Source organism: Lissotriton vulgaris, chromosome 2_1, assembly GCF_964263255.1.
Source record: "Lissotriton vulgaris chromosome 2_1, aLisVul1.2, whole genome shotgun sequence".
Taxonomy (NCBI): Eukaryota; Metazoa; Chordata; class Amphibia; order Caudata; family Salamandridae; genus Lissotriton; species Lissotriton vulgaris.
In genome coordinates, this window is record NC_141687.1 from 1,652,627,817 (window position 1) to 1,652,699,905 (window position 72,089).

Genomic DNA, 72,089 nt, shown 5'->3' on the forward strand with positions numbered 1-72,089 from the left:
CCCCGGAACCTTACCTCAGCCGCCGCTCCTCTGTTCACCGCTCCGCCGCTCACCTCTGTTCTTTGCCGCTCCTCAGTTCACCGCTCCGCCGCTCACCTCTCTTCCCGCCGGTCTGCTGCTCCTCACCGGCCACTCGTCAACGCTCCTCCCCCACGCCATGTCCGCCCAGTCTGCTGCTCCTCACCGGCCGCTCCTCACCGCTCCTCCCCCGCGCCATGTCCGCCGCTCCTCCTCGCGCTCCTGACGTGAGCACGCAGGTCGCGGCCGGCGCTACTTCTCAAGGACTACTTTTTTTTTAAATGTAATTTTTTTTAAATATAACGTATTTTTTTACTTTATTTATCCTATGTCCATCTGCACACCCTGAGGATTACAAAGATGTATTGGGTGTGTGGATTGGTGCTGTGGTTCCCGAGTTTATTAATTCACCAAGCACTCAAAAATAAAAGTCCATTCAAAGTTCACAAGGTAAGTAAACTTCCTCTCCAATTCTTTTCTTTATTCGGTCATCAAATTCAATGGAATCCTTGAACAGCAATACAGCCAACACGTGTTTCGTCTAGTCTTTGTATGACAATTAGACTTCTTCAGGGCAATAAATACACAACCAAATATTCATCAATCCTCCGTACTAATTCGACCTCATCTGTCAAATAGGATACGTAATTCTCATGTAGCACGTCTTAATACCATCAATATCACACATATGTGTAGAGCAAAAGTAACCTTCAATTTTCAATAGCGTAGTAGCCGCTACATGTAGCTTGACTTAGTCCAAAAGAAAATTCCCACGAAGTAATTCGTATTTCTCAGTCTTAATGCCTGAATGGAGTGTCCTCCAGTTCTGTCGTTCATCCGTAATTCCGCGTGCACGCGGAATTACGGATGAACGACAGAACTGGAGGACACTCCAGTCCCCTATGTGTGATATTGATGGTATTAAGACGTGCTACATGAGAATTACGTATCCTATTTGACAGATGAGGTCGAATTAGTACTGAGGATTGATGAATATTTGGTCGTGTATTTATTGCCCTGAAGAAGTCTAATTGTCATACAAAGACGAGACGAAACACGTGTTGGCTGTATTGCTGTTCAAGGATTCCATTGAATTTGATGACCAAATAAAGAAAAGAATTGGAGAGGAAGTTTACTTACCTTGTGAACTTTGAATGGACTTTTATTTTTGAGTGCTTGGTGAATTAATGTACTATGATTAGCCACCCTTTGGCAACTATAAGAGTCTTGGTGACAGACCCTTGTTCACTTTGAGCACCTTGTTACATTTATGATTTGATTTACTTATACACGCTGTGCGCTCCATGTAAACTGTCACCCTTTTTGAGTGGTTCCCGAGTTTATCTGCCTAAAAGCCTCAAAGTTCTTCCTTTATAATAGTAGTATAGATAATAGTAGTATAGATTATTGTGAGTGCTGCAAGCATGCATTGATGTTTGATGTGTGTAAAGTGTCCTCAATGAGGCCCTGGCTGCCCACTGTGCTGTGCCTTGCAAGAGTGTTATTGTGCCTAGTTCTGTGCCCTGTGACAATTTGTAAGTCCACACAGCATTTAAGTTGTCCCTGGCTGCCCCCTGTGCTGTGCCTTGCAACAGTGTTATTATGCTTCGTTGTGTGCCCTCTGACAATTTGAAATTCCACACAGCATTGAAGTTGTCCCTGGCTGCCCCCTGTGCTGTGCCTTGCAACAGCGTTATTCTGCCTCGTTCTGTGCCCTCTGACAATCTGTCACACAGAAATAATGTTGTGACTGTGTATTGTGAGCGCTATTTGTCCTAATTAGAGGGACTGCTGTGAGTTTGTGTGTTTGTTTCTCCCTGCAATAATGTTAGACAGTTAATTAACGTTTATCATGCCTCCTTGTGTAATGGTTTTGAGGCTTGCTATAATTGTTGATTTACCTGGGCACCCCCTGTGTAGCCCCTTCCAACAATAGTGCGCGAGTATGTGAATAGCGTTTAAAGAGGGAACATGATGCCTTGTGTGAAAGAGGCTTGTTCACCGCCACTCGCGTTTAAAGAGCGAACATGATGCCTTTTAGGAAAGAGGTTTGTTCCCCGTTATTATGTCCCTGGCGAAAGAGGCTTGTTCACTGTTATTATGTCCCTGGCCAAAGAGGGTTGTTTAGCTTTCTGATGTCCCTGGGGGGCCCCTGTGTATACCCTTTGAAGAACAGTGCGTGCGTACAGAATTGGCGAAAATGAATTGCTCCGTTGTTTTGTTTGGCCGCGTTAATGTCCCCGACAGCAATAATGCTCCTAGGAATGAGTTGCGTGTTTGACCAATGGGTGAATGTTTTTCTGAAATTTCTTTAAAATAAATGTGTTACTTGTGTGACTGCTTGCGTGATTGGTTATTAGTGTAATGTGTGTGGTGGCATTGGTTGTTTGGTGGAAGGCGCGGTGCTTGCATGATAGGTTATTTGTGTAACGTGGGGTGCTTGCGTGATTGGGTATTTGTCTAATGTGTGTGGTACCATTGGTTGTTTGTTGGAATGCTTGTTGCCGCGATTGGATGGTTGTTTGCTGTGAGGCGTGGGCAGGAGTGTTGCGGGATTGGATGCTTTTGCTGTGAGTGGCGTCCATGAGTGTTTTGCGATTGGATGCTTGTGTGGCTTGGATTGATAGTCTTATTACCGGCCCTTTTCCTCCCGAAGCCGCGCCCCTTTGTTTATGTTGGCTGTGAACCCTGGGGACTCAGTGAGTATGAAGCTTTCGGAATGCACATTATTATTTAGCGATTTTGATCATTTTATGATGTTGATGTCCTGAAGTGGACGTGCATAAAACGTGATTTTGCACATTAAACGATGATTATGTCCTCCTGAAGTGGACGTGCATAAAACGGTGTTGATTGTGTGCTTGTGTGTGGTTGCAGAATCTGTTGTGTGTGTGCTTGAGTGCTGCAGAATGTGTTGTGTGTGTGCTTGAAACCGAGTGAATGAGACATGCCCCTCTGCCAATGTTACCGCCCCATTGAGAACAACGCCCACAAGGAACTACTTTCTCTGGAATGTTGTTTTGCCTTCGTAATGTATATGTTGTAGACATGTATAGCCTATGTCCATCTCCTGGACCTCCCCTTTCCAACGCTGTATTGGGTGTTATGATTGATGGTATACTTCTGGAGTTTACCCGCCTCAAAGGTTCCCAGTTCTCGCTTTATAATAGTAGTATAGATGTCATTGGATGCTTGAGCAGGGATGGCTGTGACGCTTCAAAAATCGGAGGGCAGTGTGCCCCAGCCCTCCTATTTGCGGACGATACCCTACTCATATCCAAGACCCCGCAGGAGCTGCACCAGCTGTTGGATGACTTTCATGAATTCTGCACGGGGTGCAGGTTGGAGCTTAATAGTGCGAAAACAAAATGCATGGTCTTTTCTTCCAACATGAAGGTTAAATGTATGAGACAATTGTATGTGGTTGGTAAACCATTAGAATTAGTTAAAGTGTTTGATTACCTGGGTATCAAACTCAACCACGATATGAATTGGGCCCCACAATTAGCTAAACCATATACTAACCAGATAAAAAAAAAATACAAGCATTGTGAAAATCCAAGGGAAAACGATACCCAGAAAGCTAGGGCCAGCATTAGAAATGTATAATACTAAAGCTCTATGGGCAACCCTTTATGGTGAAGAACTCTGGGGTTGTTCAAATAGTAATAATCTTTTGATTACTGAATATACGTTTTTTAGATTTCTAGTGAGTCTCCCAATGTCTACTCCACCTAGTCCTCTTTACCTGGATTTTGGTCAGAAGAGGGTGTCACATAAAATTGGTTTGCGGGTACTTATGTTCTGGCACTGGCTGTGGACTACTGAAGCACTTGCCTCTTATAGAGTATGGCTTCGGGAGCTAATGATAGTATCTGGTGGGGAAAGATCCCTTGGATGTCTGCAGTTAAGAACCTGCTGGGTAAACTGGTGTTGGCTGTACATTGGAGTGAACCAGAAACTCTGAGTCAGATAAATAAATCCACCCTTAAAAGGATGTACTGGGGTACTATTGAAAATGACCTGATTTTAAATTGTAAGGGGTCACTTTCAATAGACTTTATTAATTTTAAACAATCTGTTCATTTTGAGCCCACATTGGATGAACTTGAGCCCCTGCTAGCGAGGAAACTGTATTTACAGTTTAGATTGGGTTGTCTTCCTCTATATCACTTTAGAAGAAATTGGAGTAGAGGAGGGGAGCATGGTGAAGATGAGTGTTGTCCCTGTTGTTTAGGGACTGCTGAGACTCCTGATCATGTTTTATTTTTTTGCCCACTCTACTCCCGATTTTGAGTTAAATGGATAGCTCCCCTCTGTAGAAATTTGGGAGTAAGGAGATACAAGGAGGCATATAGAATAATGAGGACCAACACGACATGTATGATTGTTTTTTGTGTAGCAAAGTTTCTAATGGCCCTATGGATAAGGCATTCCAAGTATTCTTCTTTTGGAAGTCACAATGCAATGGTAACTATGATGTAACACATAATTTTAAAGATTTTAACATTTTTAATTCCTTTTTTAAAGGAGCTGCAACATATGCAATTGTTTTTTCTGTATTAAGGAATATTTATGAAGTCTGTTTTTATAACTAATAATTTAAATTGTATAATAATGTTGCTACCATGTGGATCTACTTCCATTTTGCACAAATATTAGCGCACTTTGATCAATTGGTAATATTAAGACTGTAGACAGATTGTGTTTGCTTACTTAAGGTGACATATTTTATGGTATTGTGTGTTTGTCATTGTCTTTTTTATGGTGTACTTTTATGATCCGCAGAGGTCGAAATAAAGTCTTAAAATTGAAAAATTGTAAACTAAACTGTACCATATCCTGCACTTTGAGAGGTTTGGAGTTGCAAACATATGATGATGACGCTGATTTTAAAATGACCAATATGAGTTTATGTGCAGAACTTTTTGTAGTTCTCACAACAGAAGATTTACCATATGACCTGAGAGATTCCGTTTCACCGAAGGTGTGGGATTTTATAGGTGAGGATATTGGACTGATTAAAGGTGTTGAACCTCTGAAGATACAGGTCAAACCTAGCGCTGAATTTCCACAGATTCCGCAGTATAAATTGACTCCAGAAACTATGGCTGGAATTCGACCTGTGATTGAGTCCATTATTGCACAAGGCATTTTGAAAGAGATAGGAGGAAGTACCTGTAATTCTCCTATAATGGGACTACAGAAGCCTAGCGGCAAGTACCGAATAGTGCAACATTTGCGCAGGGTTAATGAAATTGTGATCCCATATTGTCCTGTGGTACCAAATCCATCTGTCATACTTTTTCAGATACCATGTGAAGCCAAATGGTTCACAGACATTGATTTAAGCCAAGCAATTTTCTCCATACCATTGCACGAAGATAGCCAGTATATTTTTGCGTTTAGGACAGACGATTGTGTATTGACATGGTGTAGGATCCCACAGGGGTATACTGAAAGCCCCTCTATCTTTAGCCAATATTTGAAAAAGAATCTTGAAGGATTAGTAGTGCCCCAAAAATCTGTCCTAGTCCAATACATTGATGACCTATTGGTCGTGTCAGAGACTGAGGACACTTGCAGAATTGATACAGTGGCTTTGCTCAATCATTTGGCTGAGAATGGACAACAAAGTATCTCCAAATAAGCTCCAATATTGTCAAGCAGAAGTGCATTATCTGGGACATCGTATTGAGAAAGGAAAACGAAGGGTGTCACCAGATCGCATAGAGGCGATTCTGCAAATGGGAACTCCGAAAACACAAAAAGAAGTCTGCATGTTTTTGGGAATGGTTGGCTATTGTCGACAATGGATCCCAAACTTTTCCTTACAAGCAAAGCCTCTTTTAAGATTAACTTGAAAAGATATTAGTGATCTGGTACCATGGGATAAAGAAAGCTTGAGTGCCTTCCATGAGCTGAGAGAGAGCCTATGTCGCATCCCAGCTCTAGGAATGCCAGATTACAATAAAGTGCATTCGCTCTTCTGTTGTGAGAAAGAAGGATGTGCCTTAGCAGTCCTCGTATAGACACATGGAGGTACCCGTTGACCAGTGGCTTACTTTTCGGCTACATTAGATTCTGTAGCCTCTGCGTTGCCCGGATGTCTTAAATCCATTGCTGCAACAGGTGTCAGCATTGAGAGATGTGAAAGTATAGTGATGGGTCATCCGCTTGTGGTATATATGCCACATTCAGTGGAGTTACTAATGACAAGGACCAAGACACAGCACCTCACAAACAATAGGCTTACAAAATATGAACAAGTCATATTGACTGTGGAAAATGTCATATTAAAGCGCTGTACTACCCTAAATCCTGCTACACTGTTGCCTCTTCCACAAGAGGAAGGAAAGGATTGTGAGGAGCATGACTATCTGGATGTTACTGAACTATCTACCAAACCCAGACCTGACATTGTTGATGAACTGCTGCCCGAATATGATTTAATCCTTTTTGTTGATGGTTCATGTTTAAGAGACAATGAAGCGTATCTGAAAGCAGCTTTTGCTGTATGCACCATTTAGGGTGTGGCTGAAGCTGCTTGTTCATCTAGAGTATATTCTGCTCAGGTGGCCGAAATTGTTGCCCTGACACGTGCCTGTACCATCGCAGATGGAGTTCAAGTGACCATTTATACGGACAGCCAATACGGGTTTGGAGTGGTTCACGACTTCGGAGAGTTAAGGTCTCAGAGGGGATTTCTAGCGTCATCAGGATCCCCCATACGTAACAGAGAATATGTCCGTCATTAACTGGAAGCCTTACAAAAACCTATGGCTATAGCAGTCGTTAAATGTACAGCTCATGGGAAAGGAGAAGATTTTGTTACCAAGGGTAATAACTATGCTGATGAAGTAGCTCGCTTTTGTGCATTACATGTCTGTATTTTCAATGGAGGATATGTAGGAGAAAGTGCAGAAGAGGCCGAGCTCAGCATGATGTTAGCTGTGGTCGATACATGGGATGAGGTTAAGCGACTGCAGGATGAGGTCTCAGAGGAGGAAGCAGCGTCATGGGTTAGAGCAGGCTGTCAAAAGAGAGATGATGACATTTGGGTGTCAACAGATGAAAGGGCAGTACTACCTAACTGTTTATAGAGCTGAATGGCAATGCAGATTCACGGAGAAGTTCATCTTGAAAGACATGCCATGGTGTGAGTGTTTAGGCAAACATGGTTTAACCCCCGATTCTGTGTGCATGCTGAAGCAGTTTGTCACAGGTGTGTTACATGTCAACAAATACATTTGTGGGAAAGAAAACTGTGGTTGTAATGAGTCACATTGGGGATCAGGAGGTCCTTTCAATAGAATACAACTAGATTTCATAGAGATGCCAAAGTGTAATAGGTTGAGATATGTCTTGGTGGTGGTCTGTATCTTTTCACGTTGGGTTGAGGCGCATCCAACTAGGCGATGTAACAGTTTCACAGTGGAAAAACTGCACTTACAGGAACTGATACCGCGGATTGGAATTCTGACCTCTGTGGAAACAGATAGAGGAACACAATCAATCAAAATAAGCTTTATTTGAAGTCACGAAGTGAATCATAAAAGCTACAAAATACATTAATACAATAATTAAAAATGACCAAGAATACAATTTAAAAACAATTATACAAAATTCATCCTTATTTGAAAAGTGAAGACTTAGAATATTAAAAGGTCTGACATCGTACCACGATAATATAATTACAGTTTATAGCTGCTTCCTACGATTTATAACAGTCAACAAGAAACGCAACATTACAAAACACGTAAAAATTTCTGGTATCATTTGCAAATATGTATACGCTGGACAACAGTATCTGAAACCCAACTGTAGTAGTAAGGTTTTTATGAATTTCTGTCTCAGACATGAGAAGTGTTTACAAAAGAATACGGTGTGCTTAGTATTCTGAGGTGAAATATTGTCACATGTACAGATCCCCAGGTCGGCGGACCAATTATTAAAAGTAGGAAAACTGATTAAATGATGAAAAATATCCAGCCGAAAACGTGTGAGCACAAACCGATGGAGAGAATTATAAATGTTAATTAAGTATGGTTGCATGTAAACACTGCTCAAAATCAGTTTGTTCCTCAACACTGTAGGTTTACAGATTTCAGATGCTAATCTGATTTCTTCTTCAAAAAAAGAGATGCATTTTGACTTCAAGGCTTTCCTCTGAACGGTGGTCAAACTCTCAGGGACGTAAAATATTCAGAATGGCCAAGGTTTACCAAGAAATTATGAACATACTTTAGCCATAGCATTTTAAAAACCTTGGGGGATTTTTGGCAATCGGCAATTATGGCCCAATTTAAAATAGTGTGTTCAGAAGACTTTGTGCCATAATAGCACAGGTTGGATCCTAATTAGGTCTACTAGGTAGGGGGCACCCAATTCAGAGTGACATACAAACGTTGAGCTACTTTACGGGAGTCCAAGGAGATCTAAGAAAAGCGTTTTCACATTTACGAACTTATGAAACTGTTAAGTGCAGCTTTAAAAATCGATCACAGGTTACATTGCAGCTACATGCCTGAGGCTTCTGGTCTAGTGGAACAAGTAAATGGCACAATCAAAATGAGGGTGTCCAAGGTGTGTTCGTCAATTTCATTGAAATGGCCTGATGCTCTCCCCTTGGTTCTCATGAGCCTGCGTAGTGCACCTGATAGGAGAACAGGGCTCTCTCTCCACGAGATATTGATGGGAAGAGCTATGCGACTACCTATGCTGCCAGCTACAGCATTGATAAACATCACAGATGATTTGAGTATGGATTATTGTAAAGGACTGGCTGATGTGGGTAATTCTGTGCCTCTTGAAAAAAAGCATCCCTTGAACTCAAAGGATGACCCTCTGGGCACAGCATGGGAACGCAGTGTTGCGGTTAATTATTATTCAAAGTAGTATTCCAAAAATAAATTGCATAGATAACAAAATGCCTTTTGATACAATACCATGTTTAGATACAAAACCTGAAGGGTGGCCCCTCATTCCATTTAATGTTCACTTTCAGATATCCCCTGACGAAGTGCATGATGATGCACGAAATGCATTGGGAATAATCTCCCTGTAAGAAGTCGCTTTTACCACAGCAGAACAAATGTGAAAAGCTTGACAAATTTCAAAATACTAAGGAAATTCATGAATTGAATGAATAAATTAATACATGATTCTTTCACCTTGGATGATCTGCAATTTATTTTTGGAATACTACTTTGAATAATAACTGCATCACTGCGTTCCCATGCTGCGGCCAGAGGGTCATCCTTTGAGTTCAAGGGATGCTTTTTCAAGTTATAGCCTAACACTCCATGGTCTAGTGAGTGAAACCTCCGTGGCACGCTACAAATCCTATCCTTTTCCCTCAATTCAACCGCTGGTGCACAACCATTACAGTACTATATAATTCTGTGTCTCACCAGGTCGAGGCTGCGACTGCATTCACTCGAGAGACCTGCTGCATGATCTAAGCCCTGGAGACTGGGTTGTGGTCCGAAAGCACATGAGGGAGAGCTGCCCGGACATCTGATGGCAAGGACCCTATCAGAGAGAATAAATGAGATGACTTCTGAAGTGAATACAGACTCAGAAATAGACGATATTGTGGAAGTGAACTTTGGACCAGAGCCGAGTGGACCATCTGGTGCAGAAGGATCAGATCAATCGGAGAAACGGAGGAAAGCAGATGCTGCAACAGCAAGGTGGCCAACAAAGAAAGAAAGGCTGAACTTAAGGCTTGCATCTGAGAAAGATCCTGCTCCAATTCCTGAAACGTCTGAATCCAATCAAAGTGAGACTGAAGAAAGACCGGATGGCCTGAGACGATCCAGAAGAGAGAGAGTGCCATCTCAAAAGTACGCATCTCTAAAGTGGACGTACCTGGTTGCAGATGCAGAGACCGGGAGGTCAAGGAAACTGGGGACAGGCACAGTGAGTCACAGAGAGAGCACCCTGACAATTGCTCTTCAGTTAATAGTCCTGGGAATTGATGCATTTGGAATCCTAACTTTGATAGTTCCAGATCCACCAGGCTGAGTGGAATGCGCTTTTTGATCCTTTACCAAGTTCATTTCTCTACGTTTGGATGACAGCCAACTGCACAAGAAATGGGAGAAATTCGAAAAGAAATACTGCAACTTGTCCTTACTATGCTTGGATCAAATATCATAAATGATGAAGAATGAACTATATAAAGATTTTATTAGCCTTAGAAAGAAGATAACCTAGCCCCAAGAGGACGAAGATTTAAACTTAGGGACTTTTCCATAGAGAGAAGAATTTAGGGTTAAGGCTGACTACATCTCTTCAATAGGTTTAGTATTGTTGAACTGAACTTTGCGAAAAGAAGCGAATGGAGAAAAGACAATAAAGACATTGTAAATAATCAGATTAAATTAGTAAAGGAACCAGAGACTGTATTGAACATAAATACGTTTTAACCAAATCGAGAATCAAGGAGTCCAAGAAAACAGGACAAAGACAAAAGTGTATAATTGGCACCCTTTTTGTTGTGGTGTTATTGTCATATCTGTGGTGATTGTTACATCGTTAGTGGGGTCTCAAGATGCTGAAAATAGTGAAATGACACCAACCCCATCTACAGCAGATATAGAAGAGGATGAATCAGCAAGGAGTATAGATAGGATTAGGGAAACTAGTCGGATGCTACACGTAGATTTATCAAAAGGAGATTTTACCCTGAATGCATATGCTCGGTTATTATATGAGTATGTGGATACAATGGAAGCGAAAGATTGCTATGTGTGTATGCAATTACCCGCATCAGTAGAAGAGGGCATTTGATACCATCACTTACCTTTGACTTATGGCATCACATGTAGTGTGTTGCTAAGCATGTTCTACAGTAAGGCCCATTTTGAGTACTATTCCTCCAATTATGATGTGGTACTCTCAGAAGTTCCAGTTCTGAAGTACATGAATAAATATGATTATTATAAGGAGAGAATGTCTAAGTATTTTGTGCCCACTATTACATTGCATACTGCATATGCCCACAGACACAATTTGATGTATACTGACTGATATTGAAAAGAAATTCGTAGAGCAGATAGAAGATCGACATAGACAGACCCTATTTAGACCAGATGCATAAAGTTGTCCCAAGGACACAGGAAGAACTAGCTCATAAAGCAAAAGGATTTTCAGCAAAAAGGGAAATTATGCATTAGGCATCCATCAACTTATTATGACAAGGTCTTTGTGGGCGAGAGTGATTGTAAACATATTTTCTTAATGGAGAAGGCAATAAGGAAGTCATTACTAGATACGTTGACCATAGTACCAAACGTATATTTTGTGTGTGAAAAGTGCTTATGTGAAATTGCACAAAAATTGGTATGGCACTTGCTACTTGGCCATGATATTTCCTAAAATCTTTCATGTAGACGATCTTTGGCCCATAGAAGGAAAAAGCGTCCACAGGAGAAAACGTGGTGCAAGTGCTGGAGAGATTGTTGGAGATATATTTGGAGCCATGACACCTAGGGGCCAATTCTGATTCGTTAAAATGCCCTCCGAATAGCCGTACAGAGCTTTTTTCCAGTACGAATCGTATGCAGAACCATACCCGTGCGTACGATGTAGTACAATGTGTACCCAAAGCAGTTCTCCGTACAAATCGTACGGAAGACCGCACAACTCACTACTCCTTACGAATCGCATTCGGAGCGCGCAGTACGCGATGTCCGTACGGATCGAAGATGCATTTTCCGACCAAGCAAGTACGAATTGTATCGACAAAACTGCGTACGACTCTTTTTCTACGGGAGCTTAAAATGTCTGTAAAAGCAGATTTCGCCTCAAAATGCGTATGAAACAGACCCCCCCAGGTATGATGCATACACCCCATGATTGCAGGGGTATGGTGCATCGGGTCACGGTGTGTACACCCCTGGATTTTAGGGGTACGGTGCGTATGTCTCCGTGCGTACACCCCAAGGTCATAGGTGTACGGTGCTTACACCCTGTGTGTACACCCCTTGATTTTAGGGGTACGGTGCATATGTGATACTGTTGCCCTCCATACGAATTGCTCATATGCGACGTTTACCATACGAATCGCGTACTCATTCCCCGGTCCGGATCGTACTTGGGGGGTCATACAGCATTTTTACCAATTGTACGGTTCACTGTGCGGTTCGATGTCGTACGGATTTACTCTTCATTTTCGTACAATTCGCAATGATTCGGACGTATTTTCTTGCAACGGATCGTACTATGCGATCCGTACGATTCGTATGGAAACGGCTACGAATACGAAGCGTCATACGGAATTGACCCCCTTTTGTGGGTGTAATTTTGAATTATGTAAAAATTAGAAAGCTGGCAACAATAGTAGATAAACTCTTTGTGAATACGGCCCAAATCTTACTACTTGTTGATGGGGAGATGGTCTCGATAAGGGCAATGGTTCGGGTTTGTAAATCATTGAAGGTGCAGCAATGCTACACATGGATTCCAGGCAATAGTCGGGATTTATGCAAATATATCAGTAATATCTCAGAAATCCATCAAGATTTGCGTGACTTGGCTGCAGCTGGCCTATGGGAACAAATTGGCAAGGGAATTGGGAAGATTGGAAGCCGGTTTGGAAGCCTTGGACAAGGGATAATAGGATATATCTTGAAACCCATAATCATAGCAGTCATTTGTATCATTGTGCTGTTGGGAGCCATTAAGGCTTACAAATGGCAAAAGGCACGTCATACTGCAAACTCCCTGAAGAAGCGAGAGCAGCAGTTAGAACGACTGCATGACAGTCATTATCTGCATCTTAAGGGATTAGAGAAGTTCAGACAAGGCTACAACTTCTGTTTAGATCGCTCTCTTCTGCAAAGACAAATGAGAAGAAAGTAAGATGTTGGTGTTATGACACTAGTCATAAGAGGGGGGAACTGATAGAGCGTAAATAGCACTCTAAATTGTAGGGGTTCATTATACTCATAGGTTAAAACCATTTATACATATTTTAACATAGTGTGCATTGTTTCATATTTATCGAATTCATTTAGTGAACATAGTAAACACAGAATCATAATGTATATCTTTTAGTAGGATTCGTATGTGTTAAAAGACACCATCATTCCTATATGCATATATGCAGAATGATATTATAATAATTTTAATGTAACTTTATGTTGTTAAAGTTGTCTGCACTGTAGGCCCAGAGTTAGAAACATTTTACAGTTTCTAAAGGTTTCAGCTACTGAAGAAAGGATTAAATGTATATTTGTGTGTGCCAGAATGGTATGCCCTCATCCCATTGCAGTTATAAAGAATTTACTATCATTATTGTAGTTTAAGGAAAAAACTGGAATGTCTTTGAACAGTCTGAGAAGTGAGTGGGGAGGATATCGTCTATGCCTGGCCTATCTACACACCAAGGCCACAAAGAATCGAGGACGATTTAATTAAAGAAGTCATGGAAAATCACAGCAGTGCTGAAAAGTGAAATAATTTGTCACGTGATACATTTAGGAGGGGGCTGAATTTATCCTTTTGTACTGTGCGCAGGGACAGAAAATCAGACTTATAGATTTTTGAAGGAGAAGGAGCATCTTAAGAGCGAGCTCCATAACTTTACGCTATCTTGACCCATTTGACGTGAGTACTTCTAAGGAAGTATACACGTGCTGACACCTTGGGAAATAGGATAGGGAAACCAGCCTGAAACACCATCAATGAGAGTAGTGTAGGGAAAAACAATGTATTCTTCCCTTCCTAATGAAAAGGGATTTGGATTCCGCCTCCATCTTGGGTTGTGTTCTAATCTTGGAGTTTATTATTCTGTGTCTCCTATGCCGAATTAATTATATGTGTAGATTTGGCTCTGTATTAATTTTCCTGTACTTATATTCGTTGATACTAAGATGTGTTTATATTTAGCTATTTTTGGCCTTATAACAAAACCCATCAACTAGAATTTGGAGTCTGTGGTCTTTACTGCATGACTACATTGTAAGTATAATTGTGACGTGTTTCTTCCCCTCGAAAACTTTCAGCAGGCAAATAAAAGACCATCGTAGCTGAGTTTGGTAGGTAAGGCAAGGCCCAAATTTGGCTTAACCAGCTGCTTGTATGTTTGGCACAGAGAGTGATTGGAGGTACCGTGTATGCATTAATTAACGTTTGTATGGAAGTGGTTACCTTGAGTGGGTTTTCTTCAAGGGTGAATTGATGCTTCAAAGAGATTGGTATGCCAATTTACTCACGCACGAAATGGTGACAGTGGTCAGTACGGTACACTGAGGCATTACCAGCTTTCACACAAAAGCCCTATCACATAGACGTTTGTAACCTTCATATACATTTTTTAGGTTTAACGAAAAATGTGCAAGTAGGATGAACATGTTAAAGAGAACTTTTGAATTTTGATGGCCCTAGCTTTTATTCTCCCAGGGTGAAAGGAAAAACAGAACATTTATTCATGGCTCACCCTTATACTGTTAGGTTGTGATGAGCGAGAGAGAACCTCATTGTACTAAGAAATTAAACCATCTAATCAGACCAAAATGTATCATAGGCACTGCTTAAGGAGGAATGGTTTGAACTGGTGCTGTTACAATGCAGAAGAACATATTTAAAGCACCTGGTTTTCATGTGCAGTGTTCTATGTAGCCAGTGGTCATTTTTAAGCGCCAATTAATGAAACTGGCCTTTGTCCCTTTTGCCTTTGTCCTACAAACACATTGACAGGGGGCACTTTGAGCATCCATGCATATTTTTCTTGATTTAGATAGGTTAACTTACAATATTCCCATCAGAGGTAATTTGAGTTAAATAGTTGACCTACATGCTCTGACGAAATTATATAATAGGATTTCAGGGTGCTGCGGGAATGCCCCGGTTACTTACCGGTAATCTTCATTACTCCGAGTATAGTCTTCCTCGCCACATGATTTACATAGTGAGCTTTAGCTCCGCCACAGAACCCTCCAAAGCAAAAAGAAACCACCTCCCACCCCCTCCCAACATGGCCGGCCAGTCCCACCTGACCTCTATAAGAGGCGGGCCGGCCCAACCAACAGCCTGAACTACCAAGCAAACAATGAAGCCGATAGCCAGACAGGGAGGGGGGGAGGGAACTCATGTGGCGAGGAAGACTATACTCGGAGTAATGAAGATTACCGGTAAGTAACCGGGGCATTACCTCCTCGTAAGTCTTCCTCGCCACATGATTTACATAGTGAGCAAATACCCAAGCCAACAAGGCTTCATTGACCACTAGAAGAACCACACTACACGGTGATGCAGGTAAACCAACAGAAGGTTTTATTCAGCATAAAGTAAAGCCAACAGGAATTGCAGCAAACCTGAGTCTAGACACAATAGACAACACCCTCAAGGAGCTACCGCTCCCGCACTGAGAACGGCCCCCGCGAATTCCCCCTGGGCCGGGCCACCCAAGACCATGCGATAGTGTTCCATGAACATGTGGGGGGACGACCACGTCGCCGCCCGACAAATCTCCTCCGTGGAGACACCCTTGAAGGAGGCCCAGGACACAGCGACACTCCTCGTGGACCGCCCCTGGACCCCCCCCTGAACCACCGAACCCAGCACAGCATAGGAGAGGATGATAGCCTGTTTAAGCCAGCGACTCAAGGTGGAGAGAGAGGGCTTGTGGCCTGATCGGACTGGACCGAAAGTAACGAACAGGCTATCACACCGGGCCATGGGGGACGTGCGTTCAAGGTACACCAACACAGCCCGCCGGACATCCAGCAAAGCTAAGGCTGGATCCACGTCGGGGGGGAAAGAAGGCAACGACACCTCCCGAGCCCGGTTCACCAGGGAAGGAACCTTGGGTAGAAACCGCGGGTCATGCCGGAGTAGCAACCGGTCAGGCAACACTCGTAAGAAGGGCGGGGAGCGGAGGAACGACCCTAGCTCGCCCATCCGCCCAGCCGACACAACGGCAACCAGAAAAATCACCTTGAAGGTGAGAAACCGCCAAGCTACCGAGGCCAGGGGTTCAAAGGGAGGACCCTGAAGTGCCTGCAGCACGAGAGGCAGATCCCACGGAGGGGATAGGCAGAGTGACCGCGGGCGACGGAGAAAGCAACTCCGGAGCAAGCGAGCCACCAGGGGATCCAGCCCGTCGAAATCCGGACTGCGGAAGGCCCGCAAGGCCGCCCACTGGGCCCTCAGGGAAGAAGGGGCCAAGCCCAAGGAAAACCCTTCAGCCAGGAAATCTAAGACCCGCAAGGGAACAATGGTGGCGGGGTCCGAACCCCGTAGCCCGCACCAGCGTGTGAAAGAAGCCCAGTGCCGGGCATAGGACGACAAGGTGGAAGACCTGCGGGATCCCTGCAGCAAATCCACCACCCCGGAAGAACACCCCCGAGCCAGTAGCGTCACCCGCTCAAGAGCCAGGCCTGCAGATGGAGCCGGCGCAAAACCGACTCCGGGAGCGGGGGACCTTTCAACGGGAAGGGCAGATCCGGGATCGGCCAGTAGGCCTGAACTGCCAGATCGCAAAGGAGAGGGTACCAGGGGCGGCGGACCCAGCCGGGCACCACCAGGAGTACCCTGGCCTTGTCCAGGCGAATCTTGCAGAGGACCCGTGGGATCAGGGGGAACGGGGGGAATGCGTACAGCAGTCCGGAAGGCCAAGCGAACGACAGGGCATCCACTCGCCATACCCCCGGACCCGGGAGGAGAGAGCAGAATTTGGGTAGAAGGGCCGAGTCCCTGTCCGCAAACAGATCCACCAGAGGAAGACCGAAGCGAGACACCAGTCGCTGAAACACCCTCGGGGACAGGGAGAGACACGGAAGTGCGGGAAAGATCCGACTTAGTCGATCCGCCTCCACATTGTCGGACCCCGGGAGATAGACCGCCCGAAGAGACAGGACCGAAGTCTCCGCCCATGAGCACAACTCCTGAGTCAGCAACCAGAGGGAGCGTACCCTGCACCCTCCCTGATGGTTGACATAGCATCTCACCACCTGGTTGTCCGTCCGCACCAAGACATGGTGACCCAGTAGTGACGGCGCAAAATGATGGCAGGCCAGAAGGACAGCCTTCAACTCCCGATAGTTCGAGGAGCAGTGAGACTGAAGGGGAGTCCAACGACCCTGAATCGACTCCATGTCCAAGGTTGCCCCCCAGCCGAGGAGACTGGCATCGGTCGTGAGCACCCTGGATGGGGCTACCAAGAAGGGAAGTCCCTCCGCGAGGTGAGCCTCCACCAACCACCACCCCAACTCCGCCCGGAGCCGAGGGGAGACCGGGACCAGAATCTCGTAATCCTCCGAGCGGGGGTCCCAGAAGGACAGCCGATGGTTGACCAAAGGATAGAGGTGGAGGCGAGCCCAGGGGAGCACATTGATGGTCGCCGACATGAGGCCCTGAACCCGTAACCAAAGGCGGACCGGTGCCGACTCCTGAGCCAGCAGGGACCCCAGATCCCGCCACAACGTGTCCCGGCGCCCTAGAGGCAAAAACACCTTCCCCAGCACCATGTCCAGGCGACCCCCAATGAATTGTAAGTCCTGAGCGGGCACCAGGTGAGACTTCCGCTCGTTGACCAGGAAGCCGTGGGTGGACAGGACCTCGCAGACTCTCCTGACGTGCAGCACCCCCTTGGAAAAAGAAGAGGCAGAAATTAGCCAATCGTCCAGGTACGGAAACACCCTGATCCCCTCCCGGTGCAGAATACCCACCAGGGGGGCCAGGATCTTAGTAAACACCCGCGGGGCAGATGATAATCCAAACGGAAGTACCTGGAACTGATAGTGGGAGCCTGCCACGCAGAACCGGAGGAAGGGCTGGGAAGACGGATGAACCGGGACATGGAGGTAGGCGTCGAGTAGATCCAGCGAAGCCACCACCTCGCCTTGCACCAGAAGAGGTAGAATCTCCTGCAGAGAGATCATTTTAAACTTAGTATGCGGAATATAAGCATTCAACCCCTTTAGATCCAACACAGGGCGGAAATCCCCCGACACCTTCCTTACCAGAAACAGGATAGAGTAGACGCCCAGGCCCCGCTGTGACGGAGGGACCCGGCGGATGGCCTGTTTGTCCAGTAAGTCCCGAACTCCGGCCAGCAACGCCTGACTCTTGACCAGGCAGGAAGGAAGGGGTGTAGCGCGGAACAAGTCCGGAGGAGGGGAGGAGAAGGTGATGGATAAACCTTCCCTTACAATCCGAAGCGCCCAAAGATCCGTGACCGACGACTCCCACGCCTGGATGAAGTGGCGGAGACGGCCCCCCACCGGGAGCCCCCCGGAGGGGGATGGCCAAAAGTCAGGACTTATGGGGGGCAGAGGAAGTGGCAGCCGCCGGTTGAGGCCGGGATTTACCGAAGTAGGGTGCGCCCCGGCCGCGACCCCTTCCACGAAAGGGCGCGTTGCCCCTACCCTTGGACGCTGAGTGGAACACCCGTCCGCGACCCGGGAAGCGGGGCCCAGAAGATCTGATGGGAGCCAGCAACTTGCGGTCCTCCGCCGACTTCTTAATCATCTCCTCCAGAGGTGGACCGAACAGCTTAGCCCCTGTAAATGGAATTTTCATGAGCAGCGCCTTCTGGGCCGCTTCCGACTTCCAATGCCGCAGCCAGATCTGTCGCCGGGCCTGAATCGCCGCACCCCCCGCGGCAGCCGCCGCCCCCAGGGTGTCAAACGAAATGTCCGCTAGCAGACGAGTCTGTTGTTCCATCAGGGCAAGCGTGGGCACCACATCGGCCCCTTGATCCAGGAGTTCCCCCAAGGACTGGAAGTCTCTCAACAGAGACTGTACCGTGCAAGATAAATATGCCGAGGCTCGGATGGAGAAATTAGCGGCCGCATAAGAGCGCTTCGTGGCAGCCTCCACGCGTCTGTCCACCGGGTCAGAGGGAGAGGCGTCCTCCGAAATGATGGAACCCTGGGACGACAGACCCACAACCAGTGAGTCCACCTTCACCGCCGGGGGGAAGTCTTTGGTGAACTCCTCCACCGCGTAACGTTTCGTCAGGAAACGCGGAAAGGTCTGCTTATCAATGTCCAGCCACTCCCTCTCGATGACCTTCTTGACGGAGGCATGTAGTGGCAGGGAGTCCGGCGCCTTGCGCTGGTATTGGACAAAGAAATCTCCGGACGCCTCCTCCGTTGCAGGTGGCGGGAAGGCCAAGTTATCTTTAATGTGCGCCAGGACCTCACGCAGGTCCTGTCCCTGAATGTAGCGACCATGAAGATCCTCCTCCCCCCCCTCCGCATCCGAGACCGGGGAGGGGTCCCTGCGTGGCCGCTTAGGCGAGGAAGGACCCTGTGCATCACGCATCGCCATGGCATCGGCGACCGCTGACTGGATCATCAGCTGCAAGGCATGAGCCGAAATGGGCAAAGCAGAACAGGGGCCAGGTCCCTGACCCGCCGTGACATCCTCCTGTTCCATCTCGCCAGAGAAAACCGTTCCAAGTACGCGGATAACTCACTGACCCCCCGGAACAGGGGGCCTAATAAACCGCCCGAGGACACAGCTGCAGGTCCTCAAACACCTGCGCTGCACCTGGCGAGAATCCCCGCGAAGCCCCGCCCCCTGAAGGCGGGACGCGACCTCGGCCAATCATGGCGCGGCACTGTAATGCGCGCCGCCGCTGAAATCCCTCTGACCGGCGGCAGCGTCCAGCGCTGAGAACCGCCTCCCCCACCGGCATTTCGGAAGCCCTCTCGGAGCCGACCCGGAGGACTCCTCACCGTGGGACGACTTCTCTGGCGGCCACCGGTAAGCTCTCTCGGCCCCCGGAGGCGAACCCATGCCACGCCGGCCGTCAGCCCTGCAAGACTGACTGCGGCCGCTACGCCAGGCTCGAGCGGGGAGCGCGGGAAACCAAGTTCCCTTCGAGCGCGACCCTCGGCCCGGCCTGGACGCGTTAAAGCAGAGGGATGTCAAAACAAGGCCGATATGCGCTTACCGCCGGCCACGGGGAGACATGCATATGGCGGGCGCCTACAAGAGCGGCCGGCGCCGCGTCTCCCCACCCTCGTCCGAGCCAATCCGCTCGAGAGGTAGTGACGGGTCCCCCGAACCCGACAAACGGGCGAGGGACACCCCACACGGTCGCACAGGGGAGAAAAGGGCGCACCATAACCCCCCTTCGACCGCCCCCCCCCCCCCTACCCCCCAAGAGCCCAGACACGCAAGAGCAGCACCTCACTCGTCCAGTAGGACGGGGGACGGGGGAGGGAGAGGGGGCAGGTTCCCAGGTCCTAGGGTCCGCTAGGGCAGGACCTCCAACCCAAGAGCCCAGGACCAGCTAGGGCAGGTCCCTCGTCTTACCTTACGGCGCTCTGGAGTAGAATGCGCAGAACAAAAAAAACAGGCTGTTGGTTGGGCCGGCCCGCCTCTTATAGAGGTCAGGTGGGACTGGCCGGCCATGTTGGGAGGGGGTGGGAGGTGGTTTCTTTTTGCTTTGGAGGGTTCTGTGGCGGAGCTAAAGCTCACTATGTAAATCATGTGGCGAGGAAGACTTACGAGGAGGTAATAGGGCATTTGAGGTTAAGTGCAGGGGTCACAATTAGATACTTGAACATCTGGGCATTTGAAACTGGTAAATCGAACATAAGGTTCTAAGATAATTAGTTAATTGGCCTTTGGATTCAGAGAAGAATTAGGTAACTAAGGTGTGCACATGTGGGATGCAAAGAGAATTCAGAGGTTAATTGGAACTTAGATTTTTTAAGGTCATTTGTTTCTGAAAGGAAGAAAGAGAAGCAAGAAAGAGAGAGACGGCTTCTGTGGTTTCCGATGTTTTTTCGGCTGTTTCGTTTGTTCCGCTCATACATCAGCCCTTTCACTTTTAATGAAAAATCCAGTTTAATCCCCTGATGTATTTTTACGGAAAAAGAGATGAAAAATAGCACAACCAGAACCTTACTGCTTCCTTGTTGTTGTGAAAAAACGAGTTGCTTTCCAAAACACAAGAAATAACTGCTAGATCTATACATGCGGTAATGAATAAATCAAAGGCAGGAAATAAAGGAAATCACTCACGCCAGTGGAAGAGAACATTGCATTTACAAGTGTAAACTTGGAAGTCAAGATTTACTGAGATGTCACGCAGTACAGCAACCAAATCTTCTGAGTTACGTTGCACAAAGGGGGAAATACAGTGCAGTTCCATTTCTGAAAAGAATGGCCGGATGCTGGTGTCCTTCTCTGGACTGGTACACAAACTAGGGGGCATATTATCAAGGGGGTTTATCTCCGCTTTTTTGGCTTTAAAAGCCAAGAAAGCGGAGACAAAATTATCTCCCTATTACCTAGCTGTCGCTAACACCAGTTAGCAACAGCTAGTAGGAGATAGCGACCATCTTGGGCCCCACTTTGCATGTCAGTGATATTTATCACTAATGACATGCAAAGTGGGTGTGCCAAGATGTTAGCGACTGGAAACAGTCGCTAACATCGCTATCTCCTATTACCAACTTTTGGAGATATTCGCGCTAAGCCCGAATATCTCCAAAAGCTAACACCTGCCCTGAGCAGTTCTTAGCCATGTTATCCAATGGGAGGTGGATAACATGGCTAAGAGCATTAGCTTGCTAATGCATGAATATCGCTGACTTTTCAGCGATATTCATGCAATGCGGCCCATTTTTATCGCATTTGCGATTAACCTTGGTAATACCAAGGTTTATCTGCGATAAAAATCGCCACAGCTCAGCGATAATTTTTTCACGCTAACCAAGCAATAGCGATAATTATCGCTATTGCTTGGTAAAATGCCCCTAGGTGCCTTGTGGGATGCACAGCCTCCCATGGTACAGAGACAAGTATGTGCCTTCTTGCATAGGGTTTGTGGGTTTGCTTTCTTAGGGAAATCAAAGCATCCTTGCATGCGTGAAGCCTGTTTCACTAGACGTTAGTTTTTGATGCACAGTCTGGTCAGGCTATCATAGTTGACCTGGTTTTGGGTTTGAGGCTATACCATGTTTGAGCCGATTGACACACATTAACACTTCCTTGATGCAAAGCAGGAGTAGGTAGACTTGGCATTGTTAAAGGGGCTACTTTCTAGTGCAAAACGAATTTTATGCTGAAAAGTTAATCGCTACTGTTACTTTGCATTGTTTTGCAACACTTTGCATTACTTTGGGTTGCTCGATGACCTCTGCAAAGCTTTAGTCAATCTTGGCCAGAAAGTTCTATTGAACAAATAAAACACTGGAGACATCACTGAAATATGTGCTTGGATTACATAGTTAGAAGTTGATATAAAAGACAAATTATTTTATGGTAATTTTTCTGGGATATTTTTGACAAATGTCTTAATTTATATCAAGTAACAAAGGTAAATCATCTTTTTTACACACTTTTTAGCCATTTGTTACGTGGATTTCTGTTGCTTTTATTTATTTTGAATATTTTATAAAGGAAAATATAAAAAGGCTGTATTGTGCTAGGAATACAGCATATTACAATATCAAAGTAAACATAAAAATTTGCAATTAACAAAACCATTCAAAATAAACTAGCACGCTTTTCACCTCAAACACTGAATGCATGGACTCCTGAGGCGAAAGCCGGGAGTATAGAGTTTAGCTTTTAAATATTGTAGCACTGTTGGAAATATTGATTTACGCTTTTTAATTCTTTTTAAAAAATCGAAATTACCTGTGTATTACCTGTGTATTACCCCTAAATTCGCTCCCGATGACCGCAGTGCGCAGTATCTTCCTGCAGAATTAATTGCACTTTACGAAGCTGATTTTCGGGCTCCCGGTCATCCACATCCACCCCCCTCGAGGCGCAGACTTCGGGCGCCATCTTGGAACTGGTTGTGGACAATGCTCTAGTGGCTGGGCGATTTGGGCCCATTCCCTATAAAAGAGCCAGCGCTTTTCACCTTAAACACTGAATGCATGAACTCCTGAGGCGGAAGCCGGGAGTATAGAGTTTAGCTTTTAAATATTGTAGCACTGTTGGAAATATTGATTTACGCTTTTTAATTCTTTTTAAAAAATCGAAATTACCTGTGTATTACCTTTGTATTACCCCTAAATTCGCTCCCTATGGCCGCAGTGCGCAGTATCTTCCTGCAGAATTAATTGCACTTTACGAAGCCGATTTTCGGGCTCCCGGTCATCCGCATCCACCCCCCTCGAGGCGCAGACTTCGGGCGCCATCTTGGAACTGGTTGTGGACAGCGCTCTAGTGGCTGGGCGATTTGGGCCCAGTCCCTATAAAATGAACGCCCCTTGCCGAACGCGCAGCGGACGGGCGCAGAGGGCGCGCCAGAGGCAAGCCCGTCTGGGCCCGTCCGGGCCAGGCCGGGCTCAGGGCCGGACACTATGCCCATTTCCCCCAAACGTCGTATCAAATACTCGCGAGATGAACTCCTGCTTCTGAGAACCAAAACCACCCCCCCCCCCCCCCCCGAACCAGCATCATCTCACCAGGAAGACCCTCCCTCGAAAGGCAATCGCCAGATACCGAAGCACGTTAGCCTGGCCTTGTTTAACTGCAGATCTATACCCAAGCATTGTATAGAAATCAATCTGCTAATTCAAGATACCAACATGGACATACTATTCCTCACGGAAACATGGCTGACCTCTAACTCCGAGGCAGACATTGTCAGTATGTTACCCCAGGGATTCCTAATACAGTTCCATAATAGAACCCAGGGAAAGGGAGGTGGGCTAGCCATAGTTTACAGGGACAAACTCACCTGCAGGATACAAGAGGGAGGAATTTTGGATTGTGAAAGCTTCTATTTTAACATACAAATTACGCCAAACAAATCCTTATCGGGTACTCTTATATACCGCCCCCCCGGAACCCTAGGACAATTCGTAGGTTCACTGCTAGAAACTACAATTACCTCTTGTGCCGCGACACCCAATTTTATTGTATTAGGAGACCTGAATCTTCATTTCGACGATCTCTCCGATAAAATTGCAGGCGATCTTAAATCAGAGATGAATGCGTTCGGCCTCCTCCTTAAAAACTCTGAGTCTACACACGCAAAAGGACATCTTCTCGACCCGATCTTTTCTAACATACCCAAAATAGAAATATCGCCCCCCCTCCCATTACCTTGGTCGGACCACTTCCTCATCCCGTTCTCATGGCAGACCAATTTGGACATCTCTCAGGCGCAGGTACTTCGCACTCAGGAGAGAATATGGTCCAAAGTCTCTTTTGAGAACTGGACCCGGGAATTAGAACACACTGACCCCCTCCCTGATCCCGACCCTCTGAAAGCTGATGCGAATTTCACCAAGTGGCTGACTAACACCCTTGATTCGGTTGCACCCAAGAAAAATTTAAAGAAAAAAAGCAAAATCTTTAAATCTCCATGGTTCTCCCAAGAACTTAGAGACCTAAGAAAAATTTGCAAGAACCTGAAGCGTAGATGGAGAAAAGACTGGGCCCCCCTCAATAAAGAGAAATATAAAGCAGCCATGAGGACCTATAAATCAGCTCGGAAAACAGCCCAAGCTTCTTTCTTCGAAGAGAAAATTAGAACAGCCTCCAACTCGTCTCGAGAGACATACAAAATAGTAAAAGAGCTACTCAAAATACCCAACCCCCCGTTGGTGAAGGACACCTTGGACACCAGATGCAACGAATTAGCAGCTTTCTTTGAGAGAAAAATAAAAAACATCTTACAATCCCTACCACATAAGTCAGATAGCTATGCCCCTGCGGATCCTACCGACGCAAACACAGGCCCCACTCTGGACTCCTTTAATCAGATATCCAAAGAAGGCTTTCTAACCGCTCTGACCGCCATGAAATGATCCGGCTCCTATGAACATTCTTTGGCATGTGGGACCTCGCCTTTGGCCACAGATCTTATTAATGCCTCACTTGACCAAGGAATGGTACCCCCTAGCTGGAAACAGGCAGTAGTAAAAGCACTGCTGAAGAAACCAGGACTTGATCCCCATGACTTTGCTAACCTCCCACCAATTTCTCTCTTGCCAGGGCTTAGTAAGATCGCAGAGAAAACTGTTAACCAACAACTGTCGGCCTTTTTAGAAACCAACAATCTGCTCCGCCCCTCTCAAACCGGGTTCCGCCCGGGTCAGGGGACTGAGACTGCCCTTCTAACAGTGGCCAAGGAAGCAAGGTGCATCTTGGATTTAGGAGGATCGGCTTTGCTGATCCTCCTGGATCTAAGCGTTGCATTTGATACTGTAGATCATAAGATCCTGATTCAGCGCCTTCTCAACTTAGGGGTAAGAAGCACCGCACTGCGATGGCTCACATCCTTTCTGAAGGATAGAACCTTCCAGGTGTGTGAAGGAAATGCGCGCTCCAAGCCTTTCCCCCTCCAATGTGGGGTACCTCAGGGCTCTTCATTGAGCCCTACCTTATTTAACATTTATATGGCCCCCCTGGAGGATGTTGTCACCCCCTTTGGGATAAAAGTTGTCACATACGCTGACGACACCCAAATGGTCGTCTCACTCTCCCTCGAAAAGGACAACTTAAAAAAATTGCATTACTGCCTTTCAGGAATCTATAATTGGATGTGTGACTCGCGACTTAAACTAAATGGCACAAAAACAGAGCTCATGCTGCTGGGCCAGTGAATGACATCCCTCCCCACCTCCATATGGCCCCTGTGTCTAGGGGATCTCCTGCAACCAAAGAAAGAACTTAAAAGCCTAGGGTTCTGGCTAGAGCAAGACCTCTCCCTGAAAACACAGGCTAAAAAGACGGCTGGCACCTGTGTGGGCCTACTTCGCTCAGCCCGGAAGATTCTCCCCCTACTTCCGACACAATCCCAAAAGCTGCTCATTCAGGGTTTTATCTTATCTAGATTAGACTACAGTAATGCCCTTTTTATGGCCGCGCCACAATCCACCATTAATATCCTTCAGCACATCCAGAATGCTGCAGCTAGGCTGCTGACAGGCACCTCCCGGAGAACATCGGCTAAACCAGCACTCAGAGCTCTTCATTGGTTGCCTATCCGGGAAAGGATAACATTTAAGGCCCTGTGTATTATCCCACAGATCTCTTCAGGGCAAAGGGCCCCCTATGCTTGGGAAAATGCTCTACCCCTACAAAACTACTAGGGCCCTGCGCTCATCCCAAGGTAACCTGGCCACTGTTCACAGAGTTAGGAAGGCCTGCACTGGAGGTCGACGTTTTTCGGTCACCGCAGCGTCCTCATGGAATTCCTTGACAATCTGTCTTTGATCCGAACCGACCTACATGAAGTTCCGTAGACTCCTGAAGACACATCTCTTCCCACAAAAGCCATAAGTTCACCCGTCATCCCCCCTGAGCTTCCCCTCAGACTTCCACTGCATCCTCAGCGCTGGGACGCTCCCTGGCAGCCATGCGCTTTATAAATCTTTTTTCATTTCATTCATTCATTCATTCATTCATTTCATTTCATTTCATTCATTCATTCAAAACTAAATCCGAAATATTTAGAAAAAACACCTTAGTCAGCCATCAAGCTCATTTTCTCCATTTCATTCCATTTTTAAGAGAGTAGTAGGTGGTGTTAGGTTTAGTCGATTTTTTTATTTAACAATTCGAATTTCTCTTATCTTTTCCACCATACATATCTATTGGGTGGTGAGTGGACATTGGCAGTGTCCCAGCTGCTTTAACGGCGCTAGCGCTAACGCGACCTGTGTTGTGCTTTTGCACTTGCTTTTAACTGTGAGGGGGCATAGCGAGGAGAGCGATTAGGCTCCCTCCGTGTATTGTTTTTAAATCACTTGTTGTACTGTACTGTACTGCTGGAGTGTTGAGGTCTCCTGGCAGCTACCCCGCAGGTATTTTTAAAACATTCACTGGTGGCACAGTTGGGCTGCTGAGGTCTCCTACCTGAAGGCAGCAACATCGCGCAGGGGGGCTGGGCTCGTTCTCTTCCTTCCCGCCCCGTTCTGACGCTGGTGACAAGCACCGTTTGTGCAGAGGGCGTGGAAGGTCCGAGCCAGCCACTTCCAGTGCGTGGGAGAGGATGGTGAGCACTCTAGTCTTCCTAGACGCTGGGGGGGTTAAAAGGCACAGGATCCCGGGCCCCCGTGGTGGTGAGTGGACAGTGGCAGTGTCCCAGCTGCTTTAACGGCGCTAGCGCTAACGCGGCCTGTGGTGTGATTTTACACTTGCTTATAACTGTGAGGGGGCATAGGGAGGAGAGCGATTAGGCTCCCTCCGTGTATTGTTTTTAAATCACTTGTTGCACTGTACTGTACTGCTGGACTGTTGAGGTCTCCTGGCAGCTACCCCGCAGGTATTTTTAAAACATTCAGGGGGACCGTTTGTGCAGAGGGCGTGGAAGGTCCGAGCCAGCCATTTCCGGTGCGCAGGGGAGAACGGTGAGCGCTCTAGTCTTCCTAGATGCTGGGGGAGTTAAAAGGTGGACGCCTGCTCGGCAGCGCAGCGGGCAAGCGCAGCGGGTGCCCTGGCGGCGCGCCAAAGGCGAGCCCGTCTGTGCCCGTCCTCGGCCGGGCACGGGCCAGGGCCCCAACCCCTGGTCAAACTATGGTCAGAACGCAGTGGAGCAGAGATCAACTCCTGCGTCTCTGCAGAAGCACCCCTAATTCATGCCTTCATAGCATGAGAGTAAAGGAGGACACAGGCTGTAAGCACTGTCAATTTGTGTGCAGTACGGGAGGTAGGGAAAAACAGCCTGGTTTGAAGGGTTACTCAATGTTAGATCTCTGCGTAAACATAGACTGGACATCTATAACCTACTTATAGAAAAACAATTTGATCTCTTGTTCCTCACGGAAACATGGCTAGATGCGTACTCAGATCCGGATGTTATCGAGGCTTTGCCGGAAGGGTATCCGATGGTTAGGCGAGACAGGCCTACTGGTAGAGGTGGAGGCACAGTCATTGTTTTCAAGCAGCCTCTGTGCTGTCAAATGGAGCAAATGATGGTTACGGAGAGTGATCAACTTGGGTCAGGGCGTACCTCAGGGTTCGTCCCTGGGCCCAACTCTATTTAATTTATATGTCTCCCCAGTGGCAGCCATAGTTGAGGCCCATGGGTTGCGCATAGTGTCCTATGCTGATGACACACAGCTGGTCATCTCCCTGTCGCGCATGCCCGATCTTGCTGCTGACAGGTTCAGAGCATGCATGCAGGAGCTTGCATCCTGGATGTTGACCAACTGCCTGGGGCTGAATGGTAGCAAGATGGAGGTGCTCGTGGTGGGGGGAGGGCCCGTCGGTGTGGTCTTCGGCATGGTGGCCATCCTTTCTAGGGTCGGCCCCTACTCCATGTCAGGAAGCCAAAAATCTGGGCGTATGGCTCGATGCTGAATTAACATTTGAGCCCCAGATTAGTCGGGTGGTGGGGGTATGCTTTGGCGTCCTGAAAGGCCTGCGGAAGATTCTCGAGCTTCTTCCTACGGAGGCTCGAAAGGCGCTGGTGCATGCCCTTGTCACTGCACGATTGGACTATGGCAATCTTCTTTACTTGGGTACCAAGGGAAAGAGCCTTGACCGCCTTCAGGTGTTACAAAATGTCGCGGCTCACTAGGTTCTGAGGCTACCTAGAAGATCTGCCTCAAAGGCAGCGTTGCAGGCACTTCATTGGCTTCCGGTGAGGAGCAGAATTGAGTTTGAGGCTCTGTGCACGTGCCATCGTATTGTAGGCGGCAAGGCACCGAAACCACTACAGGACCTTATTACTCCCTACGAGCCAGCCCGAGCCTTGAGATCCTCGGGCTGGGGGCTACTAAAAATTCCCAAAGTAAAAAAGGCACGTATGGGGGGCAGGTCCTTCCGGTTTCTAGCAGCGAGAAGCTGGAATAGGCTCCCGTTGGAACTCCGCCTGGAATCATCAGAGTCCAGATTCGGGGAAAACTCAAAACTCACCTGTTGGTCCAGAAGACTGGCTCCGTCTGCTGCTATGACTCTGCTACTCCCACTTACCATAGCGCGGGGACACACCGGAGTGCGTAACCAGGCGCTTTATAAACTTCCCTATTATTATTATTATTATTATTATTATTGTTCAATACTCAAGCACACATGTTGTGACATACCATCAGTGGTATTATGCTATTGTTTATGTCCTCTGTGATACCAATCTTACACTGTATATGTGTGTGTATGTGTGCATGTGTATGTGGGTGTGTGTGTGTATGTATGTGTTTGTGTTACTATACTTGTGGGGACCTAGGTATGATAACACACTCATGCTGTGCGACTTGTTTGCACTGTGTGGACCTTAACCAAAGTACCATCAGGGTAATGTTTTTCAAAATAATAAAAATTGATTTTCCAGATATCGGTGCCAATTTTGGCAACATTTTAGAATTTGACCTTGTGGATACCTGTGTTTCATCATGTGTGTTTTTTGTTATGATCTGGTCTACCCCCTTAGACTGGAGGTGGTACTGCAGTTTTTAATACATCAAGCAGTTTAAACACACTTTATGATAGAAGCAGACAGGAGAATAAGTTCAAAGAAAAATGGTGTACCTTCCAGTACAGATTTTCATTAGAAAACTATGGGGCTAATTGCCGCATTTCCAGATTTACGAGAAATGGTGAACCTGGAAATGTGTCTGAATGCTACGCCTCCCCAGGGGAGTCATAGTCGTTTTGTTCCTCTTTCTATGCGTTCTACAGAGGAAATCACCCCTTGTGATTGTTTTTGTGTAGGAAGGTGTCCCATCCTGCACTAAAACAATCAACCCCGTGACACAGGCACCCTTGCACTATGGTGCAACGATGCTTGCATCAGCGCATGACAGCTAATTGTGCCCCAGCGCATAGGAGAGCACAGGGATCCGTCATATCATTGTAGATATGACCCATCCCTTTGCTTCAGAATCAACGCAGAGCGGTGCAGTAAAATGTCTTGCGGCGCTGCACTGCTTTAATTGTTTGCAAATAAGGCCCTGGTTTTTTTCAACTTTCTACCATTTACTCTATTAAAGCAAAGTATCAATTAAATGAAGATAATGCCTTTGTATGTTTATATAAAAAAGTGTTTAATTTAAGCCTCCTGAAAAGCACAGCATTAACCAATTTGATGTTTCTTACATTCCCACTACTTGATATAGTCACAATTACAAAAGTGAAAGGGGTTCAGCTTTGTAGCTTAACTGTTGGCAATAGCTATATTTCATGGTTCCAGTACATAAGACTACAATATAGCTCAATTAATTATGATTTTTGCAGCTTAAATCTATATATTGCTGCCCATATTTACTTTTAGGCTTTAGTGTAAGAAATGTAGTGCCTGACTTTTTGCATAACAGATTTGCATACAGTGTTCATACCTGGGCAGCAATGCTCATTGCCATTTCCATTCTGTGAACAGCACTGTCAGAATGCTCCCTTTGGCTAACTCCCAACGACCACCTACTATTTTCGCATTTTATATTCTACACAGCTAATCCAGTCTGTCTGTTTTCAACTGAGCTCCCCATGTTTAGCTGGAATCAGTGCCCACACATAATGATGGTGGTGTACCTCATAATGTGCTACAGACATCTCTTTCCTTTTTCATTCAGTGCTCGGACACATACTGCTCTGTCAATGTTCATTAATCCTGACCTACAGCACTATGCCAGATGTAGGTAATTCCAATTTACCGATTCTAAGATACCGAATTTTACCGATTTGGTATTTCTGAGTCGGTAAATGGGATGTAGATAAAGATTGGGTACATTTTACCGAATCGGTAATAATCGGTATTACCGATTCGGTAAACACCGAATCAGTATTTACCGATTTGGTATTTACCACATCAGTAATTCCCATTCATTCCTATGGGCCTGGAGGCCCATAGGAATGAATGGGAATTACCGTTTCATTCCGAATCAGTAAATACCGATTTGGTAAATACCGAATCGGTAATAGGGGGACCATTTTCAAGGGTGGCAGGGTGTCACATTGACACCCTGTTGCACCCCTGAATAGTGCATGGGTGCACATGTGGCACACATACATGCCCTAAGGGGCATGTATGTCTGCCACATTGCACAGTTAAAAAAGCACAAAATTGCTTTTTTTGAAGGTTTTCGATATTTACCACCAACCTTTATTTGGTGGTAAATACTGAATCCTTAACTGTGCAATGCACTCATTTGTGTGTTCCCTACATTTCAGATTCAGTAATTTACCGTTTTGATATTTTAAGGAATCAGTAATTTACTGATTCCTTAAATTACTGATTTGGTAAATTACCGAATCTGAAATGTAGCCAACTACATCTCAATAGCCTAATACCGGTCGGTAACGGCCGAAATTCGGTAATTTCGGCCATTACCAAGCGGTATTGGGCTACCTTCATCTGGTCCTAAGTCCTGCTGTAGTATGGAATTCACACTGAATTCTGACATTACTCATCAAACCTGACATACAACAGCCTGGTACTTACAAAATAACTGTCAATACAGCTCAATCTTGCCCTGAAGTACCATATGCTACTATTGTAATAAGACCCATGTAATTTGATGCCTGTGAATCTAGTGCTTAATTTGTGGTGATGTTTTCCCGTGCTCAACACTGGCACTTATTTCATAACACCAGAACATATTGAATGCAGTCCATCACATTTTGGAACTGTCATTCTATTTCTTTAATAAAATGCAGATGAGCAAAGTGTTTAACAATTAAATATACAAGTAAAAGTAATGATACTAGGGTTCTTAGGCCATTCTAAAAGCTTTGGAATATCTAGTACAGTCCAGATTGTTACATTTATAGGACTGTAATGGCAAGTAGGTGTAGTGGGGCTGGTATTTGGCAGCGCTGGCTGGAATCTGAAGTGGAACAAGAAGCAGTGCCTTCCTGAGAATTATCTCAAGCCCTGGCATTATTATTTTACAAATTAAGCACTGTGTTTCCCAGACCTACTGTTCTTGAACGAAGCTCCTGACAGACCTCTTCATAGCACTTCAACTGAACTGCTATCCATGTGCTTCACCAGCTGCAACCTCCCTTTCATGTACACACTGTGCCTCTTCCAAGCATGCCTTACATGAGCTGTTGAGCTCCTGCACAGTTCTCAATACCACATTTCATGCCATTCGCAACCCAAGAATGTATTTAAAGATCAATGAAAAGCATCACCGAAATATGCTCTCAGTTACCTGTATATGTCTGAACCACATCCAAGTAGGAGGAATTCATGTTCCATGCTGTTGCTTACATGTATGTGCTAACATACCCACTATGCCTTCCCCCACCTTTCTTCTAGTATCCCTGCTACTACCTGGCCATTAGTACCTCTATTGCTGTCTGTATTCTAGTACCTCTAACTACATCTATCCCATAGTAGCTTTAACACTGCACATATCCTGCCACCACTATTCCAATCTACACACTAGAAAATATTGGTGCACCTATGCCCTAGTAATTCAATGCTTTTATATATCTCGATACCTCTACCATTACCTAAACCATATAACCTATACCCTGTTCATACCACTACACCTGCCTAACCCAACTACATCTAATGTGCCAACACCTTTGTACTGCTAATGCCACCCACACCTATACCCTGGTGCTGTTACCGCTATCAATATAGTAGTGCCTTTACCAGGCATATATGCTAGATCCTAAAACCTACCTATGCTGATACACATATATTCCTACCTATAATCTAGTACCTCTGCCTATGCCTCTGCCTATACCTTACTACCCGTTAACACTGCCTTTACCCTATTACTGCTCCTCCTATTCATACCATGGGGTCCTCCATTTATTTATACCCCAGTACCTCACCCTGCATATACCCTCCTATTTGATGCCTATCTTTACACATATATCTCTACACAGCATGCACTCTTATACTGCTACCAAAGTCTGCATACCTCTACTCATTGCCTAGGACTTCAACACCACCTTACACCATGGCACTTCTACTCCTGCCTAAAGATATATTTCTACCTGAACCATTTGTATTTGTTCTTCTGTTCCCTTCCTCTACACAAGTACTGCTATTGCTACCTATATCCTAGCATCCCTACCATTAGCAAAACACTAGCACTTCTAGCCTGCCTTGATCCTAGAACATAAATCCCTTTCTCTGCCCCTTTCCTCACTGTAGTACCTCTCCTCTAGTTATACCATAGTACCTTTGCTACTACACGTACCCTAGTGCATTTACATCCGGTCCACTCTCCATCACTCTTGCCCCTTTTCTCCTTCCCTCTTTTCTTTTGTGGCTTGCTTGTACTTTTTCACATGTATATTAAATACATTTCCTCAAATCATTTCAGAAAATGGTCTCCTCATTTTAGAGGTTCAAATATTGGAATGTTACCACCATGATGTTGTCAGGCTGATGTTCTTCATTTAGTTTCTGTCAGGAATGTTGTATAGCGTATAAGTGTAAGTGGCCAGTTGCTATGGTAGTCCCCATCCCCACACATCACAGGGGTATCACTGAATGCTGTGCTCAATCCTTCTAAAGGTCTTACTTCCACAAATCCTATGATAATACTGTTGTTTTCCTGTGCTTCAGTTCTTTATCTGTCAAATTGGGTGCAAAAGAGCACCCGAATTAGGCAGTTTGAGCCACATGCACTAATTACTGGTTACAAACATCTACTTGCAGTTTTCAAGCAGTATTTTTTTTGTTTTTGTTTATTGGTTCATTACAGCCATACAGATATTCTTAGACGACAGTGACAAATCCGACAGTAGAACATCAAAGCATACAGTAATACATAATAGTCATCATGCAGTGGCATCGTGTTCAGTACGTCTACACATCTCCAGTTCCACCATAGGGGACACACAAATATCTCCACAATACTTATTCCACATCGACCACTTCCGATCCCACTTTTTTGGGCATCCTCTAGCCACAAAAACTTCAGTTTCTGCCACCATGCACCTGTCCAGCTCTCTTGCCCATCCGGTAAAGGGGCGCCGGTTTGATACCCCCATCCTCTTGCCAGTTCTTGTTTGACCAGGGTGTATCCCAGTGTTACGAATTGTTGTTCGATTTCCGTGAGATCCGTCGCCTCCCATATGTTCAGCAGCCCCAGTCGTGGTGTCAACACTACATTCTTACTTAAGGTCGTCTGCATATGCTCTGATGCTCCCTCCCAGAGTACCCGTAACTTTGGGCTTCTCCACAAAATATGATAAAAGGTGGACTGCTATCCACAACCCCTCAGACAAAAATCATTGGGCCTGGAGTCTATTTTTGCCAAGGTCTTCCCTGTCATGTATGATCGGTGTAGTATCCTAAGACGTATGAGTCTGAATTTCAGTGTGATGTTCACCTCGCGAGGGGACATAAGTGCCGTCTGCTAGTCTTCATCAATTATAGGGCCTAAGTCGTCCTGCCACCTCTCCCTAAGCTTTGGAAAGGTGCCTGGTAGATTATGAACAAACAAGAAGAATTGGAGGGTCTGTGAGAAAAGATGCTGAGCCTGTAAGATCCTTATTAAGATACCACACTATTGGATTGCACAAGATCAGCCCAAGTGGTCACGCGACACTAATGCATAATCAATATCCTATCCGACCACCCATTTGGCGGAGCCTCGTCATATAGGACACCTAGAACCAGGGTAGTGCGTCAAGGCCCAGATGAATTGGCCGTACAACCCACAGTTCTGGTTCAAACGGTGAAAGTGTCCATGCCACTGAATGGTGCTGGTCATGTGCAGTGCAAACGAAAAAGTGAATGAGTGATGTTTAAAATGGCGTGCCAGGCAAAAAAAGTTTTTTATTGGTATTCACCTGGACGTCAGGTTAAAAACGGGTGTAGAACAGTGTGAAAAAATCACTGTTTGCTTAACTATGTTGTAGAATCGGCCAACATGTTTCTGCCAACTGGTGTGACTACACCGGCATTCTTCAGGGCCAAAAAAATAAGCTGTTGCTACTGCATAGAAACACTCTAATATTTATAAAGTGACGAAGACAGACCAAGAGTCCTCGAGGACTGTCAAACAAATAGTGTGGTCAAATTGACCATCCTACCGTATCCCCTTTTTTTTGCAAATGTCTTGATGGAGGATACATTCCTGTAAAAGAAACAGAAAAGAGCAAAAACTATTTTGTGTTCAATGAACAATATAAGTATAGAAAATGTCATAAGGACCAATAATTGGTCCTTATGACATTTTCTATACTTATTTGTTTGACAGTCCTCGAGGACTCTTGGTCTGTCTTCGTCACTTTATAAATATTAGAGTGTTTCTATGCAGTAGCAACAGCTTATTTTTTTGGCCCTGAAGAATGCCGGTGTAGTCACACCAGTTGGCAGAAACATGTTGGCCGATTCTACAACATAGTTAAGCAAACAGTGATTTTTTCACACTGTTCTACACCCGTTTTTAACCTGACGTCCAGGTGAATACCAATAAAAAACTTTTTTTGCCTGGCACGCCATTTTAAACATCACTCATTCACTTTTTCGTTTGCACTGCACATGACCAGCACCATTCAGTGGCATGGACACTTTCACCGTTTGAACCAGAACTGTGGGTTGTACGGCCAATTCATCTGGGCCTTGACGCACTACCCTGGTTCTAGGTGTCCTATATGACGAGGCTCCGCCAAATGGGTGGTCGGATAGGATATTGATTATGCATTAGTGTCGCGTGACCACTTGGGCTGATCTTGTGCAATCCAATAGTGTGGTATCTTAATAAGGATCTTACAGGCTCAGCATCTTTTCTCACAGACCCTCCAATTCTTCTTGTTTGTTCGTAGTCTAAGTAGGGGTGTTTGAATATGGAGAGTCTATAAATATATATCCCCTTGACCCTTCCTAAATTCGTTTTTTCTCTGCCTGGTAGATTATTACACAGCTTTTTATATGTGAGAGATTTCGCTTTGGAACTCAAGGGCCCATCTAGCAGCTAGTCCTTCAATGGGGACGAGTCCGGTATATCCTTAAGAGATGGAAAAGCTGCCAGGAGTGCATGTCTAATTTGCAAATATCTGTACATTTCTCCCTGAGCCAGGTGATATTGGCTCTCAAGCTCCCCAAATGTAAGTATAGCCCCCTTCTTGACCAGGTCCTTTACTGCCGAAATACCTATGAGGTCCCACTTATCAAACCCAGGCTGTTAGCACAGCATACCCAATTTCTGTGCATACCACAGCGGCACGACTTTGGAGAGGACGCCCGCCCAACCTAAGCGTGAATTGACAACACGACGAATTTCTAGTGTGTGTTTGGTAGGTCCAAAGAAATTCTGTTTGTTCTTCCTGTCATTGGTGTATAGTGCCTTCTTAAAACCGGAGCGTTCTGTCTGGTAGCGGTCAAGAGCGTATGGCGGGTCACCAGGAGGATGATACAGCCAATGGTTAACCGTCACCAATTGTGCTGCCCAGTAGTAAAGCTGCAGGTCAGGCAATGCAATACCTCCATTGTACCAGCTTTTCGTAAGTTTCTTTAGCGCCACCTTAGTGGCCTTCCCATCCCACAGCAACGTACGGACTTCCCCCTCCACTGCCCTAAAATACGAGTCGGTGACTCTATGTGGGCAGTTATGTAAAATGTAGAGGAAACGAGGGAGAGCCAGCATCTTAAAAAGTGCAGCGCGACCCACCAGTGAGAGAGGCAGGGACCTCCAATGCTACACATCCGCGTGCAGTCGAGCCAATGGGGGGGGCTAAATTGGAACTAGATCCGAAGTGATATAAATCCCCAGATATCGAAACCCCTCCTCTGCCACCACTATGGTGTAGCCTGCGGGAAGTCGGGGAACCTGACCATGCAGCATAAACAAGACGGATATGTGCCAGTTGATCGCATACCCGGAATATTTACCAAAATTTGTGAAAATGTCGAGAACCACTCTAATAGATTTGGACGGGGATTTTAAATACAGCAGTATGTCATCTGCATATAAAGATATGCGATACTTTACATCAGCTACCCAGCGCATCCCTCGCACCATCACATCTCGGCACACCCAGGCCGCGAGAGGTTCCAGTAAAAGGGAGAATAGCAGAGGGGATAGCGGGCATCCCTGTCTGGTGCCCCTACGTAGCCTAAACATCCAGGACGTGTAGCCGTTAACCTTACCTGTCCCAGGACACCAGTATATAGGAGCTCTACCCAGGCTATAAATTAGGGCCTAATCTCACCCTTTGCAGGACTTCGAATAGATAGGACCACTCTATGGAATCAAAGGTCATTGAGGCATTAAGAGACAGCACTGCAGCATCTTCCTCGATGTACTCTCTTCTAGCCATTACGTTGTTTAGACGCCGGATATTAAGCACTGTGTTTCTCCCTGGCATAAACCCAGATTCATCCGGGTGGATCAGTAATGTAATAACCGTCACTAACCTACTAGCCGTACTTTCACCAAAACCTTCGCCTCTACATTTATCAGCGAGATGGGTCTGTAGGAGCTGCAATTATATGCTGGTTTACCCGGCTTGTGGATTACCACAATGGTAGCTAACCGTTGGTCCACTGGTAGCCGACCTACCTCCAAGCTTTCCTCATACATAACCCTTAGGTGTGGCACAGTTAGAGAGGCCGAGGCCTTCAAAAACTCAACTGGTACAACATTTGGCCCCATCGCTTTCCCTGATTTAATGTGCCCTTTGGCCTTGCTTATGTCCTCATTCGAGATATCCCTGCTTAAGTTCTCCCTCTCCAGGTCTGAAAGGGTTGGTATGTCACTATCTCGAAGAAGCTGATGTGAATCTTTCGCCGTGTAGTGGGTAGAAGGGGAGTACACCCTCTCCAGATGATTGGCAAACTCCTCGGCTATATCCTGTGGATGTATCACAATACTACCACCTGCTGTTGTCAAGTAAGGTACCCATCTCGTTCCCTGCTCTCGCCTCTCCAACCACGCTAGCGTCCTGCCTGCTCTATCTCCCATCTCATATATTCTATGCTGGGTGCTGCGATATTTAGCCAACATATGCTCCCTAGTTTTTATCCTATATTCGTCCTGCTTCAATAGAAGCCTATGGCCAGTGTCTGATGAGGGATTCTTTGCATGTTCCCGCTGCGCCTCCAGGAGATCTGCCTCCATCTGGACCAGAAATTCATTCTTCTTAGCAATGTATCCCGACTTTAAAGATGAAGCTTGCCCTTTCAGGACCACCTTATATGCTTCCCAGAGTGTGTGTGCCGATTCAACCGAACCCACGTTTTCAGTGAAATAATTCTCTGTTTGAGTACGGAGTTCCTCCTTGATGTCTGGGATATGCAGGAGCCATGGATTAATGACAATGGTGGTACGCAACTGCCGTTCCCAGTGCGTATAATCTACCCAGAATGGGGAATGATACGATATGCCCCTTGGCAAAACTCGAGACTGAGCAAAACACCTTATTGAGGACATGTGCATAAGAAAGTAGTCTATGCGTGACAAGCTCTGATGCACATTAGAGAAGTTAGTGAATAAATTCCCGGTGGGTTGAAGCGCTCGGCCTATGTCAGTCAGCCCCATTGCCCCCACAAAATCTGCCAATAACCCAGTAGACTTTGTTTTGGACCTCAGCGGATGACGATCAACTGTGTCATCTAAAGTCATATTATAGTCCCCACCCATGATGAATGTACCTTCCCTGAGTCCCGTCAGCCTACCACCAAAGTCCTCCAGCGCTGATCTGCCTACGGCGGGTGGCAAGTACACTGAGAGTATATTAATATCTCATCCACCCCATTGGGCCACCAGCCTTGCGAACCTGCCTCCTGGATCCGCCCATGTCTTATGAACTATAAGAGGCGTAGTTTGCTTAACAAGGATTGCCGTCCCCCTCGACCCCGTGGTGTAGTCGGCACGTACCAGGAGTTTGTACCCCCATCTAGTGAGGACCTTGGTCTTCTGTCCCACCAAGTGCGTTTCTTGCAGTAAATCCAAATCAGGGTCATCTTGCTTCAGATACTGTTACACTATCCCTCTCTTGATCTTATCACCCACCCCGTTGATATTCCAGGTTATCACAAAAAGTATCCTTTCTCTATCCCCCCCATGGCCGTTTACAACCTCATTCCCTAATATACGGATCAATTCCACCAGAGAAGAAAGTCATAACATCACACTCTTCATTGTTCGTCTAAGTTTCAGCACCGCCACTTTGCTCAGTAATTTCACAAAACCACATTTTGTACCAATAAAACGATAAAGAGTTGAACTCCCCCCCTCCCAACCCCTTGATATCCACCCCTCCTTGCTCCCCTGTCCGTGGATTTAGAACTACCCAATCCCAAACATGGCAGAGTGCCTCTCTCCCCCTAACATGCTGAAATGCACGGGTTAGTCAACTCCCGCCCCATATGTATACATCACAACCAACCAGAATTTTGCCATCCACTTTTTCATTAATCCAGTCTCGTTCAAATCACATCAGTTAAACCCACCAGTCTAGGTCTATGCATTAGGTCCCCTTTGACATCTCAAGCACTAATGGGTATCACAAATCATATCTCTCATCCCCCATACTTGCATTTTCAGCTAGGCCCCATTTCTCTCAGCAACAGTCTGAAAGGGTGGTCACTCCCGCTCCTTTGTCCGAGGTTCTTCCTCTGCTGAGCCGTTGTTTGTATACTCTGTCCGGGCCTCTCTGTGCTGGTCTGACCTGCCGGAGCGGTCCCTTCTGCGAACCCCTGCAGTAGTCCAACCTTCCATCCAGTCCCAAACAGCCTCTGGTGACTCGAAGAACCACAATCTGCCATCCGATTCCACTCTCAACTTCGCGGGGAAAAGCATTGCATATTTCACATTGCGGTCTCGCAGTTCCCTCTTCACCTGCGACGTTGGGCCTGGACCTTGGCCGTAAAGTCAGGAAAGAAGGCCAGCTCGTAATTATCCATCTTCAGTGGGGGATTGGATCTTGCGGTCTGCAGGATAATATCCCCATTCCGATAATTAAACACTCAGGCTATGAGGGGCCTCTGGGGTGCTCCCGGCTTCGGTCTCTCTCCTGGCACTCTGTGGGCCCTTTCAATGGAAAAGAAGCTGGACAAAGTCTTGGGCTTAAGATGCTTTGTAATAAGATCCTCTACATATAGGTCCCCCGACGGCCCCTCAGCCCGCTCCGGAAGCCCTAGGATGTGAATATTGTTTTGTCGCGCCCGGCCTTCGTAGTCATCAAGAAGCTGCGACATCCGCTCCTGCTTCTTTTGTAATTCGAGCACCTGCGTTTGAAGTTCCGATGTGTCAGTCTGGAGGGCGCTCGTGACTATCTTAAGCTCTTTGACCTTTTCATCCATCTTCCGGAAATCCGCCCTTATAAGAGAGACCTCCACTGTAACTAAGTCCAGCGAAGCACGCACCCCATTGATTGCTTCCATAACATCGTGCAAGGTTGGCTCCGTTTCTTGCATGGAGGCAGCCGCTCCCTCATCCTTCTCCATCTGCGGTAGTTCGCCTTTATCACTTGCCTTAGACCAGGCAAAATTATCCAGCTGCTTTTGAACATTAGCCTTAGGCCCCTTCCCGCCCGTTGCCATATATGTGAGTCAGGAGGTATCTCACCGAGGGAAAGTATCAGGTCACACCAGGGTACCCGCAACATGTTGATGAAAGTATCAGGTTCCGTGCGACTTCTTTTAAGCTGTCACCTGTCCGGCGCCACTAGTTTCAGTCTTCTCCAGGCTGGGCCCGTCCACTGGCTGCTACCATCTGCCCTCTCACTGCAGCTCCAAATACAACCTCCTCCGGGTGTCGCCAAAGCCCCCTACTTCCACCTCAGAGGTTTAATACCCCATCCAAGGATGCGGTACACTGCACCTCCGTATTCACGAAGCTGCCTCAGACAATCACCTCATGCAGACCTCAGATTCAGCCCCGAGTGCAGAGTCAAGCAAAGTCCTGCCGCCATGACAAGAGGATTCACAAAGCCCACTTCACTTGCAATGGCTGGAGCCAGAGTAGCCAGCGCCTCAAACCTGCGAGATATAATTGCGACCCACTGGCCCACTCCACTCCTGGTGCGTGAGGGTGGGACACTCCAAGTCCAGGCCATCCCCTGTTGTCCCCCCTCACTGTAGTGCAGTAAATCGCCTAGTTGTGATGTTGTCACCAGGCCTTTTCACAATCCACACTGCCGGCCAGGACCAAATGTCTGGCTATCTCGTGGAGCCCAATCTAGGTGTGGCGTCCCACCCCAGATCAACCATGTGTGGCCCAGCCTGAGACTCAGGCCCAATATTCAGTCTCCTCAGGCATCCAAGGCAGCCTTCCCAGCTAAATGCTGTCCAACAGGCACTGGACGGCTCCAATTGCCCCTTCAACACTGCCCCCAGTGAGTGCTGGATCTAGCTGCGTGCCCCCACCTACCGCCTTCCTAGCTCCTCCACGGGGTACTTTATCCTAACTGCCACAGGTCGCTGAGCCAGGGCCTCGAGTGGAGTCCACTCACCGCCCCCGTCTGAAATCCAGGCTCCACGTCTCCTCCAGTGAGCGCCACACTAGCTCCGAGCCGCGGCCGCCACTAGCAATCTATTGGCCGAGCCAGGTCCCTCAGCGCTTCAGCCTCTGTCTGGCACTAGCGCTTGGGGGTCACTACACCGCACACCCTCCAGGCCCGCAGCCGCGATATCGGCGTGTGGAGACACCCGGTCGGGGTTTTTCAGCCCCCGCAGCACTCACCGGATATCAGTCTCTTCAGGCGGCCGCTCAGAGCGCGGTTTTGCTCGGCCCACACCTGCCGTCTTAGCGAGTCTTTCTCCACAAGCGGGGCACCACTGGAACCCGCCGAAGTCTATGGGCACCAGTCTCCGCCGCACCCCAGAGGCCGTAAGGAGCCGCCATTTCTGCTCCCGCGGGGACACTGGCAAAAATTCGCCAATCTCACCGATGTGGCCCCAGACGCCTGTTGAATGTTCTACAGGAGGGGGTAAGAAGCAAAGCACAGCAATCACACAATTATAGCCGTGGATGGCATATCACCGGTCAGGATAGTAATCAGGGACATGGGAGCTCACTCAGGCTGCGGCCATTCTCGGTGACTGCTAGCCACGCCCCCTCAAGCAGTATTTTTGAGAACGATAAAGAATTTTGGGAGCTAACTAATGTACTAATAGGTTGGTTCTGAAAAATCCAATTTGGAGTGGGTCGCAGCCCAACCTATCGCTTTAATATTCATGAGGTAGATTGCAAAATTGCAACTCACTTAAATTGTTGGCCACAGCAGGAATCAATATCAGCTTGGTTCAGCGAACTACCATATCTGTGCACACGCTTTTGTAAAGTCAACTTTTTTTAATGCAGCCCTTTTTCCACTGCCCACTCCCCAACAAACAGTTTTTTTTAATTCACTTTTTGGGAATGTGCAACCAGATCACATTTTGTCATGTACACACAGATGGAACGCCCTTCTGTGGGTACAGCCTTATTAATTCTATATTTTGTATTATGGAACCATTTAAAAGCAATGTAGTCTGCTTACATATGTCAATAAAGTAAGTGCACAATATAAATGTCATCTGTCAATGATCAGCACAAGTTTATCTACCATTCACACATGAAATATTATCAAAATTGAGCTACAAAGAAAATGGAACTGGTGCATGCAGTGTGCAATTTGTACATAGCCCTCACCATTACCAGAGTTATAGACACAGGACCAGACATAAATGATTATGGCCCACATGTATCAAAAATCCATTTTGCATTCCTTTAATAGAGAATTTTAGATAAAAGCTATTTATGGAATGCAAAATGGTATGTAAGAAAATTGTGATTGCCTAATAAAGATTCGCAATCGCAATTAAGTAATGGCTATCAGGTAATACTATTGTATTCCTTCCTATGGGCCAGGCACATAAGTGGAAATAGTTTTGCATTACCTAATTTGCGATTACCTAATTGGTAATCGCAAATTAGATAATGCAATACCAAGGGTGCCCGGGGGCCTAAGGGGCATATGTATCAAAGGGTTTGCCCATTATGTGTCTATGGGGAAATGTGTTGATATATATGGCCCCAAGGCTCCTCGAAGCATCCCAAAAACAAATATGGACATGTAAAGTGCACACATGCCCTAGAGGCATATGCGAGCTACATGGCACTTTGAAAAATACATTTTTGTGCATTTTTTAAAATTTGCACATGGATACCATCAACTTGGCGTCAATGGTTATCGAATTTCCTAAATGTGCAGTTTGCATTTAGAAAATGTTTGGTACATATGCTAAGAGAATCCCAAATTGCGATTCCCTGTTTTGTTGTCACAATTTTAGGTAATCGCAATTTGTGCGATTACCTTAAACTGCAACTACAAAGCCTTTCATACATCTTGAAAAGCTATTTTGCATTCACAAATGGGTGAAATTACAGATTCGCACCATTTATGAATGCAACATTGTTTGATACATGTGGCACTTTGTGATTTGCCAAGTTACATCATACTGAGACTTGAGAAAGGTAAGAAGTTAAACCATGACTACTGCCAATCTGCCAGAACTGTACTACTTCTTAGCCCCCTGTTACTACCCTCCACATTCCCTCTATTCCTCTATTGGGGATTTGTTTCTTCTGTGTTTGACTATGCAACTGTAACTATTGTAACCTTGATTTTCCCTGATCGCCGAGACCTGAGCAATATGGCTGATGCCCGGTAGAGTTGCTAGACATCTATAGAGGAGATCTGCCCTGGCTCACCACCTTGGCCGTCAACTTCCCTGCCAGACATCGGGCACTGTTCTCCCCGTCTCCCCGCCTTGTCTCCTTGCTCCCCCTCCCTTCGATGAATTACTGTAACATTGTTGTTTTGCCTGTGTTTTACTATGCTCTGGTAACAGATGTAATTTGTAACTTGTTATGCTACAATTACTCATGTAAAGCGCTCTGATACCTTCGGGTCTAGCCAGCGCTATATAAAACTCTTCAAATAAAATAAAATAAAAAGATTATTTTGCACAGAAGAAAATTTAAACAATCGCCCAATTTAGTTCCCATTGTATAATGTATGTTTAGCTCCCTTTTTAGGTATCGGCTAGACAGTGCATTTACTGTCACAAAGAGACATGCTGTATTTAATATGTGAACAAAAGAAACACAATTGATGCACGGAATGCATAACAAATCAAAACCTTCAACCCCAGTAAAGAGATCTGGATTAAATCCATCATTCTTTTTCTTTCCATGCCACCCCAGTTTAGATCTGGCCATATGCAAATCAGTCTTGACCCTGTGCCTTTTAGGAACAGTCCAGCCCAAACAGCCTAGCCAGGTCCTCCATGGACTGGAAACAAGCATCCTAGGACTGCTTTCATTGTTTCACCCTTCTTCAGCCAGGATAGCATGATTCCAGTGGCACAGTGAGCCCAGACACATGTCTGGGCATACTTGGTGCACTCAGGGCGAGAAAGCGAAAGAAGCACAATTGATGAACGGAATGCAGAACAAATCAAAACATTCACCCCCAGTCAAGAGATCTGTGTTAAATCTATCATTCATTTGCTCACCATGCCAACCCAGTATAGACCTGGCCATATGCAAATCAGTTTTGACCCTGTGCCTCATGGGAACAGTCCAGCCTGAACTGCCAAGCCAGGTCCTCCCTGGACCAGAAACCGGTCCTAGGATCCTTGTTTCCAGTCCAGGGAGGACCTGGCCTGGCAGTTCGGGCTGGACTGTTCCCCTTGGGCACTGGGTCAAGACTGATTTGCATAAGGGTGGGTCCAAACTGGAATGGCATGGTGAGCAAAAAAAACATGGATTTAGGCCCAGATCTCTGTACTGGGGTGAATGTATGACATTGTACTGCATTCTGTCCATCAATTGTTCTTTTTGCATTTGTCACCCGAGTGGGACGGGTTTGCTCAGACGTGAGCCCCGTGCTCTCCATGCCACTGGAGTCAAGCTATCCTGGCTGATGAGGGTTGAAAGCCCGAAACCAGTCTTAGGATGTTTGTTTCCAGTCCAGAAAGGACCTGGCCTGGCAGTTCGGGCTGGACTGTTCCCATTGGGCGAAGGGTCAAGACTGATTTGCATATGGTTGGGTCCAAACTGGAATGGCATGTTGAGCAAAAAAACGATGGATTTAGGCCCAGATCTCTGTACTGGGGTGAATGTATGATATTGCTCTGCATTCTGTCCATCAATGGTTCTTTTTGTATTTAATATGTGGGCTTCAGCCTGACCATAGGCTTTCCATTTGCCCTCCCCGGGAACATGAGCCAGTTACTACTATACATCCACTGTTCCCATTTTAAGGACTACTTTTTTATTTGGTTTTGAGCACTTCACATGAGCACTCATATTTTCACTCATTCTGAGCTCCTTATTTTGTAAACAGGCATGTAAGTCTTGTTCTCATCTCATAAATATTTACTGCACATTCGAAGACTGAGATCAAATGCCGGATGTTGTTTTCCGAGGGTGCCTGTTTACTTTTCCTTCTCTGACTTCAAAGTAAGAGGATTTTTGTAATAAATGTGGTGGTGTTGCTTGCCTGTCCCCAATACCCTACCGCTTCACTTCTTGTTCTGCATTCTGTCCATCAATTGTTCTTTTTGCATTTGTCACCCCAAGCGGGACACGTATGCTCAGATGTGAGTCCCATGCTCTCCATGCCACTGACATCAAGGTATCCTGGCTGATGAGGGCTGAAAGCCCGAAACCGGTCCTAGGATGCTTGTTATCAGTCCAGGCAGGACCTGGCGTGGCAGTTTTGGTGGGACTGTTCCCATTGTGTGCATGGTCAAGACTGATTTGCATATGGCTGGGTCCAAACTGGAATGGCATGGTGAGCAAAAAAAATGATGGATTTAGGCCCATATCTCTGTACTGGGGTGAATGTATGACATTGTTCTGCATTCTATCAATCAATTGTTCTTTTTGTATTTAATAAGTGGGCTTCAGCCTGACCATAGCCTTTCCATTTGCCATCCACCAGAACATTAACCAATTACTATTATACATCCACTGTTCTCATTTTAGGCACTACTTGTTTATTTGCTATTGAGCACGTCACATGAGCACTCATATTGTCACTCACTCTGAGCTCCATTTTATGTAAATAAGCCTGTAAATCTTGTTCTTATCTGATCATATTTACTGTACATTCTAAGACTGAGATCAATTGTCAGATGATGTTTTCCGAGGGTGCCTGTTTACTTTCCTTTCTCTGACTTCAAAGTAAGAGGATTTTTTTTATACTTTGGTGGTGTTGCTTGCCTGTCCCCAATACCCTATCACTTCACTTCTTAACTCATCCCACCATCCCCTTCCTCATCGCTGCTTGCAGTGGTGGTGCGTCCATTAGGGTGCTGGGGCGTAGCCCTACTGAAGCCGCCCGCACCCACAGCTCCCTCTACGTCTCTGAACTTAAGTAAACGGACTTAATTTACTTAAGTTCAGAGACGCAGAGGGAGCTCAGCCAATCATGTCAGTCAGCATGATGTCAGACAGCCCACCCCTTTCAGAGTCTGAAGAGGTGGGCTGTCCGGTGTCATGTTTACTGAATGCAGTGTCAGAGTGAAGACCAGGGGCAGGCAGCAGCACAAGTGCGCATAACTGATCAAGGTCGGAGAATTTTTCTGACCAGCCCAGTCATGCGCATTAGTGTCTGCTCTGGCTGGCGGTTGCGCATTAGGAGACCGAGGGTTGATCAAAGGCGTAACCCTCGGTCTCCTAATGGGCAGGCGGGCAGCGAGGAACCCTTCTAAGCCAATACTGGCGCTGCTAGAGCAGTGCTAGTATTGGCTGAAAGGGGTTGCCACTCCAGTGCTGTTTGTGAGCGCGCCAAGGGGTCAGGAGCTGTGGCGGCGCGGACCGAAGGACAGGTACATTTTTTTATTTATTTTAATTTAACCCCATTATTTTGGACAGGCACTTGCAGGTGCTACAAAATGATGCAGAATACTCAATGGGCAAAGTAAGGGGTGTTGATTTTGTTGCTTTATATTATTGCAGTTTCTATAGTGCAAAATCTAATTTTTGCAAGACATTGCTGGCACTGCTTGATTTGTGCTTGATTTGTGCTGGTGAATATATGTAGCACTTTTGGTAGTTAGCGGTTGGTTTTGCAAAAAGGTGCTGAATTGATTCATCTTGTGAAGTCTTGCTGTTAGTCAATGTGTAAAGAGTGTGTCCCTTTGTTGGTGAATCTGTGAACTTCTGTGAGTTGTGCGCAAGTGTTTTTGCTGTTTGAAGGTTTAATCTGAGGTACCTAAAAATTGTCATACTCCTTCTCAGGGGTCTTACCAATAAGTAGTCCATTCAGAAGCAGCAAAGAAATCAACAGAGAATCTGAAATATGAAAAGACATCTTTATTACAATTAATTGTGAGGCTACGTCGCCCAGTCACACCTAAAGCAACTGAATGAGGTAGTCTGCCTGCATGGTCTCCGCACAGACCTTTTATACAATATATTATGCCCTAGGCACACATTCTTTCTCTGAAGTACATTATTGTTGGTCACTCCCAGGACGTGCACACAAAGCACTGTATGATGACAAACCCACTTTCAAGATAAGTCCAGGCCATAAACAATGTCCACATAATGCGTACATTCTCTAGCTGACAAGGCCGGATAAACCCAAAACATTAAGATCACAGCCCATGTCATAAATAGCTCGTGGAGGCAGGAACAGGAACAGATGGAAGTAAGATAGGCATGTTTGTGTGTAGTAAATCTTTACAATATCCTGTGCTCTGATCTATAATCTTGATCAGCAAAAGGGCAGGAACTGGCTTGGCAAGGTTAGCCTCAAGCAACAGGGTCAGCTTTCGTCAGGTCATGCAGAAGTCAGCACAAACCCATGCTAAGGTTATGTCCTTCAATACTTGTTCTCCCATGGTGAGAGCCTACTGTAGGGGCAATGCACAGAATGGCTGCTATTCACAAGATGAAACCCAAGGGTTCAAACAGAACCTTCAAATACACAGTGAATCCATTGGTGTAACATGATGAAAACACTCATGCATACCGCATTCGTCATTTGCGGTTCTCTGATACCATATTCATAACAGAATCATGATATTGAAAACACAGGTTCAGAATTTTCAGAACCACAGACCATCCTTTTGCCCTTACATAGGCAATAACCTATACTCATGCTAATCTGAGTCCAGGTCTATATTCATCACTAACTGGCGTTGATGTAAAAGCTGAATGAATGAATTATTGACAAACTCCAATCTTCTAGCAGACTAGTGTTCAGGCAGAGGGTGAAAAGAATGCGAGGAAACAGTAGGAGGAGGTATGGGCTGTGTCGTGGGTGCAGATGTCACTTGAAAAGTGAAGCAAACATAAGCTATTAAAAACATCATCACACTACACAACATAAAAAATGCATATTATTAAAAATCGTTTTTCGCCATCACAGTGCATATTCTCATTTTAAAGTTCGTAGATCTGGCAGGTCTCTCCATCTTTGGAAACTCCATCCTCTAAGTTGCTGCCCGCGGTGGGAGATTGATTCTGCTAAGGAGTGCTTCTGTTCAGTCCTGGGTAACTCCCTTAGACCAACCAGAACTGTCGACCTAATCGTCTCCAGCTGCACTCCAAAGACTGTGGCAACCGCGACCCTATTAGCAGAACCGGATGGCGGTTCGAAAATCAAAAATGAGCAAGTTTCGTGGATGAGAGAGCTGCACAAGAAAAAAAAGAAAATATTATTTGTCCATAGTCATAGTTCTTGGCCTACAAATCCGCTTCAATGGTTTTCTTCGTTGGGCCTCTTCAATTCAGGCCTTTTCATGAGAAAAAAAGTACTGTTTAGTTGGAGTGCCCTCCTGGCAAAACACCCACAGCTCACTCGAAAGTCTCAATGTCTCAAAACAATGCACCAGCGTCTCTTCTTTGTGGCAGACACTACAAATGATGTGCTCTTCATTAATCAAGGGCACAAAGCATCTTGTGCAGATCCAAGCACTACTTAGAAACAACCTTTCAAGATCAGCAGCACTTTCAGACTCCAACACTCATTATTTAGTGTCAGAGGACGCTCAAGCTGCTCTCTCATGGGCACCAGAATGTAGAGCCTTTTTCCAAACGTGGATCCTTGGGTGCACTGCCTTTCCGCTGGAGCAAAGCAAAAGAGGTGTGTGTATGGCCAAAACTCGGGCCAAGGGCTCAAGGGACTGTACACTGACAGAGGTTTTCAGCACATAACAGGTCCAAAGCCCAAACACACAGAAGCTCTCATTCTGTGGCAAACAAAGAACCAGCTCCTCCTTTTTTCTGCAAAGCCTTTCGTCGAAGCAAATGCCTTGCTTGGGAGGTACCATTGGTGTCACGCTGATGATTGCTATCCAGCCTCGCGACTTTCTTGTTGCAGGAATTGTAGATCCAAGAAATCTGTCATTCATCTGTAGCGGTCACTGATGGGGAGTGGGCTTAGTCTTGATCACAGGTCTGCAGGGAATCCCTCTTCCTTCGACTCTGGAAGACCCAGCAGAACCTAGTGATGTAGGAAATGTAACACAATTATTAGTTTCCTTCAAATCAAGCACAAAAAAAAAAGTTCATGTGTTTTAACAAGGGGACTGCAAGCAGGTGGCCTGCGATCTGCAAGGGACTGGCCACGCGCCATGGGACAATTTTGGTCTAGAACACACTGCCATTTTCAAAAAACAATTTCAAACATAAGGGCAGTAGGCAAAACAGTGTCTCTAGGTTTTTCAATTGGGTTTCCGTGTAAGAGCATATCCTTCATCATCTAAGGGTAGATAACTACACGAAAATTCTATCTAAATGGATGTCTTCACATATGGTGGCATTGTCTAATGGTGCAAATACGTATTTTCCTCAATGATTAAACCTAGGTGTTCCTAAATTCCTTATCTAGAACATCTCAAATAGAGAAATAGCATAATACAAATTATCAAGAACATGAAGAAAAGTCCCTTTACAAAAATGTGCATTAAGTGCACTATGCGATACAAAGGCTAATGATCAAATGTGTAGACAAAGGACAAACACTAGAAAGTCCTGATATTTGCATAATTAGAACACATCTGATCCCACCAAAAATTAAAGCAGCAGGAACAAAAGAGAGCTGAAAAAAAAAAATAGACATTTGAAAATTCGTCATGTTTAAAAAGGTAAACTTAAGATATCTCCTATTGAGATGGAAAACTTGTCTTACTATAATATTGGGTCAGTTAGCCAGCCTATCACTGCCCTGACAGTCAGTCTGAAAAAACATTTTACATAACATGGGGGGTTCCTGATACGTAACTACAGTCTAGAAGTGTGCACATAAACAATACGCCCATAATAATAAATGGGCTGACTGGTGAAAGGAACATGGAAAAGTGAAATGGAAGTAGGACACAATTAAAATCCCTAATAACTAAGCATAATGCGACATTGGTCAGGGGAGAAGCAACAAAAGAAACATCTATAGGAAGGACAAGAGTTTGCTTGGGTGCCTCAGGCATGTGACACAGCACCAAGAGTACGGGGGACACACAAAAGACCAAAGTTGCACAAATTAACTCTACCGCTGGCAACTACATCATATACGGTAATCTAAGCTAATGTTCCTGTTCTCTCTTCAAGAAGAAAAAAAGAAACCTGGTTTCCTTTCAAGGGAAAAAGCCATATGCTATTTGGGAAACAAAACATGATTAAATAATACAATATAGAAATTAGGCCACCTTGAGTCACAGATCTATAATTCTATCCTTAGGTCCAATCAAGGATACATAACAATTTAGGGCTGCCTATTCCTTTAAGGGGATGTGCAGTAAGTGACTAACATCAGGTGATACACTTTGAATCGGTATATCTTTTTAGTTCTCTTCAATATCAATATAGCCAAATTTAGGCATGCATTGGTAAAAATGCTGCCTCTCTTCCTCACAGTATGTAAACCATATCTGTGAAATTTATCATTATACCAAATCCATCCAACTATTGTGCAACGATATGTATCGTCATACGGACCCCTTCACAACACTGGAGAACTTGTAATAGTAACAACATAAAACAAAACATACAAAAAAAGGGGGCGTGGCTGGCGGCCGAACATGGCGGCAGCATAGAGGACTAGCTCCGGCGGGGAAGCGACCTCTCCATCTATCAGCACGATAATCCGTGAATACTTGTTACCTCCAACGGCAGCACCGAACGCCCGGGACCGGGCGGGACTGGCGGCAGGTTCCCAGACGAAAATCGCACACTGAATGGCGGAGTTATCGTCGAAAGTTGAATCGACCGGAGCCCAGGCCCACCTCCGGGCCCTCAAGTGTTAGCTGAGACCGACCGGAAGTGCAGCCTGCTTGGCTGCCACAGACAGGAAGTGCTCGGTGCAGGAGTCCCACGCCCAATAACGGTCCTGCTCCGCGTCACTCGACTCACTATCTCCAGCGACGACTCATTGGAAGGGTGGCCGCAAACTACCGAGACTATCATCCGAACTTTGCCCGGCAGTCTGCCCTGGGGAGACCGTACAGGCGTCTCATCTTTAGCGACGGAGGCCCCTTCCATCCGGCACTGAGAGCAGCGTGGTGATTGCCCATTCACTTGATACCCCACCGGACCGACGAACTGTATTCCCTCCGTGATCGAACGATGGCCGGGAAAGGTGTGAAAGGCGGCACAACCCAGACCCGCATCGACCGCTTCACCAACGACAGGACCGCCTCCCCTCCGGCGGAGGGAAGAACTCCCCCCGTGAAACCAGGCGAGTCTGGGGGAACGAAGAAGGCGACGCTGGACGATGTCATGAAGGCTCTCACACAGGTCCAAGCAACGGTGGGCTGTATCTCGACGGAAATCACCCTTATCCGCGCTGACTTTCACAAAATGGCGGAAAAGGTAGGCTCTCTGGAGCTCGTCACGAAGTCGCTGGTGGAGGATGTCTCGGAACTGCAAACGGCCATGGAAGCGGTCATGGCGGAAAACAAGCTCCTTAAGGACAAGCTCGACGACCAGGAGGGCCGCTCCAGGCGGAACAATGTACGCATTCTTGGCGTTCCGGAATCTGAAGGTGTGAGGGCTACGGATCTCTATGTGGAGGAACTCATTAAGACTCATCTTCAACCTAAAGGCCTGTCGGCCTTCTTTTCTGTGGAACGAGCCCACAGAGTCCCGGGAGGTCAACCGAAACCAGGGGCCACGCCGCGGCCGATCCTAGCGAGACTGTTTAACTACCGTGACCGGGACATCATCCTACAGGCGGCACGTGTCTCGCCGCCGGTGAAAATCCTTAACTCAACGGTGGCTTTCTTCCCGGACTACACGGCGGAGGTGGCCAGGCGGCGGAAAACATTCTTGGACGTTAAGAAAGAACTTAGGAAACGAGAACTCCCATATTCTATGATCTTCCCAGCCAGGCTTCGGGTGGTGGCGGAGAACAGGACATGGTTTTTTGACGACCCAAGCACTGCGCGAGACTGGCTGGACGGCTGGCGTCCTGCTTCTCACTCTCGTCGCCCTGGACGGACTAAGACCGGCTCGCCTCACTCTGATTGCACCGCTGCAGGGGCCGAGGGTACGAACAGTGGCAGAAGCTCTCCAGTACGAGATGAAGCTGCTTTGAGTCTGGAGGTGGACCCCTGAGCACATGAGCACGCTGTAGAAGTTTGGAACTGTGGCTGGAACCGTCAAGGACACTGGGCCGAGGGCCTCTGTGGAGGGTAAGAGGGGCCGCTGATTCCGGAGCGCTCCTCACCCCCAACGAGCAAGTAACTGTGTGTTTTCTTTGGGGTGGGATGAAGCACTCTGCTAAATTGGGGTGGCGGGCAGTTTGGAGTCCGTGTAGCAGGGAAGCAGGGAGGGTGGGGTTGTTGGGAATGGGGGGTTGTGTTGGTTGTTTAGTTTGAACTGTTTGGCTCTACTTCTCGTTTTGAAACTGCTAGTGTTCACACTTGACCATATTCCTGACACCGGGTGTATTGCCTCTGCTCCTCGAACATTGTATCGGTACACACACACGCTTAGTTGCACAGGATTGGGGAATTCCCTATTTGATATGACTCCGTCCCGCCCTCTAGGACACTCAACTACACGCTTGATCACAATATGGCGGATTCCCCACGACCTGCTGTAGTAACGCATGACACTGGGGTGGGGGCGGTACCGCCGCTCCGGGTAGTATCCTGGAATGTGCGGGGGTTGGGAGATAAAGTGAAGAGAGGGCTGGTCCTACAATGTATTAAGAGACTGAACTGTGATGTCGCCCTCCTCCAAGAGACACACTTAGTGGGGGTTGCCACCAAAGCCCTGGATAGGAGAGGGTACCGCATGCTAATACACTCGGATTTTACTTCGGGATCCCGGGGAACGGGAGTATGGGTGAAGAGGGCATCACGATTCATTCACCACTCCACAAAAACAGACCAACATGGCCGCTTTGCGGCGGTGTGTGGACAATGGGAGGGCGTGCCCATCAACGTGGTGTCTGCGTACATCCCGCCAGCGCTACATTCATCGGCGCTTCCGGACTTGGGTAAATTTCTTTTGGAACTCCCGGAAGGGGATTTGTTAGTGGGCGGAGATTTCAATGCATTGGCTGATTCTGATATGGACAGGTTCCCGGCTCGCCCCCTCCCTACTGGCTCAACGAAATTCAGGGACTTCCTGGAGGCACAGGGTCTGGTAGACATTTGGAGACAGCTTCACCCTACTGATCGACACTATTCGTACTATTCCTCCACTCATGCTTGCCTGTCACGCATAGACTATTTTCTCACACTGGGGGGCGGTAAACTCACTTTTGACAAAGTACACATCGCACCACGGGGTATTTCAGATCATTCTCCCTTGATCGCTACACTGTCCTGCTCTGCCACGGCCCGCACACGTCTCTTTCCCATTTACCCTGGTTATCTAAAAATCCCCCCGATCCGTAAATCCCTTAAAACTGCCACTAAACTTTACTTCCAGGAGAACTCCGGGTCGGTGTCCTCACCGACGATTCTCTGGGAAGCATATAAGACGGTGCTCAGGGGCCAGGCCATTGCGACCATAGCCGATCATAAACGCAAACAAAAACTAGAACTGGTTGAACTGGAACTGCAATTGGAGCAAGCAAATGTGACTCACATGGCCACGCCGTCGGAGGCCACCAGACACGCGCTGACTCTCTGCCAACTAAAGCATGACGACTTTCTCCGCCGTAGGGTGTTAGAGCGTATTGACTCAACGGCATGCAGAGTCTAAGATGTAGGCGACAAAGCCAACAAGCTGCTGGCTTGGTTGGACAAAAAGCGGGATGGAGGCAGGCATATTCTGCAGTTACAGGACCAAACGGGGACGTTCCACACGCACCCTCCCAAGATAGTTGACCTCCTGGCAGACCACTTCCAAACGGTGTACACCCCAGAGGTGGTGGTCACGTCAGAGCAGGCGGAACTGGCACTCCAAGAGGTTGAGGTGGAGGTGCTAACGCCGGAGGCGCAAACCGAGTTGGAGGCGGATCTCACGGCAGAGGAACTCCGTATGGCGATAGGCACACTGCACACGGGCAGAGCGATGGGCCCCAACGGGATTCCAATCGAATGGTTCCAAACGATGTCCGACACACTGGGCCCACCACTGCTGGCCATGTTCGAGAACTGCCGTGAGTCCGGAACGCTACCCTTGGACCAGCGCTTGGCAACGATAGTAGCTATCCCAAAACCTGAAAAACCTCCAGAATGTTGTGCATCCTATCGCCCGATCTCGCTAATCAATGCAGAGGCGAAGATCCTGGCGAAGGTGATTGCTAATAGATTGACCCCACAACTAGGCCAGCTGATCTACCCAGACCAATCCGGCTTTATGCCTCACAGGAGTACAGCATTAAATCTCCGTAGAGTGCACGGCGCGTTGGCACGTGCGCACTCCTTGACTGAGCCGGCGGCCATCTTGTCGCTGGACGCCAGGATGTCCTTCGATATGGTGGAGTGGCAGTACCTGTTCGCAGTTCTGCACCGGATGGGCTTCGGTCTAAAGTTTCTATCCTGGATCCGACTGCTCTACACAGGTCCAGTAGCTCATGTAGCGGCCAATGGCCATATCTCCCGTGCGATCTCTTTAGCGCGTGGGACCCGCCAGGGCTGCCCCTTATCCCCGTTGCTCTTCGCACTGGTCCTTGAACCCCTTGCGATCATCCTCAGAACGACACCACTGTTGAAGGGCATCAGGTGGACGGAGACCTGGGAAGATAGAATATCATTGTATGCGGATGATATGCTGGTGTACGTCTCGGCACCCGAACTGAGTGTCCCGATTTTATTGGCGCTTTGTGACAAACACGGTGCGGCCTCTGGTTACAAAATCAACTGGACGAAATCGGTCCTTTATGTACTGAAGGGCCCTCGACCAGTCCTCCCTGAACATTGTCCGTTGGTGGTGACAGATGTCTCCTTCAAATATTTGGGTATCCATGTCACTAGCGATATGACCGTCTTTACCAATCAGAACCTGGCGCCCCCCCTCCTCCGTTTGAAGGCAGACGTGAGGCACTGGTCGTCCCTACCGCTCACACTCTTAGGCCGCGCTGCACTGTTTAAAATGATGGCGCTCCCGCGCCTCCTCTACATCTTTGAAAATACGCCTGTCGTGATTCCGCCCTCCTACTTGCGGAAAATCACCGCGGTTGTTACCGCTCTACTTTGGGGTGAGCGTCCCCCGAGGATAGCTCACCTCAAACTCAACCGCGGCTGGTACGATGGTGGGATTGCACTACCGAACGTACAGCTTTATTACTGGGCATCCCAACTTAAGGTACTCAACCAATGGATCCATGCATCACACACTGACCCGGCATACATGGCGGACAGGGCCCAACTGGGAACGCAAAGTCTCCTGGCCCCCCTCTATAACCCAAGTCTCCTCAAGAACCTGATTGGCCCCACTAAACACACAATTACTCTATGGTACAGGGCACTCACCAAGCTACAGTGGAAGGGAGTCATCACGAAGCTTACCCCGCTTTGGGATACCAAAAAACTGGGCTGCCTGAGGACCAGTAAAGGGTTCACCCAGTGGGACAATATAGGCATCTCTACGGTGGGGGATCTCTGGACGTCCACAGGGGTGGTACCATTCGAGCAACTCCAACAACAATATGCTCTGGGCCCCACAGAAACGTATAGGTACATCCAAATCAGACACGCTCTCCTGGCGGTGTTGGAACCGGGAACCGCAATCCCGGAATCCTCACCCCTAGAAGACCGGCTCCTCACGGACTACATGCAAACAAGAGCCACCTCGCTCACCTATCGTAAATTACTAAACAATCTCCCGGACCCCCTACAGACGCTGCGAGAAAAATGGGAGGATGAGTTGGGTGATATGGATGAGACGGATTGGAACGCTGCTATGGCGTCCCCGAGAGAGGCTGGGGTTTCGGCCAGGTTCAGGCTCATACAGCTGAAAATACTACACAGAACGTACTATACGAGGACCACCCTACACAAAATGCACAGAGCTGACTCCCCTCGTTGTCTTAGGGGATGTGGGGAGGATGGCACACTATTGCACACGTTGTGGGGCTGCCCTCTCATTGCCCGGTACTGGCAGCAGGTCATGCGCACGATTTCTCAGGCCCTTGACACTTCCCTCACGCCCGAACCGCGCCTCTGTCTCCTGAATGTGTGGGAGGGCACTGATCTTAACCTCAGACAACAGCAGTGGGTTACAATTGGAACAATGATGGCTAAGCGTGATGTGGCACAGAGGTGGGGGGTGGCAGAGCTACCTACTTTGGCGCTATGGTGTAAAAACATGGACAAATTGATGATAACTGAACGAACTGTCTACAAACTCAGAGCGAACCCAAAGAAATGGAACAGGGTGTGGGAGGCTTGGAATAGATATAGAGGGGACCTGTGTGACCCGCTCCAGGAGGATGAAGACGAAGACTCGGAAGATGAGGAGGGGATGATTGATTAGCCTGTGGGTTAATACGGGGCAGGACTAGAACTGTACTCGTATAATTGGAACTTCTGCTCACGTTCTGCGGGGGGTGGAGGGGGTAAGCCTGGGGTAGGGGGTCGGTGTGTTCTACTAGCGTCTTCTGTTCTATTTTGCTTCGTGTCTATGCACTACTATTGAGCCACTTTGTTTGGTTTGTTTTTGATTTTTTATAAATGGAACAAATAACAAAAATGCACTTTAAAAAAGTAAAACTTCATGACTCCGATGTTTACATCCTTATGGTCCGCCATATCATCCCCATCCTATGCTGCCGGACCGGAGGGTTGTCGGCTAAATAGCTGTGTACAAGTACGTGACATTCTGTTCTTCTCTCCTGTCGTGATTACTGTGTAATTGTTTTGTTGTAACATGGATGATGAATATCAATAAAAGTTTTACACCAAAAAAAAAAAAAAAAAAAAAAACATACAAAAAAAAATGCACAATGCACATGTCAAGCCATCAGATATACTCGCTGTATACTTTATGCACTGTAAACCTGCAGCCCAAAATGCAATATTTGGGCCTGTCTAAATTTTGTCAGGTCTAAACTCCATACTCTCCATACCCTCCTTTTGACAGTGAGCACAACACAGTTGTAGTCTACTGTCAAATATAACTTTACTGTCTTTCTTCTCACATACAGGATCAACTAAAATATTTCATGACAGCGTTAAATACCCAAACAAAAACATGAACATTTTTTTTCTTTCAGAGAAATTACGCAAAAACACATCTCTTTTCAATTAACCAATCTCACGTGTCTTGTCTGCCTTAGAACAATCCATGAATAATCTGTTGGCAGAAGCAGAAAAATACACAACACAAAAAAACATTGTAACATACACAAAAATAACTGTTTATTACTTAACTGTTACTCTCCTGTCAGTTCACCTCGCAACATCAAGCTATCTTATTTTTTACCGTTCCAAAAGAAATTGTTACACTGATACTCCATATGAATGTGGCACCTATAATGTGCACTGAAAAATAATACCTAATGAGCACATTTTTTTTATCTAAGACTTAATGCAACACTTCATTTTCTGTAAAATAAACGCAGCTAGCAAACATTATTTTCCTTAGCGTGGAGACACAAATGTATCTGTTCTGCCAAGCATTTAACACGATGTTTAAAGAAACCCCTTTTTATTTTCCCTTTTAAATCAAGTATTTTCATTTTATTGATGTTCTCACGGAGAAACCAGAAACCAGAAACCCCACCTCTAGAGGCCCGTTGAGAGAGGTCATTCTGCATTCCTCAGAGGCAAAGTCCTAATTAAAGGGTCACAAATGTCAACATGACAGCCTTCTCCATTGTTTACAGAAAACTAAAAGATAACATCTCAGCAGCGCACTCGAGCCAGCCTCTGCAAATTCTCCCAACCCCCGGCCTCTGCCACAGTGAAGCTGACAAAGCCAGTAGGCTCTATCTAACCTGCAATAATTCGCTCTATTTTGAAAAATAATTTCTCTTTGTTTAGGCGCCAAAATTATCTCTATACCCAGATCATTCAACTACATTTACTGTCAATGTTTCTCAAAACCTAAAGACATACAGACCATTTTTTAGAGTAAATGCTTGTTGCAATCCTATGATATACACTTCATCAGTTCTTAAATGAACAGACTTTTCCGTAGGTCTAGCTGAAGCTAGAAGCTTCAACCCTGATATTAAAACAAGCCTTTGTAGTGGCACATTAACCCACTGAACCATAAGAAGGCACAACCTGCAAATATATAGCAAAACCTAAATGCATACATTTGCTTAAGCCTGAGACACTTTAAAAAGTACTGTGAATGAAAGCAAAATGCTCTTTAAACAGTGATTTTACTCAAAATCGACTTTCACATTTTGGGCATTAAAAAATGAATATCCTACAATTTTCTTGCATAATATGCATTACTACAATGTCTATTACATAACCCATGAGTCAGGCATTTGAAAATAATAACTTATACTTTATAAAAATGAGCTTGTTTGCGGCTATGCCAAGTGCAAATTATACACACGAATACTTGTCATTTTAGTGATGCAACATAACTTAAATCAAATTTTAATGCTAGGAGGTCATGGTATGAGTGTTAAGCTTTATAAATATTAAAAAATGATTTTTGTAGCACTTATTTTTAATAATTATTTTTCATAATTAATAAAATTTGTCTTCTAAAACAAAAAAACAATTATCCCTTTTCTTGTGTGTGATTGTTCTACATATAAGAGCCCGCTGCATCCCTTGCCTATCATTTAGATGCAGTAACTCACGAACCTAAGCACATATGCCTAACTTAAAACGTGTCACAATTCTGCGTCACATTTCTGCTTCACATTTCTGCGCCACATTTCTGCACCACATTTACTTAAAAGAACTGTTATGCAAAATTCCACCCGTGTTTAACTGAAAAAATGCTGGCTGAATGAACATTCCAATCAAATATACTGCAGCCGAAAGGTTTGCCTGTGAACATCTGTTGGATTCCACAGGCCCGGACACTGCAGGAACGAGGTATGCCCAAATCCACTACCCTGACTCAAAGGCCCCCCATGAGATAGACAAACATGAGAGGACACCCGAGCCCAGGGCAGGGGGCAGGAAATCAAAATGAAAGGGACGTCAGAAAATGCTTCACCCCTGATTTGGACTGGACAATGAGACTCGAACACCCCTCCTCGCCTCTGTACCTATGAAAGAATGTACACACAATTACTTCTCTGTCCAACTTAATGGTTACCCCTTATCCTTATTGCCACACTCCACCATACAATGATACGACCCCTCCTTACTTGTGTATTATACAGGATTAGCTTCGGGAGGTCTTTGGCAGCAGGAAGATGAATATTCCACTGCTGTCCGTGCATCCAGTTTCAATATCGGGAAAGAAAAGTAAGGGAATTGCACTCGAGGAAGATACTGCCAAAACGGGACTTCTAAGGGGAAAAAGCCATAATACTCGGCATAAAAAACCCCTGCTATTGTCCTTCCGAGTGTTATTTAGTCTGTTAGGGCTGGAAGGGGGAGAGCGCAAACAAACGTTTCCCTCTTCCAGGATCTGCAGCTCCTCTATCGTCCCAGCGCGACCGAAAGCGCCCAAGCGGCACACAACGAGGCGGACACCCTCACACAACGCGGAAGTAGAGGACGCTGCTTGGAATCCACGCAGCTAAGACGCCAGCCGGCGTTCTTCGGATTGTTTAATGTCTGTCCTTCCGAAGAGCTGATCTTCGAGGAAACTGGAGCCCCAGCAATCCTCAACTAATAAATTAAACACAGCAGCTCTAATCACCATAGATGAAGGAACAGTAGGAAGGTAAAGGGAGGGGAGGGAAAAAAGGGATTCGAACTTCACCTAACTGCACTAGCTACAAGAAAAAAAACGGAATGACCAGGGAAAGGAAAGGGCATGACCAGGACAAAACTAAGAATACAGGGGGAATCCAAATGTAAAGGAACACGAGCCCGTGAACCAATCTCTCTCACACGTAGAAACCACAACCCAGCACCTGGAACCCAAACTAAAAGATACCAAGCACTGAAAAACAGAAGGGGCGGTTCTTTTATCCCCCCAAGGCCAATCATGTGATGGTGAAGTATGGCCACAGAGGACAGACTAGCCCTTAATCCTAACAGTATCTCCCCCCAAAGGTCCTCCCCACCGGACGGGGTTTAGAGGGATGCTGTCTATGGAACAAACGGACCAACCGTGGCGCATGCACACTACCTGCTGGTTCCCATGTCCTCTCTTCAGGTGTATACCCCTTCCAATCCACAAGGTAGAAAAGGCGTCCTCTCCTCCGCCTAGAATCCATAATAGCCTGAACCTCAAACTCCTCTTCCCCATCAATTAACAAGGGAGGGGGTGGTGGCAGAACCTGTGTAGTTGGTACATAGGGCTTCAAGAGTGACGTATGAAACACCGGATGGACTTTGTATTCGTCAGGCAAAACAAGATTCATGGCCACAGGATTAATCACCTGCGTGATAGCAAATGGTCCCACAAACCGAGGCTGCAATTTACGTGACCCCTGCAACCTAAGGTTGCGCGAAGATAGCCACACCTTATCACCCACCTGATAGGATGGAGCGGGGACTCTATGTTTATCTGCCTGAGCCTTCATGGTGACTTTAGTTGCCTGTAACTGTTCACGAGCTCTGTCCCATATTCCTCCCAAGGACCTACAAATATCGTCTATGGCTGGCACATGCCCAGTAGGCTGGATGGCTAAAGCCCGAGGATGATAACCCATTGAACAAAAGAAGGGAGTCATACCCACTGCGGAATGCAGACTATTATTGTAGGCAAACTCCGCAATGGGAAGAGCCACCATCCAATCACAAGATAATGACGCAACAAGACACCTCAAATATTGCTCCATGGTCTGGTTCGTCCGTTCAGTCTGACCATCTGACTGTGGGTGGTACGCTGATGACAATCGCACATCTATCTTCAGCACAGAACACAGTTCCGCCCAGAAGTGAGACACAAATTGTGCCCCCCTGTCAGAAACAATCGCAGATGGTAACCCATGGATCCTGACTATGGACGACATAAACACCAAAGCCATCTCCCTGGCAGTAGGAACCTTAAGCAATGGGATGAAGTGTGCCATTTTTGTAAACAGATCTACTACCACCAATATGGCGGTATGTCCCAACACAGGAGGTAAATCCGTCACAAAATCCATACTAATGGTATGCCAAAGAGTAGGAGGGACCTCTAAGGGCTGTAACAGGCCCGACGGCATGCTATGGGTAGGTTTGCTAGTGGCACAAATGGGACAAGCAGCCACATAACACTGTATATCCTAAAGCAATGAATCCCACCAAAACCACCGCAAACACATCTCCCTGGTCTTTTGTATTCCTGGATGTGCTACCAGCGAGGAGGAATGACACCACTCTAAGACCATCTTTCTCAAGGCAGGAGGGACAAACAAACGGTCCCCATGGTACAACAGCCCATCCTGCATCAAAACCTGGGGCAAAGTCATCCAAGGGGCTAAATCTATTTGTCGTAATTGCCCCTTGAGAAACGAGGGAAAATCCGCTGTATGTGCCACCCCTACAATCTTTTCTTCACAGATCATAGGTCTATCTTCTTTCACACGTCCCTCCTCCTTTCCTTCCACATGTATCCTAGAAAGGGCGTCAGATTTTATCTGCTGAGCGGCGGGGCGATAAGTAATGACAAAGTCATACTCGTTAAAAAACAAGACCCACCGCATCTGGCGAGGTGTTAACGCCCGAGCAGACCGAAAGAATTCAAGATTCTTATGATCGGTATATATCGTGATCGTGTGTCGAGCACCCCATAAATAATGACGCCACTCCTCAAATGACAATTTCACCGCCAACAGTTCCCTCTCAGCCACTGTGTAATTACGCTCCGCAGGCAACAGGGTCTTAGAGAAAAAGGCAATGGGATGCATCTGGCCAGTTTCAGCATCCCTATGGGACAACACCCCTCCCACTGCACACAACGAAGCATCCGTTTCCACATAAAATGGTACTGCGGTATCGGGATGCACCAAAACAGGAGCAGATGTAAAGGATTGCAACAGAAGTTGAAAGGCATCCTGGACTTCAGTGGACCAGACAAAAGGAACCCCCTTTCTTAGTAATCGGGTCAAGGGGGAAACCACATCAGAGAAGTGGGAGATGAAGCGCCGATAGAAATTGGCGAACCCCAGAAGGGCCTGGATCTGCTTAACGGTAGATGGTATGGGCCAGGTAATAATAGCCTCTATCTTTCTAGGGTCCATTCGAATGCCCTCAGCAGTGATGACAAACCCCAGGAATTCTACCTTCTGTGTGTCGAACTGGCATTTCTCCAATTTGGCATACAGATGATGGTCCTGTAACTTCTGTAACACCTGGGATACATGTTCATGGTGTTCTGCCACTGTCTCTGAGAAAATCAATGTCGTCCAAATAGACGATAACACTTCTGTCCAGATACTCCCAGAGAACCTCGTTAATAAAGTATTGGAAGGCCGCTGGCGCATTGCATAAGCCAAACGGCATCACACAATACTCGAATAGGCCAAATTTGGTCTTAAACGCCGTCTTCCATTCATCCCCGGGTCGGACTCGAATGAGATGGTAAGCACCCCGCAAATCCAGTTTGGTAAAGATGGTTGCTTTGCGGAGCTGGTCCAACAACACAGGGATGAGAGGAAGAGGGTACCTATTCTTCACAGTGGCCTTATTAAGAGACCTGTAGTCCACACACGCCCTCAACGTCCCTTCCTTCTTCGGAATGAAAAAGATCGCCGAGGACACAGGTGAACAAGAGGGACGAATGAATCCCATCCCCAACATCTCCTCTAGGTACTCTTTCAGATGTAATTCCTCGGGTTCAGAGAGCGCGTATATGCGACAAGAAGGCAAAGGGATGCCAGGTATCAAATCGATTTTACAATCAAAAGATCTGTGAGGAGGGAGGCCCTGTGCCTTAACCTTATCAAAAACACCCCGAAAGGTGGAATACTGAGAGGGAACCGATAGCACCTCCACCCCAGCACAAGACAAGGGATGAACCTGTTCGATAGCCTCCCTGTAGCAATGTGCAAGGCAATGCTTGGAATCCAGAGTCACCAAACGCTGCACCCAGTCAATCTTGGGGTTATGTTCCTGAAGCCAGGGAACTCCTAACACTAACCCAAAAGAGGGGGCGTCAATAAGGTCAAAGACCACCGACTCTGAGTGCCCGTTTTCACACAACAATGTCACTGGTTCTGTCTGGCGTGTAATGGACCCCGAGGTTAGTTCAGTCCCATCGATGGCTCTCACAGGTTCTGGTTGTCTCTTGTATTGACATGGGATTTCCAGCTTTTCCGCCAATGAGATGTCAATGAAATTCCCAGTCGCCCCGGAGTCCAACAAAACAGACACTGGTACACGCCTACTCCCTGACATCAAGAGTTGTGCCGGAATAATGAAATGTCTTGGCACCTGATCGATCACACCCAGCACCTGATAGGTCCCCCCTACTCCACGGTTCATAGCTTGACTACGATCCACCTGTACACATGCCACCTTTTTATGGAATGCTTGTCCGGAGGGTTTAACAGGACACTCTCGGGCAAAGTGCCCCCCTTGTCCGCAATACAAACATAAGTTCAATTCCCTCCTCCTTCTTTTCTCTTCCATTGTTAATGGGCCTCTCACCCCTCCTATCTCCATGGGTTCTGGAGCCGGCTTATTATCCCCAGTAGATCTTATATCCGGTTTCATATAACTCCTCCAGGGTCCCTGAACCCGACTACGATCACCCCGCCTCTCAGTCAACCTGTGGTTTAACTTCACCACCAGATCTATAAAGGCAGCACAGTCGTCTGGAGGATCAACCACCTGAGATACCACATCTTTTAGTTCGTCGCATAAACCCTGGTAAAACAAGGAGGTTCTCTTGTCGGTGGGCCAATGTGTCTCTGACACTAACCTATTAAATGTTGACACATAGGTTAGCAAATCCTGTTTGCCCTGTCTCAACTTGAGGAGCTCCGCATCACTCGCCTGCATAAAAGCATGCTTAGCAAATAGGCCCCTCATTAATTGTTTAAAGGCCAGATAATCATGCAATACCGGAGCATCGCTTTCCACAAGAGGGATAGCCCACTGTGCCGCAGTGCCAGCCAGATACGATATTGTAAACGCCACCTTAGCCATGTCATCCGGAAAAGCGGTCGGCCTGCACATAAAGTGCAGTTGACATTGAGTCATAAAGGTCCCGTATTTGTTACTGTCTCCCATGAATCTCTCAGGGGCAGCCAATGGAACAGGAACAGGTGTAGTAACAGTAACTGCTACAGGGCCCCCCCCTCTGCTCTCTGACCCATCCCGCCTCCATACTGAAAGGTAGCTGGTTGGATGATGGGAGTCTGAGTCCTATCTCTCTGCTGTTCCCTGGCCTTCACAGCCCCCAGTTCCTGTTTAAGTCCTAGGTTTTCCTGTTGTAAGTCCTGTACCTGAGCTTGGAGGGCCGCCACCGCCCCCACTATGTCCTGCATTGTAGGCGTTCACTCTGCTCCCCCCATGGCCCCACCCTCTTCATCCATACCTCGTCTGGGCAGTGTAGTTTAACGTGGGCTTGGTATTCTGTTGGATTCCACAGGCCCGGACACTGCAGGAACGAGGTATGCCCAAATCCACTACCCTGACTCAAAGGCCCCCCATGAGATAGACAAACATGAGAGGACACCCGGGCCCAGGGCAGGGGACAGGAAATCAAAATGAAAGGGACGTCAGAAAATGCTTCACCCCTGATTTGGACTGGACAATGAGACTCGAACACCCCTCCTCGCCTCTGTACCTATGAAAGAATGTACACACAATTACTTCTCTGTCCAACTTAATGGTTACCCCTTATCCTTATTGCCACACTCCACCATACAATGATACGACCCCTCCTTACTTGCGTATTATACAGGATTAGCTTCGGGAGGTCTTTGGCAGCAGGAAGATGAATATTTCACTGCTGTCCGTGCATCCATTTCCAATATCGGTAAAGAAAAGTAAGGGAATTGCACTCGAGGAAGATACTGCCAAAACGGGACTTCTAAGGGGAAAAAGCCATAATACTCGGCATAAAAAACCCCTGCTATTGTCCTTCCGAGTGTTATTTAGTCTGTTAGGGCTGGAAGGGGGAGAGCGCAAACAAACGTTTCCCTCTTCCGGGATCTGCAGCTCCTCTATCGTCCCAGCGCGACCGAAAGCGCCCAAGCGGCACACAACGAGGCGGACAGCCTCACACAACGCGGAAGTAGAGGACGCTGCTTGGAATCCACGCAGCTAAGACGCCAGCCGGCGTTCTTCGGATTGTTTAATGTCTGTCCTTCCGAAGAGCTGATCTTCGAGGAAACTGGAGCCCCAGCAATCCTCAACTAATAAATTAAACACAGCAGCTCTAATCACCATAGACAAAGGAACAGTAGGAAGTTAAAGGGAGGGGAGGGAAAAAAGGGATTCGAACTTCACCTAACTGCACTAGCTACAAGGGAAAAAATGGAATGACCAGGGAAAGGAAAGGGCATGACCAGGACAAAACTAAGAATACAGGGGGAATCCAAATGTAAAGGAACACGAGCCCGTGAACCAATCTCTCTCACACGTAGAAACCACAACCCAGCACCTGGAACCCAAACTAAAAGATACCAAGCACTGAAAAACAGAAGGGGCGGTTCTTTTATCCCCCCAAGGCCAATCATGTGATGGTGAAGTATGGCCACAGAGGACAGACTAGCCCTTAATCCTAATAGTATCTCCCCCCAAAGGTCCTCCCCACCGGACGGGGTTTAGAGGGATGCTGTCTATGGAACAAACGGACCAACCGTGGCGCATGCACACTACCTGCTGGTTCCCATGTCCTCTCTTCAGGTGTATACCCCTTCCAATCCACAAGGTAGAAAAGGCGTCCTCTCCTCCGCCTAGAATCCATAATAGCCTGAACCTCAAACTCCTCTTCCCCATCAATTAACAAGGGAGGGGGTGGTGGCAGAACCTGTGTAGTTGGTACATAGGGCTTCAAGAGTGACGTATGAAACACCGGATGGACTTTGTATTCGTCAGGCAAAACAAGCTTCATGGCCACAGGATTAATCACCTGCGTGATAGCAAATGGTCCCACAAACCGAGGCTGCAATTTACGTGACCCCTGCAACCTAAGGTTGCGCGAAGATAGCCACACCTTATCACCCACCTGATAGGATGGAGCGGGGACTCTATGTTTATCTGCCTGAGCCTTCATGGTGACTTTAGTTGCCTGTAACTGTTCACGAGCTCTGTCCCATATTCCTCCCAAGGACCTACAAATATCGTCTATGGCTGGCACATGCCCAGTAGGCTGGATGGCTAAAGCCCGAGGATGATAACCCATTGAACAAAAGAAGGGAGTCATACCCACTGCGGAATGCAGACTATTATTGTAGGCAAACTCCGCAATGGGAAGAGCCACCATCCAATCACAAGATAATGACGCAACAAGACACCTCAAATATTGCTCCATGGTCTGGTTCGTCCGTTCAGTCTGACCATCTGACTGTGGGTGGTATGCTGATGACAATCGCACATCTATCTTCAGCACAGAACACAGTTCCGCCCAGAAGTGAGACACAAATTGTGCCCCCCTGTCAGAAACAATCGCAGATGGTAACCCATGGATCCTGACTATGGACGACATAAACACCAAAGCCATCTCCCTGGCAGTAGGAACCTTAAGCAACGGGATGAAGTGTGCCATTTTTGTAAACAGATCTACTACCACCAATATGGCGGTATGTCCCAACACAGGAGGTAAATCCGTCACAAAATCCATACTAATGGTATGCCAAGGAGTAGGAGGGACCTCTAAGGGCTGTAACAGGCCCGACGGCATGCTATGGGTAGGTTTGCTAGTGGCACAAATGGGACAAGCAGCCACATAACACTGTAGATCCTTAAGCAATGAATCCCACCAAAACCACCGCAAACACATCTCCCTGGTCTTTTGTATTCCTGGATGTGCTACCAGCGAGGAGGAATGACACCACTCTAAGACCATCTTTCTCAAGGCAGGAGGGACAAACAAACGGTCCCAATGGTACAACAGCCCATCCTGCATCAAAACCTGGGGCAAAGTCATCGAAGGGGCTAAATCTATTTGTCGTAATTGCCCCTTGAGAAACGAGGGAAAATCAGCAGTATGTTCCACCCCTACAATCTTTTCTTCACAGATCATAGGTCTATCTTCTTTCACACGTCCCTCCTCCTTCCCTTCCACATGTATCCTAGAAAGGGCGTCAGATTTTATCTGATGAGCGGCGGGGCGATAAGTAATGACAAAGTCATACTCGTTAAAAAACAAGACCCACCGCATCTGGCGAGGTGTTAACGCCCGAGCAGACCGAAAGAATTCAAGATTCTTATGATCGGTATATATCGTGACCGTGTGTCGAGCACCCCATAAATAATGACGCCACTCCTCAAATGACAATTTCACCGCCAACAGTTCCCTCTCAGCCACTGTGTAATTACGCTCCGCAGGCAACAGGGTCTTAGAGAAAAAGTCAATGGGATGCATCTGGCCAGTTTCAGCATCCCTTTGGGACAACACCCCTCCCACTGCACACAACGAAGCATCCGTTTCCACATAAAATGGTAAGGCGGTATCGGGATGCACCAAAACAGGAGCAGATGTAAAGGATCGCAACAGAAGTTGAAAGGCATCCTGGACTTCAGTGGACCAGACAAAAGGAACCCCCTTTCTTAGTAATCGGGTCAAGGGGGACACCACATCAGAGAAGTGGGAGATGAAGCGCCGATAGAAATTGGCGAACCCCAGAAGGGCCTGGATCTGCTTAACGGTAGATGGTATGGGCCAGGTAATAATAGCCTCTATCTTTCTAGGGTCCATTCGAATGCCCTCAGCAGTGATGACAAACCCCAGGAATTCTACCTTCTGTGTGTCGAACTGGCATTTCTCCAATTTGGCATACAGATGATGGTCCTGTAACTTCTGTAACACCTGGGATACATGTTCATGGTGTTCTGCCACTGTCTCTGAGAAAATCAATATGTCGTCCAAATAGACGATAACACTTCTGTCCAGATACTCCCGGAGAACCTCGTTAATAAAGTATTGGAAGGCCGCTGGCACATTGCTGTTATGGCTGGATTTTCTGATTAGGTGGGATCAGCCCCTAGGGGCCCCTCCAACCCAGCCAGAACGTAATCACATCCCTCCTCAGGACCAACTATCCAGGCACCTGGGTACCTACCTGAGGATGGGGAACTCGCAATATACAAGCTCATATTATTAAAAACACCACTAAATCTATAGGGATACTAGGAATACTCACTGATTACTAAGGATATCCATACCCTACACCACACTTATATTCACATCAGTTGGTCTCGCGGCCACTCAGACCCAGACCGGTCTACCCTAGGGCAGATATGACACACAATCAGGTGCGTCTACACATGGGCCTGCAGAACCCGATGCTCCCTTTTCCAAACGGTTCACAATCCAGCGAACCTACACGCTAGTCCTCCCTCCTAGCGCTCTCACTTATTCAAGCCACAATCCTGTGGGTATACGCGCTGATAATCCTCCCCAGCGTTCTCACTAACGCCGTATATCAACGACGACCACATTCCTATGAACACCTATATATATATATATATAGTGGGAAGTCTCTTCACTAAGGGTCTGCTACTACAATATTAGGAGTTAGCCAATTAATATCATGTATCTCCTATTTTTGGCATCATAGGTCCACTCACTCCCTATTTATGTGATCACCACTTACCTGATTGGGATTACTCATCCATTCATGTACCTAGTGAATACCTAGGAGCTATATTTACCTAGATTGAACAAAAGTATGAGACACGTGCCAGTTTTCTACAAACTGGGGGTTATTTTATTAGTACAATATAAACCTTTACACAGAACTGACAAAGACTATAGGTAGAACACACCGCTGAAAGAGAAAAGATTAAACATAACAGGAACACTCCGCTGAAAGAGAAAAGATTTAAACATACAATGGCTTAGGGAATAAGGACAAGATTAAGGATGGAGTTCACCTTATTAGTGTGTAGTCTTGTTCTAGCTGTCATCTGGGTTCCTCTCTCGTCTGTGCCTTGGCTCATCTCAGACTCCCTCTCTCTCCTGCACTCTTGGGTACACCTCTGCGCTGATCACTTTGCACTGGACTCCTCTCCCCCACGAACTGTCTCCACCTTCCAGCTTCAATCTTAATGGTTCCTGCCGCTCTGATCACTGTTCATTCCACCAACTTATTCACTCTGTCTCTGCGCCAATGTCCAATTAACTCCATCTGCTCCCATAGGTTAGTCCACGATCTCTCCTCCGTCTCTTCTAAAAGGCATTACTTCAGACTCCAGCTATTCACACCTCCTCCTGATAAGCAACTGCTTCTGACTGCTTCCTTCAGTTCCAGCTCACTATTCAACTCAGCTCTTCTCCAGCTTGAACCCTCTCTCTCTGCCAACTCCACTCCACTGCTTTCCACTCCTCCACCTTAACACGACTCTCTGGCTTCGCCACCTCCACTCGACTCTCACTCTGCTCGACTCCCTGACTCCGCCTCTGCACTTCACTGATATAGAATGCTGTTTCCTCATGGAAAGTTCCAGCCATCAGCCTGCCGCCCACCAGGTCTCTGCATCACCTCGCATCAAGGACACACACCCAGCCGGCCGGCCTTTTGTTGTGTCTTCCACATAGAGAATAATACAGCCTACCGATAAGGGCTGGCCCAGACCGGTTCTCTCCAAGTGAAAAACAGCCTTAACTATAAACTTTGCCTTTGCCCTGAAAAGCCTCTCAGCTTCATCAAGATGGAGTCCCTCTAGCTCTAGGCCTGTAGGCCTGAAAGGGGTGAAATGCTCTTTAGCTCTGTCAGAATACCTACATAAACCATACCAATGTGTCTAATATGTCAAAGCCAATAGGCAATAGACAGGTTAAAGTCAAGAATAAAGGCATATTAAGCAGCTATCCTCTTCTAGGTCTGGAAAAAAGGGCTTAAAAGGGCCAACACAGGCTAAGAATACCTATACTAGATGTGAGCAAGATTAATGATCTATATCACTGCTAAATAAAGCCAAAAACTCTGCCATTACACTCCACCCTTAGATCCTTATCTTGCGAACATCAATAAACAACAACAACCATATAAACAAACATCAACACAATCTATCAACAAATCAAAAAACTAAAAAACTCTCTAAAAAGAATGACAACTTAAGGAAATTCCACCTGAAACTCAATTGTAGGGAATACAAACCTAACAACCGACTGAAAACAAATCAAAGCACCCTTGACTTGAATGCTGAAACATATCTGAGATTGGATCTGATAACAACAGAAACTAACCAAAGCATCCTCAAACTAAATGTGCCTCAACTTCTAGTGATAACTGGTGAAATCTAGTGATGTAGGGACTTATGTGTTGAATGAAAACAGCAAGGGGCCTACCTACTTCGGACAACTTAATCCTAAATGAGGCCTACCTACTATAGTCAACTTAAGAACTAAATGTGTTTCAACTTCTAATGAGAAAACAACAAAGGGCCTAAATGAGCCCTACCTACTATAGGCAACTTAAGCTAATGATGACTCATGAAACTATTGGTGTAGGGGCTTGTTTGTGGGATGAAAATAACAATGGGCCTAAATGAGGCCTACCTACTGACATTTGTCAATTTAAAATTTTTTTTTGGTGAAATCTGAGAAGTAGACATGACAAACTGTTTCAAGGTCTGGGCAAACATTAATACATAATCATACTAAAAGACACACCTCCCAGAACAATCCAAAGTCTAAGGTAACCACCCTTTGATCAATCAAGGTGAAAATGTAAGAGCAGTAAAAAACAACCCCATTTCTACAAGATAGCTGGTGTAACACCAATCCTAAAACAGCCATTTTACATCACACTGTGGAACACATGTGTGCACCACCATTCAAAAAAAAAAGTCCTTCATTGGCAAAAACTGTTTTGAAGAAAACAGAAAAACTATAATAGGTGACATGTTTGTGTTATTTCTTAAAAGTGGGGCCTGCTCGTAGTGATGTCAAGAAAAATGCAGGCCAAGGAATTATGTAACCAAATCCATTTGAAAAAAAAAGTCCAAGTCAATTTTGTTGCTTCAGTGTAGGCCACCACCCTGCATCTTCGGTATCCGGACACTTCCTCCGATGCGGCCATTCACCACCCTTCCGGTCTGGTCTGGTCTGGTTCCATCATCCAAAAATAATAAACTAACATAAAAACATGAAAGTAAAAAACTAAAACAATAAAGGAAGTGGGAGGGGGAGGGGCCCACGCACAACCACAACCCAGCAATCCTAGGGACAAGAAAACAAGTATCATTAATCTTGCATGACAAAATTTTCCATTTAAAAAGCACCCCGGGTGCCTTTCATTATTGAAAAGAAAATATTCTAATTAATTAAAAACATTCAAAATTTAATTTTTAAGTTCATTCAGTGGGGCCTAACATACCCTAATCCTCTCTAAGCCAGCCTTCTCCCTTCAGACACGGGAGCCAGGCTACAGTGTGAAGCAATTTGAATCACTGCCAAATGATGATCTCACAGCAGGAGCAGGGCACTGCAAGCCTCCCATTTCCCTGATCAGAGAAGCCCGCCCAGGCCCACTGCAACTAACTAACTCCAAGGGCAAGAGTCTGCAAGAGTCCCTTATCAGCAGGCAATGAAGCCGCCTGCGTCAACAGCCAGGAAGAGCCAGTCCCCCGCCCTTACAAAAACAAGCCGTCCGCGGAAGAAAATTGGATTATAGCCAATCATAACGAGACAGGGCCGTGTTCGGAGCCTGCAGAGGGAAGAGAAAAAAAA